Source organism: Bufo gargarizans, chromosome 2 (genome assembly GCF_014858855.1).
Source record: "Bufo gargarizans isolate SCDJY-AF-19 chromosome 2, ASM1485885v1, whole genome shotgun sequence".
Taxonomy (NCBI): Eukaryota; Metazoa; Chordata; class Amphibia; order Anura; family Bufonidae; genus Bufo; species Bufo gargarizans.
Genome location: NC_058081.1, coordinates 507,634,702 through 507,706,790, shown reverse-complemented (window position 1 = coordinate 507,706,790; position 72,089 = coordinate 507,634,702).

The following is a 72,089-nucleotide window of genomic DNA, read 5'->3' as shown; positions in this document are numbered from 1 at the left end:
AAATCTCACAACCTCACATTGATTCAAGCCAATAGAGCTCATCAATTTAAAAGTATACCATGCTACCATGCCACGCGTCCCGCCCAACAGGGGGGAAGCATGTGGTGGAGAGGATTGGAGTGGTAGTCTTGTGAGAAGAGTTGGTGCTTAAAGAGGGCCCTCTACTGAGTTGTCTGTTTTAGTAACTACTAGCACTCCCCATGTAATAACAGTTTTGGAGCATCTTTTCTCATGACAGTATGTTGGGCCATTCCTGTATGATTTCTACTAGAAGTTACGAATGAGTTGCCAGCCGCTTGCAGTAAAGATACAGAAGGCTGTTACCAGATGTGGTTGGGAAGGGAGAAAACGTATAATTTGCTGCATTTGATTGAGGTGAATGATGAGGTAGTCTGGTGCAGTTCAAGAACAAACAAGTCTGTACCGATACCATACCTCCCAACTTTTTGGACGGTCAAAGAGGGACACTTTGGGTTCATTGTGTGAAAGATCCATTTTCCCCGCATATTTTTGCACTTTAATAGTTTTCTTAGCGCACAATAGTGCAAAAATTATCTGAATATAGAAATTTCTAAAATCCAAATTGCATCAATTAATGAAATAAAATACAAGGCGAATGGTAATTTACAGACAGGAACCAGATGAAGACTTTCTGGATCAATATTGTAAATGTAACAATGCAGGGGAGTTTCTAAAGGCTCATGGGCCCTGGTGCAGGAGTTCAAATGGGCCCCCTTCCCTCAGTAAGTTGTGGCCAGGGGGCAGGGGACCACATAGCCTTTGTGCCGCCTTAGGCAAAAATTGAAACTGCACCCCGCCCATGCCAAATTCTTGACCTAACCCCTTCTCTCCAGCCAGAGGTGTAACTTGACCAGCATGCACTTTATATAATACCAGTGTCTTCTTATGCATCACAAGGGTCTTTGGGCCTCCTCAGGCTCCTGGACACGGTAGGGACTGCTATAGCTACGCCCTTATAAAAATGCAAATCTTTACCTCAGATCAAAAAGAGGGACATTTAAGGTGCAAAGATGGACAAAGGGAATTGGGTTAAAAATAGGCACTGTCCCTCCAAAATAGGGACACTTGGGAGGTCTGTGATACTACAGCAGCTTTCATATACATTCAGAGGAAATGTAGGCACAGTACTTGACCATCAGAGATGGCCTTGCTGTTCACCCAGCAGTCGTTTCGCAGTGAACTTTGCGTGTTCGCGATTCGCCGAAAATGCGAACATATATAGATATTCGCGCCCGCCATATTCTTTTACATTGTGAAGAACTTTGACCCATGACACATCCATCAGGTGGTACAGGACAGCCAATTTAGACATTTCAACACACGGACATACCCCTACACCATAAATAAACCTGATCTGGCCGCCATTTTACATTCAGTGTTTTGCAAGTGTAGGGAGAGGTTGCTGTGTGGAGCAGGGACAGGCTGTTAGGGACACCAAACGCTAGCTAATAGGGCCACAAAAATTCTTTTAAGGACTGGTATAGGTGTGCTATCGATAGGTGTGCTATACTGAGGGGTGTAATATACTTATAATATACTTTTATAATGAGTCAAAAACACATAGATGGATATAGTGATCACCTGGAAGTTAGGGGCTAGGGGCTTACTATGGCTATTTTTATATAGGGAAAGGTTCCAAACGGGGTCGCTCTTATCAGGGCGGGTGGTCTGTGGTTAGGCTATCAGGGCCAGAATAGCACCCCCCTGTAGGGCAATATCAGGGACAGTTCTTTGCCCACCCTGTCCTTCAATACCACATCATCATCTAGCCCAGGGATGGATGTTTTTTGCTTTCCCTCCGGGATTCATGGATGTGCACTGGAACCCCCCGGGTTGTAGTAGGACATATGGTTTCTGATTTGGTGCCGCCGAGCACTTGTTATTGCCTACCACAGCTATGCTTTTTGGTTAACTTTAATAATTAAATTTATTTTCATTTTGAGGGATATCTTTTCCATTCACAAATTTTGCGGAACGGGTGCAGACCTATTCATTTTCAATGGGGCCGGAATGTGCTGTCCGCATCGGCATTAGCGGATCCACATCCGCATTTGCGGATCCACACTTCCGCATCCGTGCTTCTGTTTCCACAAAAAAAATAGAACATGTCCTATTCTTGTCCGCAATTGCAGACAAGATTAGGCATTTTCTATTATAGTGCTGGCGAATTGCGGAATGCACATTGCCGGTGTCCGTGTTTTGCGGATCCGCAAAGCACTTACGGATGTGTGAATGGACCCTCATAGTAACATTATTAAAGGTCACGTTTTATCTTTATGTATATTCTAATGGATTGCCTTCCGTGTACAATGTTATAATATACTTTCTATGTTAGAAAGTATATTATAGTGCATTTGCATTGTGCGGCAGTTGTGTGCGGTTCTGCTGCGATACTGCAGGTATATAGAGGGACAAGCGTTATTGGAACAAATCATTTCTACTGGTGTGAGATACCAGTTGTCCCCTTCAAAAAAAATGTATTGAAGCGGGGTGTTATGTACCAATATACTTTTTTTATAGTGCATTTGGGTACTGTATAGTGCATTTGCGCATGCGCGTACGGGAAAATTATATTGCAAATATTTTGCATTGAAAAAATTAATGAATGGAGATCGCAAATTCGAATAATACATCTGGTATGTCACTGTCCATGTTGTGGGACTATTTGTGCACTTCTAGTAATTATTTCTTGGCTGCAAATATGAGCTGAAGGTTTTTCAGGTTCGCCTGCCATTAAAATAAATGGGACCCGCCGCGAACTTGCGCTCGCGAACCGTCTAGGCAGATGTTCGTCCATCACTATTGACCATTAAGAAACAATTCTAAGGCGATATATAATGGTGCGAATGTCCCAATCCAGCTGAGGGTGCAATCCTATGCAAGCTGAAGTGTGTAAGTCTACAATGCCAAACTGTGTGGTACAGACCCTCAAACAGATCTTTAATCTGTCACTTAGGTATGAATGGGGACTTAAAGGGGTTCTCTCAATTAATCAAATGGCATTTAGGACTTAATGCTCGTCTTTGGCTTACACACTCCATGGTTTTGTCCGTGTTTAAGGCTTAAAAAGGGGTCCTCTCACTTTAGCAAATGGCATTTATCATGTAGAGAAAGTTAACACAAGGCACTTACTAATGTATTGTGATTCTCCGTATTGCCTCCTTTGCTGGCTGGATTCATTTTTCCATCACATTATACACTGCCCGTTTTCATGGTTATGGCCACCTTGCAATCCACACTATTGATGGCCGGGAACACGTGAGCGCACATAGGCACACATGCGCAGCAGCTTCTGTCCTGAACACCTCATATCTGCAAGCAGCAGTGGCCGTAATCCCTGGAAACAAGCAGTGTATAATGTGATGGAAAATTTAATAGTAAAGGAGGCAATATGGACAATAACAATACATTAGTAAGTGCCTTGTGTTAACTTTCTGTACATGATAAATGCCACTTGCTGAAGTGAGAGGACCCCTTTTAAGGCCTTTAAACACAGACAAAACCATGGAGTGTGTAAGCCAAAGACGAGCATTACCTCCACAAGCTTTTTCCATGCACAGTCCCTCTTGTTTGGCTGCTCTACCTTCTAGATAATACTTTCTTTCCCTCAGTAGGATACCACCTGGTCTGTTCTCCTTGGATCCCCGTCGGCTGTCTGTCCCTGCCGCACACAGAGCTGATTAAAGGGAATCTGTCAACTCCAAAACACCCTCCAAACTGGAGTAAGCTATGTAAAGTGTAAGTGATGTAGGGTCCAGTCATGTCATTTCTATCTTCATACTCACATTCTGACACTGTGCTCCCACAAACCAGCAGTAACATGCATTGAGAGGACTCCTCTTTAAGTCCTCTTCGTTATGTGTGTGAACTTGGAAGTCCTCTCAATGCATTGTACTTCTGGTTTGTGGGAGCACAGTGTTGTCTTGGAGATTGGGGAATTGTCTTGGAGATCGGGGAGTTGCAAACCTGATTGAATTGCACCCATTCATTTCCAATGAACAGAACACGAAAGTGGAGTACATACCAGTATATGTGCACCACAGATTGTTTGAACTACTACTTCGAACCTACTCCAGATTTTATGCTACACTCTTGATGGTTTTTGTTTTTCCTCCTTTAGAAAGTGTTTCCTTTTATTCACTGGTTAAAGATGTCATCTTATCATTTCCTAGCTGATTGTAATTTTGTCCTCTACAATAAGACATTACTCTGTTTACCAGCTTTGAAAAGCCCAGTTCTCTAAGAGGAATAGAATTATTAATTGTGACAATGTGATCATTTCATGAATGAAGGGAGTAGAAAGTGATTGGTCAATTTATACCACTACCGTTCATATAGATGCTCCACATGGGGAATGCAAGAAGTTACCAAAACATAAATGTCAGGAGAGGTGACCAGTCCTCTTTATTAGTGGTAGCGACTGGGGTGAATTGACATTTTTGCTCTTGGATCAGAAATAGGTGATTGTTCCTGATTGATTTGTAACTTGATATCTGGTGAAGAGCTACAGTCAGGTCTATAAATATTGGGACATCGACACAATTCTAACATTTTTGGCTCTATACACCACCTCAATGGATTTGAAATTAAACTAACAAGATCTGCTTTAACTGCAGACTGTCATCTTTAATTTGAGGGTATTTACATCCAAATCAGGTGAACGGTGTAGGAATTACAACAGTTTGCATATGTGCCTTTGTTAGGGGAACAAAAGTAATGGGACATAATAATAATCATAAATCAAACTTTCACTTTTTAATACTTGGTTGCAAATCCTTTGCAGTCAATTACAGCCTGAAGTCTGGAATGCATAGACATCACCAGATGCTGGGTTTCATCCCAGGTGATGCTCTGCCAGGCCTCTACTGCAACTGTCTTCAGTTCCTGCTTGTTCTTGGGGCATTTTCCCTTCAGTTTTGTCTTCAGCAAGTGAAATGCATGCTCAATCGGATTCAGATCAGGTGATTGACTTGGCCATTGCATAACATTCCACTTCTTTCCCTTAAAAAACTCTTTGGTTGCTTTTGCAGTATGCTTTGGGTCATTGTCCATCTGCACTGTGAAGCGCCGTCCAATTAGTTCCGAAGCATTTGGCTGAATATGAGCAGATAATATTGCCCGAAACACTTCAGAATTCATCCTGCTGCTTTTGTCAGCAGTCACATAATTAATAAATACAAGAGAACCAGTTCCATTGGCAGCCATACATGCCCACGCCATGACACTACCACCACCATGCTTCACTGATGAGGTGGTATGCATAGGATCATGAGCAGTTCCTTTCCTTCTCCATACTCTTCTCTTCCCTCCACTCTGGTACAGGTTGATCTTGGTCTCATCTGTCCATAGGATGTTGTTCCAGAACTGTGAAGGCTTTTTTAGATGTCGTTTGGCAAACTATAATCTGGCCTTCCTGTTTTTGAGGCTCACCAATGGTTTACATCTTGTGGTGAACCCTCTTTATTCACTCTGGTGAAGTCTTCTCTAATTGTTGACTTTGACACACATACACCTGCCTCCTGGAGAGTGTTCTTGATCTGGCTAACTGTTGTGAAGGGTGTTTTCTTAACCAGGGAAATAATTTTTCGGTCATCCACCAGAGTTGTTTTCTGTGGTCTTTCAGGTCTTTTGGTGTTGCTGAGCTCACTGGTGCGTTCCTTCTTTTTAAGAATGTTCCAAGCAGTTGTTTTGGCCACACCTAATGTTTTTGCCATCTCTCTGATGGGTTTGTTTTGTTTTTTCAGCCTAATGATGGCTTGCTTCACTGATAGTGACAGCTCTTTGGATCTCATCTTGAGAGTTGACAGCAACAGATTCCAAATGCAAATAGCACACTTGAAATGAACCCTTGACCATTTATCTGCTCATTGTAATTGGGATAATGAGGGAATAACACACACCTGGCCATGGAACAGCTGAGAAGCCAATTGTCCCATTACTTTTGGTCCCTTAACAAGTGGGAGGCACATATGCAAACTGTTGTAATTCCTACACCGTTCACCTGATTTGGATGTTTATACCCTCAAATTAAAGCTGACAGTCTGCAGTTAAAGCACATCTTGTTTGTTTTATTTCAAATCCATTGTGGTGGTGTATAGAGCCAAAAACATTAGCATTGTCGATGTCCCAATATTTATGGACCTAGCTGTATATGTTTATTTAATATTCTGATCATCTAGGTCATATCCATAGGATAGGTCATAAATGTCTGAAAGATGAGGGTCCCTCTTTGAGACCCTCACTTATAGGGATAACAGGGTCCTGTAATTCCCATTGCATCAAGTAAAATAACTGGTAGTGGCTGAGAAAAGGAGGAAATGAAGGAGACTGCATTGCCAGTATGCACGCTGCTCTCTCCTTCAAAGTCTATAGGAGTTATGGCAACCGCTCAGCCAGTGCATGTGATTGTTTCCATAACTCTAGTAGACTGCTTTCATTGCTGGATAAAGCAGTAAATATGCTCAACCTGCTGTCTTCTTCTTCTTCTCTTTCCTATGAGTTAATCCAAAATGTAAATGGAATACCCCTTAAAGCTCAAGATAAGGGCACATGCACACAAAAGTATTTTTTTTTCCGCATCCAATACGCATTTTGTGAGGGTCAGATGAAGACCTTTTCATTTCAATGGGGCCGCAAAAGATGCGGACAGCACACCGTGTGTATGTCTGTTCTGTTTCACCCGCAAAAAAAAGAACATGTTCTATTCTTGTTTGTTTTACGGACAAGGATAGGACTGTTCTATAGAGGGTTATGCAATCGCAAAAAAATCATATCCAAGTGGCAGACCTTAAGGGGCAGTAAAGTAGACGACTGATAGCTTTGCAGCCTCTCAAAACCAAAAGATTGAATCTGTCAAATCTAAATAATACACACTCCATAGAGCTTTAATATTAAATATTTCATGAACTGCAATGCATTAGAAATGAGCATTAATATTAATATTTTATCAATACCATACGACTATTCTTGACATGGTGGACACCCCCCATTCCAACCTCCAACTGAGCATAGGGAGTCATTTGATTTGATAAAGGGTCATCGAAATTGGGCAAATATATTAACGGGAAGGATGCAGAGAGTATTTTTGATACTGTGCATGTAGATTGTCTTACATTACAGTGTATAAAACCTTGAAGCTAATGCCCACATCTAAATATAGGGAAAATTCTCTGCTTTTTAATTTCTTATAATATCTTTAAATACTTTGGGTTTGAGAAAGAGAGCTCAGTGCATATTTGGAATTTCTATAGACTGTAAATGGAGCGGTTGTGTGAACGCTGAACCACTGCTCCATTTAACTTGTGAATGTGGAACTCCATTCTCATGATCGGTGGGGTTGCTAGCAATTGAACACATGTTAGCTATCCTCATATGTTGTCATTATGAAACATCCCCTTTAACTAGGCTTCCAGCAGCACAATAGCGCTGCCATTAACTCACACTCCTTCTAGTCATGAGATGGCTCTGCTTATTCTTTCCCAATCTATAAAGCTCAGCGGACAAGCTGACAAGAGAGCTGCAAAGAAAAGGTGGCATCAGCCTTTCGTGACTGTGCTAGTGGACACGTAGACAAATGTCAAAAGTAGAATATTTTATATTTTTTATTTAAAGTGTTAAATTTATGTAAATACAGTGGGTGACCTCAATTTTAATAGTATCACATAAAATATTAGCCCATTGAACAATAATAAGTGATGCACACTTGTGCAACCATTGATCGTGCAGATAATGAAAGGGAACATTCTTACCACTTAGTAAAATCGTGGTCCCTGGAGGGGTCCCTAGTCTAAGTGTGCTGGGTCTATAACCTTATTCAGCCCTGCTTGTCCTGAGCTAGTCTTTATGCTCAGGGAGCTAGGTGCTCACCCCGATAAGGGCGACCCCACTGGGCCATTCCTCACATCTATCTAGGAGTCCCTGCTGGTCCCTACCGAACTTGTTACTGTCCAGATTTGTAAGGGTAAATTGCATCAAAGCCCTACTAACCAAATAAAAACTGTCCCGACGCATTTCCTTGGGCTTGAACTAAATCAATAGGGGACTAATCCAAACAGGTACAGCCCTAGACCTGTAAAGATGGTGTCCTGCACTGGTCTCAACATGGAGGTGATGCGTATGGCGTCTACCTGGAATGGCGTCTCACGTGGGTTTATCAATACCACGGCGCCTAAGGTGTCCACCCCCCGGAATGCATAATCAGGGAGGTATTTAAGTGACTCAACCCTCTTCCCAGATGCCTCTGTGTCAAAGTCCTTGAGTTTGCTAGTTCCTGATACTCTCGTGTGCTCCTGATCTATACTTCGTTCTTGGGCTCTGCTTATTGTCTGATCCCTGCCTGCTTGCTTGTCTCTCCTGTTGCTGACCCAGATTGCCTGACCTGTTCCTGTGCCGCCTGCCCTGACCTTTCTGTCTGAGTACGCCTTTGCCTCATCCTTCGGTAAGGCACTGATGCGCCTAGTAATGACCCCGCCTGCCTGACTTTGCATGTACTTCTGGTACCTACCCTGGTATCTCCTGGTCCACCTAGACCAGCTGCCACTGACTCGAGGATTGCTCTGAAGTAGCCCTGGCAACTACCCTAACGGCTCAAGTCTATCCTCACCATTTGAGGCTCTAGTAAAAACAGGTAGTTGCTTAGTCACGCCCCTCCAGAGTATAGCCAGTCACCGGCACAGTGGGTCCACACCCACTGATCCGTGAGTGTAGGCGTGTTCTCCTACACTCAGGAGCCGTGCATGCGCGCAATATATCAGCACTGCATATCGCTCTCCACACTATTTCGTGGGCAGAGTTAGGGGAAGCCTCCCTGCAGCGTGCGGGCTAGCGACATGTCCATGGGATCCCTTCTATCTTGCTGAGAGTAAAGCCCAGCAATACTGCGCTGGTAGTCAACCAAGTTCCTATATGCTATATCCGGCGCATGTAGGGCTTAATATGTGCAGGCTACACAAGTACTGTACCCAGCTGAGAAAATCATTAACTCCAAAGGAACACAGGGGAAAGATAATTAGTACACTTACAAAATGTGACTCTTATAAAAAACATCAGTCTACTGTGACAGCAACAAAAATTAATAAATAGGATATTATAATACAGGACATGATTAAAGTTTCTAAAGTATCATAATTGTTAGACCCCAATGGTGTACCAACAGGGATGAAACAAAAAGCCTCTCATAGTGAGGCGTTTTCCAAAAACACTATAGTACACAACCATGGGTAGATTTATGTATGTCATAATTATGGAACCATACAGTATGTTCAGTGTCCTCAAATACAGGGAATTGTACCAATCAACTTAATGAGTGGCACCAACCTTGCGTCCGAATTGCCAAAGTTTATGATGTGGACATATAGCAGTACTCTCCCGGTGCTGTATAATGAGGATTTAACTAGAGGTTACGGTGTACGGGAGGTACCCTAAGATATGGTGATAAAATAAGGGGGTTGGCGACTGGATAACTCTATAAGAGGTAGACATCCCCAAAATAGAGGGATCGAATGTAGCAGCCATACATCAGCCGTTCATTAAGACCCTCTGGGGGACTGTTTTGAAATTCAAAAATCCACCAAGTCTCACGTATATAAAGAAAATCTTATTAACTAATATACCACTTACTGAGGGCGCACTCCTTTTAAATCATTCATTGATAGAAGAGAGGGTGACAAAAAAAATCCTCCTATTTGTTAGTATTTTTTTTTTTTTTTTACTGTAATGTCCCTTTAAATAACATTTTTCATTTATCTATTTTCTTCGTATTCTTAGTATTAAATTCTATAATTTTTCACATGATAAAATTACAGAACTGTCACTGAATCTAATACACTGTTTCTATCTAGCCCAAGGGGTGCTGTGTACGAGATATTGGAACCTTAGGTCCCCAATAGAATTTGCAGCAGGGAAACCTGTATAAAAACCTTGGTGAGAGATTGTGTTCTTTGTTCTCTAAAAATAACTCCCCTTCTTGTCTGCCATGTCCCCGGTGTATCCTCACTCTCCTCCATGTTACAAAATACTACATATATTTTTATCGCTACATTAAAAAAAGTAGACACCGACATATAAAGGCAGAAAAATGTGTGATTTTCAAGGGAAATAATATGATTATATGCCAAGAACAATAACCAGGTTTATAGACCCACAGCTACTTGCAAAGGTTGGACAATATAAATTTCACTGGGTCTGATTTATGGATACAAAGGCCTAGGTGAGTTGGATACGCTATATATGGGGAGGGGATGTTTGTTCTGGGGCCTTTATCATGCGTTTAGGGTCTGATTTGCACCCGTTGCTTGTGTGTGGCTATTTTTAATCATCTGCTAGAACAAGAAGTTGAACACGTTCTGAATTCTCCCCCAGCACAACATTGGTCAAGCTGTCACTGCTACGCTTTGAATAATTATTCATACCCTGCACATTTTTTACTAAAGTCTTCCGAGAGCTCATATCTTATCACATTTCAGAATGAAAAGGAAATTTCAGTGTTTATAACTTATCATTTTTCTTTTTTCGCTTACACTACATACTTTTAAACTTTTATGAACTTTTTCAGAGAAATCTCATAACAACATAAGAGTTTCTACAGTTAATACAAAAGATTGCTGGCAAAAAAGTAGCTTGATCCAACACTCTTAATCCCTTACTCAGGGGAGTGACGGCTTCATAGCCCAAGTTGACTGAATGTACGTGCTACTCACTATAAGGGTAGAAGGGAAGTAGATGCCAGACGGCTTGGGGGATAAAACAAACGACAGTCCTTAAAGGGGGATTCCCATATCAGCCATTAATATTTAAGATTGGAATATCTGTCATACGTGGCCAGAGGTATAGAAACAGCAAAGCAGGCTGTGCTACTTTGTTTCTGAAACTCTTATAGATGTAAGCTAGGGAAATGGCATAGTAAAGCTCGCTCAGCTTTCTGAAACCCCAGCCAACTTTGGCCAACGCATACGATGGGTATTTTGATCTCAGTTATGAATGTCAGAGATGGGAATACAAGGTATTATCTCACGCACCAGCAAAATGAGTACGTGTGTAAAACCGAGATCCTCTGTGTCTCCAATAGCAATCTCAATTATCCACACGTGTAACTAAAGCGCATATCAGACAAGCTAAATCTGTACAGTCCATACAGCATGAAATTCATAAAGTGCAAAAGTTCAAGGTGCAAAGTCCATAAAAGTTAATACTTATCGGTCCCTATGTCAGGAGAATGTTCACATCGAAGGAGGTGGTCCCCAAAACCTTGCATAGCGTGAGGGCCCGCCAACTATCCACTTTCATTTGTCCAGTCTCCTGATATCGGGACCGATAAGTATTCTTTTATGGACTTTGCACTTTATGAATTTCATGCTGTATGGACTGTATGGATGGAGCTTGTTTTATATGCACTTTAGTGAAGAAATAAGAAGAGGAAAGATTGAGCATTTGTTACACGTGTGAACTTTTGATATTTGAAATAGGAATACACCATTAAAGGAGTTGTCACAGATACAAACCATTTGGCATATGGGTATCATAAAGACTTATGGTCCTACTCTAATAGCCAGAACAATGACCCATTGACAAGGAAATACTTAAGTTCTGGTAGATCCATCTCAGCCACGTATTAAATAGTCAACTGTTTATTTGAATCGCCAGGGTGCACTAATACATTTTCCATGTTGTGGCCTCTGCAGGGGAATTGTATGGCCAGCTGGAGCTTCCCCTGTTGATAGCAGCAGGGGTTTGTGAAGCCATATTTGTGGCAATTCAATCCTACTTTTGTGTTCTTTGAATCCATGTCATTTACCACCTCCTTAGGCCCTGCAGTAGACATACAAAATAACAAAATAACGTGGTCATAAAAGGCAGAAAGATCCTAAAATTCCCATATGCTGTTGCGCATATGGGCATGTGTTGGCATCCTCCATTGTATGCATTTTTGCTGGGGATTGCGTTTAGCAACGGATCACATGTTCAGGATTTGCTCCCCCGATTATATATGTGCAACAGCATATGGGGTTTTGAGCATCTTTCTGCCTATTATAACCACGTTTTTTATTTATTTTGTCTGTACACGCATGCCTGGAGGTGTGGCAACTTCAGGTTTGAATGTGCCTTGATTTTTATTTAATGGTAACATTCAGGTGCACCTGTGCAGTCTACGTCACATAAGACTGTTATAGGTGGGACTCGCAGCCTCCTCCCATTGTATGTGTGATTTCACTCTGGAGGCAACTGGGAGTTGTTGGCTGTGTGTCGGACTCTATGTCCCTAGCCATAATTGCTCATATGGCATAGATAGGTTAGTGTTAGGTCCCGTGCCACTTTGAGAGACCTTGACGAGGTGCGGGGGCTCTGGTATGTTCTCTTGATATAAGAATATATTGGCAAAAGTCTAATTTTAATATCAATGTGGGGGTTTAGCCATATATTGTCAATAGGGATGAGCGATTAAACATCCGAAGTCGATTCGCATAAAACCTTGTTCTAATACTGAACAGAGCAGGATCTCCATACAGTACTAGAATGTATTGGAACCGAACCCGAGGAAATTGCTTTTTACAGTACAAATTAATTTATGAAGTTATTGAGCAAAGTCTCATGAGCCAATACATTCTAATACTGTACGGAGCTCCATGTTTCATCCGAAGTCGATTCGCTCATCCCTATTTAGAACCGATCGCCATCATCCAACACTAATCCCCACATTCAATGCATTAGCTCATGCAGCTTGGCCAGAACTACCCAATTTAGTACAAATATTGCTGGACCACTTTAGAAAAATAAAGTGTATTATTCTGGGGTTTTTACCCATACTGGTTTTGGTTCACAATCACTTAGGGAAATCACTGATCAAACACTGACTGTGGGAAAGCGGCCTTATGCCTAAGCTAGACACAAATGCAGTAAGGGTACAGAGGGGAGGTAACCAGTTGGGGGTGTACCTGCACAGACACACTCTATACAATTTTAGGGCTGCCATTTTCAGACTGTGCAGGTACACCCCCCCCCCCCCCCCAATGGTAACACCCCTCTGTACCCTTACTGCAGGCTGCTATCAGTTCATTCATAACTTCTAGCAGTAATAATAAAGGAATGGCACAACATAGAGCCATAAGAATAGATGCTCCAGAATTGTTATTACATGAGGAATGCATGAAGCTATTAAAACAGGCATGTCAGGAGCGGTGAAAGGTCTACCTTAAAGTGGTTATCCGCTGTGGACAACAACTTTTGAGAGAAGGATCTTCTAACAATAAAATGATAATAGGGCGTGCCACTGGTGGGTCCCCCAACAAACAATTGTAATCTAAAGATGAGCCTGGCAGCAATTGTTCAATATCTCTGCAGCACCACAGCAGGAAAAATGAAGCATTACACATTCTCAATTAAAATTAATAGGCCATACATGTAAAGGTGGTCATGATGGGTCCTCCAGAGTAAAATAAATTCTTTCAAGATGCTCTTCGCTCTGGCTAAAAGATAAGGGTTCTAAATTTAGGATCTCTGATTTAACTCATAATCCCCTAATAGAATATTTGAAAATGGGTTTTCCAAACCAGAAAACTTCCTCTAGTACATATACAACAAAAGACCATTTTTCTCAAAACTCACTGCTATAATACGTTACAGTGGGGTTCCCAAACCAAATCTCTCCTATTCCTATATGGGGGGAGTGACAGCAGTAATGGATTTCTTACAATACATTTTTACAATCCTATATTTCCCCTCAGTACAACAGATGTTTAGGAAATAGGAGATTACATGAAGTCTCCCTTTGGGGATATTAATGCGTTCTGAGTAAGGGGATCCACAGCTAAATATGTCAGCATGTATCAGGCAATAGATTGATGAAACAAGGCCTTTTATGAGAACAAAACAATAAAGAACACGCATTGCCAATAAGAAATAATGAGATTTAATTATGACTTCTACACATCAAATGCACCTGAGCATTCATGAACAGCAAAGACCTAGTCAGATTCTTTATTTGTGAGCTGTGTTATAAAATGTAGAATTTCTATGAAATCTGACTACATCGATACATTCCTCATAGACACTGTCATGGTCGGGGTATACAAAGGTTTTCAAGAGCAACATGTCAACGAATAGATAACAAAAATGGAAAGTGGAACAGGAGTTAGTACGTATAGGTGAGTTTGCGCCTTGGCTGCTATTTAGCTCAGTTCCATTTTGGCAGTGACTACACTTTAGCTACAGTGCTTACAGGATGTCTGAGGTAGTCTGAGACACACCCCCTGGCTGATAATTGGTTCAGGCTGCAGCTCTGCCTTCTCGCATTGACTCAAGCTCATCAAAAGCTCAGCAATGCATGAGTGCCTGAAGAAATGATTTCAAGTATAGCGAGGGTGAAATGACTATAAAGTACAGATTAGTACATCACCCCATTGACTCTAATGAGATCCGTCTGGTTTTCAGGTATCCATCACTTTACTGGACAAAATAGTAAAACATGAAATAAAATGGTGGCTCACCCTGTCAGTAACTCTGGAGTGGGTGCTGCAAATATATCCAAAGATGAGGTCAATGCAGGGATATACGTCCATCAGCTGATGTGCGGGTCTCCTATTTAACCAGACGCGTTTCGGGGTCTATATCTGGCCCCTTCCTCAGTGGTAACCAATGAGATTGTTATATGTGACATTCATAAACTACTATTGTAGAAACAATCCAGCCTCTATGTCCCAGGATCTGACAGTCAACACTGGACATTTTATCATTGCTCTATACATACTGAGCCAGTGATTCAGCACAAGCGCACTTTTTCTGTTCATCTTTTTGTTGCTACATGTATTCAACTCAGCACTGCTATATATGATTATTCATTTTTTTACTATTTATTCTATTGGTCTTACATGTCACTTATGTGTATTTTTTTATAATAAATTACTCAGGTGTTTATTCTACCATATTGTCCTACAGATGATGAGTGCTCAGCCTTAATTTATACTTTAGCCTAAAATAGTGAAGCATGCTGTGCTGCTTTGTCCTATTTTTTAGCAGAATCTTTGGCAGAGGCCTCTAGTGGACCCTCCAATGCAGATGTAAGCGGACCCTAAGATAAAGATGATTATTAGGTTATTGCCATATGTATACTAAGGGGAATGAAGCTTAGTAAGAGGGACCTATCCGCAGGATAGGCCATCAATATCAGATCGGTGCCGAAATCTAAACATGAAAGGTGCAGAAGCAGACGGTTCCATACACTGTGTAGTTTCCAGCACCGGTATAATAAAACTCAGCTCCCTTTCATTTGAGATGCAGTATCTTTGTATGGCTATTACTACAAAGATTCCTGCCTCTAGTTCCCTACACTGTATAGTTTCCAGTGCCACGGCAACCAGAAAAAGCTGATCACTGGGGGTACCGACTGTTGGACCCCTGCCAATCTGATATTGATGACCTTTCCTGAAGATAAGTCATTAATATATGTTGCCTGGAGAACCCATTTAAGTTCCAAGAGTAATGTATTGAATAACACTACAAGTATATTTCTCACAAGAAACATTTCTCTCACAAAGTCATAATTTAATAGATTATAAGTCACTATATAATTCAAAACAAACATGTGCGTCAATGCCTAAAATTACCTAAAAATATTAAAAACCTTTACCAGGAGGGGGTTTGTGATAAGACACATCACATAAGTATATTGGAAATGCCATACAGTGCAGAACCCCAAAAAAACTCCTTCTGAGTAAACCATATCAAGCACAACGTAAAGACTGTATATAAAGATTGTACAGTTAAAGGGGTTCTCAGGGAATGACAAGGTAATGTCTTCCAGCAACCCGTACTAGAATGTGACTAGGACGAGTTTTCGGAGGCCTTTATCATACCATTCATAGAGTACCCTTTAAATCAAGGTGCCAAACAGGTTAGGACAATATATTATACAATTGCATTCCCAACCACCACATTACAACCTCAAACATGTTTTATTGTGAAGCTTGAGCACCCTTTGCTTGATACTTTGGACCCCCTGATGCAACAAAGCCTGGGTGCAACTGCTGCATCTGTACCCCCTACAACTACAGTCCTAATATGAGCATTTCCTGCAAGAGTGTTAAGCTAGGGAAGGTACCCCCAGGTTACAACCTCTCAGCTCTGCAACCTGAAAAGAAAATCAGATATTATGGAACCCTCTGAGACTGTTCATATGAATTACAGGTAAAACTAGTTAAGAGCAAAAGGATAACAATGTTTTCAACTTTTGACTTTTAGGCTCCATATCTCACCATCCACTAGAGCTTTGAACGCGGGACTCCCATCACTTTATAGACAATTACCTTGGCTATCTCATACATAAATTGGACTTGCATATGATTAGTTATGCAGATTCTTCCAGCACATCAATAGCGGTATCTCGGACAAGAAAATTGGCAAACTGCATCATGCGACTGCCATGACAGTTGAAAGAATACAAAATGAAGTTCATCCATTCATTCCAAAGCCACGAGGTGGACGTCCAGGTAAAATATTGGCATCAACAAGTCAGCTCATCACAAGGTCTATCAGTTCTGGCGCGAAAAATGCTGCAGTTGAGGTGGCTCGTATGCTTCGTAACAGTGAGATTACAGATGTCCATGCAAACACTGTGCGATGCACATTACACAAGTCTAGAATGGTGGCCCGAAAAAAAGTGAAGAAGTCTCGACTTCAATATCGTCATAAGAAGTGTCGGCTCAAGTTTGCAAAAAAGTACAGTGGACAGTAGAAGATTGGAAATGGGTGATTTGGAGCAATGAGATGAAAGTCAATAGACTGGGCTCTGATGGGTGCAAATGGGTCTGGAAGAAACAAGGGAAAAGAGGGCTAATGGATCGAGAAATTGAAGGAACTGTCAAGTTTAGTGGAGGAAGCCTTATGATATGGGGTTGTTTTCAAGCCAAAGGTGTTTAATACTTGACAATTCACTGACGAGCTGGTGTAAGGTATACGTTCCACCATCAAAATTATATCACTGCAGTACGGAACGCTATAAAGATTAGATAAAACTAATACTTTATTAATTTCAAAAAAAGGGGAAGGGAAAACTACAACCTATATATCAAATTCTAGATGACCAAACCTAACCACAATATCTGAAAACGGATCAAGATGGCATATTAAAACCGCAATATGCGGTACCGCTCAGGTGTGGATAGGGTCACTAGAAAATCCACTACTGGTGCGCTACTAATGGCTGCACTACCAAGCCAACCGGCCGTGGTGAGCTGATACAGCCAAAGGTGTGCACCGTGGCACGAACAAGGTGCTCTGCTCAAAAACCAGCTTTGTGTACCCTGGAATAAATTTAACAAACTAATCCATTGATAAACATCTACCCATAGAGTCCGACCTGCATGAGAACCATGGTTCTCATGCAGGTCGGACCATATGGGTAGATGTTTATCAATGTTTTTTGAGCAGAGCACCTTGTCCGTGCCACGGTGCACACCTTTGGCTGTATCAGCTCACCACGGCCGGTTGGCTTGGTAGTGCAGCCATTAGTAGCGCACCAGTAGTAGATTTTCTAGTGACCCTATCCACACCTGAGCGGTACCGCCTATTGCGGTTTTAATGTGCCATCTTGATCCGTTTTCAGATATTGTGGTTAGGTTTGGTCATCTAGAATTTTATATATAGGTTGTAGTTTTCCCTTCCCCTTTTTTTGAAATTAATAAAGTATTAGTTTTATCTAATCTTCATAGCGTTCCGTACTGCAGTGTTGAATACTTCAGAATCGATCGTGGTCTCAATGCTGAGCTATATGTGAGTATCCTACAAGACGTGTTACTTCATACACTTGAGTACTATGGGTATGAAAAGGACCACATAGTGTTCCAGCAGTACAACAACCTGAAGCATACATCGAGATTGGTGAAGAAATGGTTCAATGACAATAAAGTAGAGGTGCTGGATTGGCCCCCATAGTCCCAAGACCTCAATCGAACACTTGTTGGTAGAGTACAAGAAAAAGTTGTATTCGTACCCAAGTGAGTCGACCAGTATGCACCAAAATTGGGAATGTGTAGAAGAGACCTGGGAACAGATTGAATCTGATTGAGAGCATGCCCATAAGGGTTCAGACAGTGTTGTAAGCCAAAGGTGGATTTACAAAATACTAACCAAACAATAAAATTTAGAATTTTAGGAGCAAAACGGTAACAATGCAGTTACATGCCAAGAATCTGCATAACTATTCATATGGTAAATTTATGTATGAGATAACCAAAATATTGTCTATAAAATGATGGTAGTCTCACGTTCGAAGCTGTAGTGGATGGTGAGATATAGAGCCTGAAATTCAACAGTTCAAAACATTGTTACCCTTTTGCTTGTCAGTGTAATTTCAAACGTACCATTTCCACTAGGAGAGAAACTTAGTTTTCCCTGTTACAAAACTATGACAGTAACTGGATGTGGCATAGATGTAGATTGCTGTCTCTGCAGGCATAAAAAGACTTAAATATCATTCACTTCATAAAACATCTGAGGGCACCAATGGCGCCAGGGGTCAGACCTATAAAGTTTTAAGGTGAATAAATTATACACCAATGTGACTAGAATTCAATACAGTATCTTTATAGAGAAGAGCATCTATATAGTTAAACAAATGAATGGGTTTTATGTATGCCACGGCTGAGCTTTAATGCAAAAAGTTGACTAGAAAAAGTCTGATGTCAAAAAGTTTCTTCTATCATTTCTTTTGTCATGTGCTTGAAAAGGTGACAAATGCAAAGTGACTTCTCTTATATTTCTAAATAGGACCTTTGTTCATCTAAAAATAAGCAAGGACCCTTTAAGAACAATGTGTCCATGCGGAGAAAGCAAGGGTGCTAGATAAACAAGTCGCCAATCACACTCAGCAGTCTCTGAGTGACCGTAAATCCCATTAACATCCGCCGGAGAAGATGGAGCTCAAAGTAACAAAGTGAATCTCCGTCTCTGAGCATCTCCCAGAGATGATTTAATGCCGCCATTTGTGTCGCTAGGCAATTTATCATCCTTGTTGTTTGTATCACGAGTCAAATATAAAAAGTAATGGTAAATTCCAGTCATCTGTAGGCAGAACAGTTTGTACCATGCAAAGATTTCACTTTGTTTTTTTTGTTTTGTTTTTTTATATATCTTTTTATTTCAGTCTCAAAGAAACATATACATTTATACATGAAACACATCAACTTTAACAATAGAAAATATCTAGATTAACCATTAAAGTTGCAAAATTACAGAAGATTTTTAATCCCTTATCACTCCCCTTTATTAAATACCCACCCACCACCCTAAAGGGAAGAGAGAGGGAAGGGGGGGGGGAGGAAATTCTCTAACACATGCCCAGCCCTATAATAACCAATTTTTCCATAATTCATCAAGGTTTTGTGATTTTTTACTATGGCCCTCCATCGCCCGCTCTTCCTTGATCAAGTTATCAATTGCTTTTCTCCACTGAACCGCTGTCGGAGGGTCTTCTTTTACCCATTTCCTAAGTATGAGGAGTCTAGCTTGAAATAATACTTTACTAAGGACTAATCTTATCTTTTTATTTAACTTCAAATGTTCGGTTGCCCCTAATATACAGGTCACTGTATCTTCAGATATTTGAACCTTTAAGATTGAAAATACGGTCTCTGCTATTTCTGTCCAATATCGAAACAATCTGGGGCATCTCCAAAAACAGTGTATTAAGTCTGCTCTATCTCCCCTACATTTTGGGCACTTATCTGAAGTACTCACACCTATTCTGTTCAACATCCACGAGATCTATGTAATCTATGAACTATAAAAAACGGTGAGATCTTGTGTGAGCCCCTATCCGAGACCCTAGCATAACTTCTGAGGGCTTCTTTCCATTTATCTTCCGTAAAAAATGGTAATTCACTCTCCCACTTTTTCCCGGCGAGCATTATGGTCCGTTTACTCTTTGCCTCCATCAAAATCTTATATCTCCATGCAGTTATTCCTCCTCTTTCCCTTCCATTAGTAAATTTGTACAGCTTATCTGATTTTTCCCTTCTATACTTATCCAACTGCTTCACTGTCCATAGCGCATTCCTGAGCTGAAAATATTTGTACATATCCTTTTGAGGGATCCCGAACTCCCTCACCAGTGTATTGAAGTCTTTCAACTTATCCTCCTCAAATATCTGGTCTAGATATTTTATCCCCTTTTTTTCCCAATCTATATAAATCCTAATCGTTTGTAGTTCCTTTAAATGGAAATTTTTCCAAATAGGTGTATAGTGCAAAAAGCCTTTAATCTCCAATCTTTTTTTAATTTCCACCCATATATACTCCAGTGAATTTAATATTCTATTACCTGTATTATTTTTACCCAATGTACCTGATTCCAACACCTCTAAATAGTTCATTCCTCTTTCCACCCCAATCTATTTACTTCCTGCTTACCCACTGAAGCATTTAAACTACCTTTTATGTGACCATATTGTGTTATTAAATAATAAAAAAACCAATTCGGAACCGCTAGTCCTCCCTCTCGCACTGGAAGCTGAAGCACTTCTTTCTTTATCCGCGGAAGTTACTGTCGAGTAACTTAAAAATATTCTGCGGTAATCTCAATGGGGCATTTTGTAGAACACAGAGTATTTTTGGGAGGAAAACCATTTCTATTAGATTTACCCGTCCGTATATTGATATTGGTAATCTTTTCCAAATATGTACCCTGCTTCTAAGTTCTTTTATTAGAGGGAGTACATTTAATTTTTCATAATCTTCTACATTTCCAGAGATTTGTATACCTAAGTATTTGAAAATCTCATGTTTCTCAAGGACATGAACCCTTGCATCTCCCTGTGACTGTCCCTCTCCTAGTAACAACATATGTGATTTCCCCCAATTAATATTTAAACCAGGAAAGAAAAAAAAACGATCAATTATTTCTATTACTCTATTAAACTGATCAGCAGTATTGTGCAAAAACAATAAAATATCTGCATACATTAATAATTTTTCTTCTCCACCCACGTATTGAAACCCTTTAACCACTTCAATCCCGCTAGCTGAAGCCCCCTTAATGACCAGGCCACTTTTTACACTTCTGCACTACACTACTTTCACCGTTTATTGCTCGGTCATGCAACTTACCACCCAAATGAATTTTACCTCCTTTTCTTCTCACTAATGGAGCTTTCATTTGGTGGTATTTCATTGCTGCTGACATTTTTATTTTTTTTGTTATTAATCGAAATGTAACTATTTTTTTTGCCAAAAAATGATGTTTTTCACTTTCAGTTGTAAAATTTTGCAAAAAAAAGCGACATCCATATATAAATTTTTCGCTAAATTTATTGTTCTACATGTCTTTGATAAAAAAAAATGTTTGGGTAAAAAAAAATGGTTTGGGTAAAAGTTATAGCATTTACAAACTATGGTACAAAAATGTGAATTTCCGCTTTTTGAAGCAGCTCTGACTTTCTGAGCACCTGTCATGTTTCCTGAGGTTCTACAATGCCCAGACAGTACAAACACCCCACAAATGACCCCATTTCGGAAAGTAGACACCCTAAGGTATTCACTGATGGGCATAGTGAGTTCATAGAACTTTTTATTTTTTGTCACAAGTTAGCGGAAAATGATGATTTTTTTTTTGTTTTTTCTTGCAAAGTCTCATATTCCACTAACTTGTGACAAAAAATAAAAACTTCCATGAACTCACTTTGCTCATCACAAAATACCTTGGGGTGTCTTCTTTCCAAAATGGGGTCACTTGTGGGGTAGTTATACTGCCCTGGCATTCTAGGGGCCCAGATGTGTGAGAAGAAGTTTGCAATCAAAATCTGTAAAAAATTACCGGTGAAATCCGGTATCGCTGTACTCAGGAGAAGTTGGGGAATGTGATTTGGGGTGTCATTTTACATATACCCATGTTGGGTGAGAGAAATATCTTGGCAAATGACAACTTTTCCCATTTTTTTATACAAAGTTGGCATTTGACCAAGATATTTATCTCACCCAGCATGGGTATATGTAAAATGACACCCCAAAACACATTCCCCAACTTCTCCTGAGTACGGCGATACCACATGTGTGACACTTTTTTGCAGCCTAGATGCGCAAAGCGGCCCAAATTCCTTTTAGGGGGGCATTTTTAGACATTTGAATCCCAGACTTCTTCTCACGCTTTCGGGTCCCTAAAATGCCAGGGCAGTATAAATACCCCACATATGACCCCATTTTGGAAAGAAGACACCCCAAGGTATTCCGTGAGGGGCATGGCGAGTTCCTAGAATTTATATTTTTTTTGGCACAAGTTAGCGGAAATTGTTTTTTTTTTGTATTTTCTCACAAAGTCTCCCTTTCCGCTAACTTGGGACAAAAATTTCAATCTTTCATGGACTCAATATGCCCCTCACGGAATACCTTGGGGTGTCTTCTTTCCGAAATGGGGTCACATGTGGGGTATTTATACTGCCCTGGCATTTTAGGGGCCCTAAAGTGTGAGAAGAAGTCTGGAATATAAATGTCTAAAAAATTTTACGCATTTGGATTCCATGAGGGGTCTGTTGAGTTCATGTGAGATTTTATTTTTTGACACAAGTTAGTGGAATGTGAGACTTAGTAAGGAAAAATAAAATAAAAAAAATTTCCGCTAACTTGGGCCCCAAAAAATGTCTGAATGGAGCCTTACAGGGGGGGATCAATGACAGGGGGGTGATCAGGGAGTCTATATGGGGTGATCACCCCCCTGTCATTGATCACCCCCCTGTAAGGCTCCATTCAGACGTCTGTGTGATTTTTATGGATCCACGGATACATGGATCGGATCCGCAAAACGCATACGGACGTCTGAATGGAGCCTTACAGGGGGGTGATCAATGACAGGGGGGTGATCAGGGAGTCTATATCGGTGATCACCCCCCTGTCATTGATCACCCCCCCTGTAAGGCTCCATTCAGACGTCCGTATGTGTTTTGCGGATCCGATCCATGTATCCGTGGATCCGTAAAAAATCATACGGACCTCTGAATGGAGCCTTACAGGGGGGTGATCAATGACAGGGGGGTGATCAGGAAGTCTATATGGGTGATTACCTCTTGTCATTGATCACCCACCTGTAAGGCTCCATTCAGACGTCCGTATGTGTTTTGCGGATCCGATTTATGTATCAGTGGATCCGTAAAAATCATACGGACGTCTGAATGGAGCCTTACAGGGGGGTGATCAATGACAGGGGGGTGATCAATGACAGGGAAGTGATCAGGAAGTCTACATGCGTGATCACCCCCTTGTCATTGATCACCCACCTGTAAGGCTCCATTCAGACGTCCGTATGTGTTTTGCGGATTCGATCCATGTATCAGTGGATCCTTAAAAATCATACGGACGTCTGAATGGAGCCTTACAGGGGGGTGATCAATGACAGGGGGGTGATCAGGAAGTCTATATGGGGTGATCATGGGTGATCAGGGGTTCATAAGGGGTTAATAAGTGACAGGGGGGTGTAGTGTAGTGTAGTGGTGTTTTCTGGTACTTTACACAGCTACCTGTGTCCTCTGGTGGTCGATCCAAACAAAAGGGACCACCAGAGGACCAGGTAGCAGGTATATTAGACGCTGTTATCAAAACAGCGTCTAATATACCTGTTAGGGGTTAGAAAAATCACATCTCCAGCCTGCCAGCGAACAATCGCCGCTGGCAGGCTGGAGATCCACTCGCTTACCTTCCGATCCTGTGAACGCGCGCGCCTGTGTGCGCGCGTTCACAGGAAATCACGGCTCTCGCGAGATGACGCATGTATGCGTGACTCTGCGCAGAGCTGCCACCTCCGGAACGCGAATCTGCGTTAGGCACTCCGGAGGTGGTTACTCTTGCTGTCATCTTTTATTATACTTGCCAGTGGTTCAATTGCAATAGCGAATAGTAATGGGGAGAGAGGGCATCCCTGCCTAGTGCCACGATGAAGGGCAAATGGCAGGGACAAGCTCCCATCCACCATCCCTCTAGCCCTTGCATTGGAATATATAAGCTGAATCCATCTTATAAATCCCTCCCCTATACCAATCCTTTTTAATACTGCCCATAAATATTCCCATTCAATTCAATCAAATGCCTTTTGGGCGTCTAGTGAAAGTACCGCTTTCTCCCCTTCTTCTAATCTGTTGGCTTCAATATTAAGAAATAACCTTCTTATATTTGAATATGTCGTTCTACCAGGTATAAAACCGGTCTGATCTTCGTTTATTATTACTTTAATAACCTTCGACAGCCTATCAGCCAGGACCTTTGCCAGAATTTTAACGTCCGTGTTTAAGAGAGATATTGGCCTGTATCACCCGGGATCTAGTTGTTCTTTCCCCTTTTTTGGAATTAATGTGATAATTAATGAGAAGATTTCACTTTGTAAACCATTTATAGCTTCACATTTTCATTCCTGAATACATGTGGATAACCAGTTGTGAATTGTAGAATGATGGCAGGAAAAAAAAATCCTTAAGATTAACATTAAAGTATGGAGGACCTGTGTATGTGTACAGGTCATGCAACTAGTGTATTTGCTGCATGAGCCCAGTGTCTTTCATTTATTGCTCAAATATGCTGTGGTGCTGGGCTCCTTCACGCTGGACTCATCTCAGGGACAGAACTCATCTAAGGTTAATTTGCATATCTATCAAATCAGTTTTTTTTACACAATAAAAGCACACAGAGCTACGGGGACTGGATATTGCAGATGTGCTAGCGGCGATCTAGCAGCCCATGTCCTCAACTCTATTCCCAAAATCCAGATGACAGGTTCCCTTTAATTAACTTATTCTAACACAAGGATATCATCCAATACAGCGTACTTTAAAAGTGACGAAAAACTAATTTATAGACCACTATGTGTCTTTTGGTTCTCTTCCCTCCTTATTTCAGTAGAAGTTTAGAAAAAGAGCTGGGCAGGGGAGACCCAAGCAAGTGAATTTACACACAAAAATGAGGGAACCATGGTGACAGTCTCTTTTCAGAATATGTAGAAAAGTGTTTTTTCTTATTTGTTTTTACATTTAATGCCTTTACTCCACTTTTATGGAACAAAAAGTTGTAGATTATGACACATGCCATATTTTCCCACTGGGCATATTTATAATTTAGTTTGTGCCAGAAAAGTGCCGTAAACAAGTCAGTGGCAGCGCAGATGATATCAAGACTGGCACAGAAAGCCAGTCTTGATAAATCTCCCTCTATAATTTGTAAATTTTCATACTTTTCACCATTTTTCAAGATGTATACAAAAAAATTGCGTGTTACTATGTTAGCCATAAAAATCAATGTGATGTTAAGTACTTTAGCACTAAAAAAGATAAAAGTATTATAGTAGTGATACCTTTATTGGTTAACCCAAAAAAATTCTGTTAGCAAATTTTCAGAGCACAGAGGCTCCTTCATCAGGCAGTACACAAATGAATGTTACAGACATTATCAAGATAAGACAATTCAATAAAACTGCAGTTATTGTCACAGATGGGCAGACAATAGGGGTTATGACCTAGGAATAAGAAGGGTAGGAAGGGTGTCCATGTAGTGGGTCATAAATCCAGGTGTTAGATTGAGTCCTCTTTTTAATATGATAAACCATATTTTTTGCCCTATAAGAAGTACCAGCCCATAAGACACCTAGATTTTAGAGGAGGACAATAAGAAAACATATTTTTCATTAGACCTCAATCAGACCTTAGCTCAGACCCCAATAAGACCTCAGATCAGACCCACAATCAGACCTCAGCTCAGACCCCAATGTGAATTACCACCAATCAGACCTCAGATCAGAGCCCAATATAATGAAGACCCCTATTCAGACCTCAGATGAGACCCCAATGGCTCATATCAACCCCCTGCCATATTTCATCACCCTCAGCAATATTTCATTGTCCCCAGCCATGTTTGATCAGCCCCTAGCCATGATTGATCAGCTCCCAGATATGTTTAAGTATCCCCCCGTCATGTTTAAGCAGTCCCCAGCCTCAGATCACAAAATACAAAAAAAAACAATTACCTCTCCTGCCCCAGACGCCGCTTCTCCTCACCTCCAGTGTGCTCTCTCTCTTATTCATGCTCAGGCTTTACTGTGACCTGACGCGCACAGCATGAGGTCACAGAGCGCCAGGAATCAGTCAGGACCAGGAATCAGTGAGTACATAGCCTTCACCACTTCCCGGTCCTCCGATACTAACGAGCGCTTCCAAAATGGAAGAACTTATAAGTATTTGCTCCATAAGATGCACTGACATTTCCCCCTGTACTTTAGAGGGGAAAAAAGTGTGTCTTATGGGGCAAAAAAATGCATGCCATTATTGGAGCATTTTGTGCACTATATAACGTACACCACATTAGAGGATGCACATGATGAACAAATGTCTGTAACAACTTTTACGTTTTCATAGTGCTCATAGCTGGAATAGATTAGATTTTTGGTGTATGGACTACGAAGAGCATCCGCCAATAGACTTTTCATTTTTTGACAGATGTTTCATAGGCCAGCCTTAGTAAATCTGCCCCAGCGTCATTAAAGGGGTTCTCCGGGAATTAAGAAAATTAAAATACTTAAATATTACTTTATTATACATAAATTCCCCAATACTTTTCATTAGTTATAATGGCTCGTTTTGTCCACGCTCACTCTGATATGCCAGACGCGTTTCGAGGTCTTACACCTCTTCCTCAGTGGCCACTGAGGAAGAGGTGTAAGACCTCGAAACGCGTCTGGCATATCAGAGTGAGCGTGGATTCCAAACAACAGACAAAAGAAGTTGGACATCAGCAAGATCGAAAAATACCAGCGATCTAAAAACATCAGCGAGTGGATGCAGTGCCATACGTATCTAAAGGCACAGGACTTCAACATTAAGACATCTATACCTGATTTCCAGTTGGAATATTGTCCAGAGCCACAGCACCATAGCTGCAGCACGGTGCGGGCTTTCTAACATCACCCTAAGGGGTTTCATTGCTGTCTGATCATTAGCCAAACCTCACCCTCCTCTCATGTCTCCTCATCTTCTCCATTCCCACAGAGATTCACCTGTATTTTGGATCATAATTCCTGACAAGCAGAGCAGAGAAGAGGATGAGGCAGCACTAGTCACGGATGTACCAAGACATGTGGACGTCCCAGGGACAGTGAGTGGCAGGAGATCTATGAGATTGGCAACACGAGACTGGCAAATATGAATGTATTACTGTACTGCGGCGGCGGTACAAAGCACTTGGCGTCATAGCAACCAATGACGCCCGGCGCTCCTGCACTAAGCAGGATGCCAGCCCGGTATCTCACGGACCGTGTTCCACGGACGTGTTAATGAAACCTTACTGCCCGTGATCCTTACCCTCTTCCTTTGAAGTTGGCTTTTGAGGAATGGCATCATTGGTTGGAAGGGGCAATTCATCCGATCACGGTGTTCACTGATCACAAAAACCTGGCTTACCTGGAGTCGGCTAAACGACTGAACCCGAGGCAGGCCAGATGGTCTTTGTTTTTCACCAGATTCAATTTCACTGTCACCTATCGTCCTGGGGTTAAGAACATCAAGGCAGATGCCTTGCCACGTAGTTTTCCTGGAGGTGGTGATTTTGAAAATCCGAGTCTTATACTGTCGGAAGGGGTGGTGATATCCGCTCTTTACCCTGACCTAGAGGTGAAGGTATTAGAGGCCCAGGGAGACTCACCGGATTCTTGTCCCTCTGGGAAACTCTGCCATCAGAATTGCGTCACAAGGTGTTTGAGGAACATCACTGTATGGTTCTTACGGGACACCCTTGAAGCAGATTCACTGCCAACCTCGTCTCTCGTAGATTCTGGTGGCCAGGGTTGCATAAGTGTCACGGATGGTGTTGCAGAAAACTAGAAGTCACAAATATAGATCCGACTGACTTGATCCCAAACTAAGGAACAAATGGGTGAGCCCTATAAAAGCCCTAGAGCTCTCCCTGACTGTTCAGCCCATGCAAAGATCTTTATGATAGAAAGATGCATGTCCTCGTACCTAGACTGTGTGACACCTGAAAACCCTACAATAGTGAGGGGACACGACCACCGGCTCCCTGCACTTAATATGGAGGGAGTCAGTGTCACCTAGAATCAAGCCAACAGGAAAACACAAATAAAGGAAAATATAGCAGTGAGCACAATCCAGGAAGTTGTATAAACCACAAAGTGATGCAGTATGGGAGAGGATATAAAGGGATGCAATCAGTGAAACTAGATGACAGCTGAGAGAGGGAAACGAGATGACAAAACGAAACCAAAACAAAAGAACCCACCATGACATCTCCAAGAGCTAATTGGAGTGAGGTGGCAGCCAACTGAAGTCCAATCAATGAGATGAGATTGGAGGTGTTGGTTACAGCTGCCCTGCCCTATAAAAAACACACACCAGTTCTGGGTTTGCTTTTCACAAGAAGCATTGCCTGATGTGAATGATGCCTCGCACAAAAGAGCTCTCAGAAGACCTACAATTAAGAATTGCTGACTTGCATAAAGCTGGAAAGGGTTATAAAAGTATCTCCAAAAGCCTTGCTGTTCATCAGTCCACGGTAAGACAAATTGTCTATAAATGGAGAAAGTTCAGCACTGCTGCTACTCTCCCTAGGAGTGGCCGTCCTGTAAAGATGACTGCAATACCTGGATGTTCCTCAGCAGTACTGGCAAAATATTCTGTGGACAGATGAAGCCAAAGCTGAGTTGTTTGGAAGAAACACACAATACTATGTGTGGAGAAAAAGAGGCACAGCACACCAACATCAAAACCTCTTCCCAACTGTGAAGTATGGTGGTGGTGGCATCATTGTTTTGGGCTGCTTTGCTGCGTCAGGGCCTGGGCGGATTGCTATCATCTAAGGAAAAATGAATTCCCAAGTTTATCAAGACATTTTGCAGGAGAATATAAGGCCATCTGTCCACCAGCTGAAGCTCAACAAAAGATAGGTGTTGCCACAGGACAACGACTCAAAGCATAGAAGTAAATCAACAACGAATGGCTAAAACAGAAGAAAATACGCCTTCTGGAGTGGCCCGGTCAGAGTCCTGACCTCAACCCGATTGAGATGCTGGGGCATGACCTCAAGAAACCGATTCACACCAGACATCCCAAGAATATTGCTAAACTGAAACAGTTCTGTAAAGAGGAATGGTCAAGAATTACTCCTGACCGTTGTGCACATCTGATCTGCAACTACAGGAAACGTTTTGTTGAAGTTATTGGAGGTTCAACCAGTTAATAAATCCAAGGGTTCACATACTTTTTCCACCTGATTTGTAAAGATTTACATGATGTGTTCAATAAAAACATGGTAACATTGTGATTGTCTATTGTTGTGACTTAAATGAAGATCAGATCACATTTTATGACCAATTTGTGCAGAAATCCATATCATTCCAAAGGGTTCACATACTTTTTCTTGCAACTGTATTCGGCCTTTCGGATCTCTGCTTCCGTTGCCCATCCTGTCCAGACCATGGACTCACATATCCATGGATTTTATCACTGATCTACCTAATTCTTCAGGAAAGACAGTTATTCTGGTGGTAGTTGATCTCTTTAGTAAAATAGCGCACTTTATAGCATTGCCAGGCCTACCTAATGCTAAAACACTTGCACAAGTGTTTGTTGACAACATTGTGAAACTCCATGGCCTTCCCTCTGACGTAGTTTCGGATCGTGGGACTCAGTTTGTTTCCAGATCCTGGAAGGCGTTCTATACTCGACTGGGGGTACAACTGTCCTGTTCTTCATCTTTTTATCCTCAGTCGAACAGACAGACAGAGCCCGCTAATCAGAGTCTGAAGACTTACTTGAGATGTTTTGTCTCTGAGAACCATGTGGAGTGATCTTTGTTTTTGTCTTTGGCCGAGTTTGCCATAAATAATCGTAGAAAGGAGTCCACTAGGAAGTCGCCATTTTTTAGGCATATGCGTTTCACCCGCAGTTTGGCAAATTTTCCGGTTCGGATACTTCTGGTCATCAATCATTGTTAGCTATATGGTGGAAAATTCAAGATAACTTGATGAATATAGGCAACAAGTATAAACGTGTGGCTGACAGTAAACGTATGAATGGTCCGGACCTAAGAGTGGGTGATTGTGTGTGGCTGTCCACAAGAAACATTAAGTTGAAGGTAACTTGGGTCCAAGGTTTATTGGTCCATATAAGATCACTGCCATTATTAATCCTGTAGCTTATCGTCTTGAACTTCCTCAGGCTCTGAAAATTCATAATGTGTTTCATAAATCTTTGTTCAAGAGATATGTTGAACCTTTGGAGCAGTCTTCCTTGCCACACGCTCCTGTCATGGTGAACGGTAGTTTGGAATTTCAGATCGCCAAGATAATTGACTCTCGAGTTCTCCGTAGATCTCTTCAGTATCTTATTCACTGGAAGGGTTATGGACAAGAGGGGAGGATGTGGGTAACGGCATGTAAAGTGAATGCCAGTTATTTGGTGAAAGCTTTCACAGATCTCACCTAGATAAGGTCGGTCCATACGGATGTTCCAGCGACAGTGAGTGGCCGGAGATCTGTGAGACTGGAACCACATGGTTTGATCTGACAAGTTTTCCTTGTGGATCAATAGGTGTCTGTGTTGTGTCTGGTAATTGCCACACCCCTTGCCTCCATTTGTTGCTTATGTGGTAATTTAACCTTTCTTATTTATAGTTGCTTCTCCCACTATGCTGTGCGGTTTATAGCTTTTGTGCCTGTGAATTGTTTGTGGTTAGATCTCGGCTGAGTTCCTGGTGCCTCCATAGCCTCTTTGAAGTTAAGTCTTTCCTTTCCCTTTTGTATTTTGTTTGGGTCCTGTGTGTTGCATTTCCCTATTGTTTGTATTAGGCCTGAAGTAGACTCCTGTTTGTCCCTCCTTTTGAAGGAACGGGTAGTCTCGTCCCTGCCATTAGTACCAGGGTCCTATAGGGCTAGATAGGACTCTAGGTATTCCTGCGTATGAACTCACCTACCTTTGGGCTCTGTTCATACTGGTAGTCAGTCAGGATTTTGGTTAGCGTTTTCACTAGGAGGTGTCCATCTTCCTTCCCTAGTTCTCAGGCCTAATTACCTGTTTTCCCCATTCCTTCCTATGCTTGGTGTGGTGTTTTCCTCCCACACCGAAGCGTGACAGCACTATGGCTCATTGTGGTGAAGTAACTTGTCCTCCTGTGTGATTAGGAAAGGTTTTGTGTGTACTGATAGGATGGTGGCCATTATATTTTTCCTAATGATTGTTCCCTATACAAAACAAGCCATTCTAAGTAATAAAAGGTATTTGTGAATATCTTTATTATGAAATAATATTTAAGTATTTTCATTTTTTTAAATTCCTGGAGAACCCCTTTAAGGGACTGTCTGATTTAGCAAATTTTTAAACACCATATTAGGAAATTGTAAGCCAATAGTGAGAGACTTGTTTCTGTCCCCCCCCCCCCCCCCCTCTATTAGCCAGAGATAAGAGAGGTTACTGCTATGAACTACAGAGCACTGTAGGCTAATCTCATTAGAGTTCAGTAGGAAAGCTTTTGTACCTAGATTGACATTTTTTATAAATATAAGCTTTACAAATATATTTATTGTTGCATATGAATAGAGTTGAATGCATATCAGTTTAGAGAATGGGCAGATGACTTTGTTCAGCTCTGCAGGGTAGTTAACTAGTGATTATTTTTAGACCAGACACATCGTGAATACGGTTGTGTACTGGAAAATCTACAGGAATAGGACCACTTCCAGTGTGCAAAATACTCTATGTTATCAGGCAAGCATGAAAGTGAAGTTAAAGGGGTCAACCCTGGCACATGGTTCATGTTATGCTCTTGCACAAGGAAAGAGAAAGATACAGTATATGTAGCCACAAATTAAGGATGGCTCACCTTCGTGGGCAATTTTTTTTTTATTGCATTTTACTCATTAGGGGCTAAAATCATTTTTTCAATTGGTCTTTAATAAAAATATTGAGTTGTTCTGTCATAAAGGGTTAACTGTTTTCTAGCTCTATTCATCCTATTTTCACTTGGTGCCAGTTATCTAATAATCCTTATCTCTAATCTACTAAGAGTTCATAAACACTTATTTAAGCCACGTTCTTAACAGTAAGATAAGGATTAAGCTTTGATGAGTGTTTATAAGTTCTGAGAGCAGAGATAAGGAGTCCTTCAGCTAGCTGTCTGATGGAGCCGAGAGAAAATTCAGATTTTGCTAGTAGAGCATTTCAGCTTTGTATAGAAAAAGAGACTTCATATTTTTAATAAAGACCAAATAAAAAAAAGTTTTTTAGCTCATAATGAGTACAAAGCACTAATATAAAATAAATTCTACCGAATATGTACATATCCTTTAAATGCCTTATGGAAAACTTTAAGGTATTATGGTCTCTTTCAACCCCAATTTCTATGTACACATAGCAGAGGAAGCAGGGCCAAACTGAACATTAGGACAATATGGCAACAGCCTGGGTTTAATGGTCATATGGGGCTGACAACTCCTTACAGCATTCACAAGATTTGTGTACAGGGTGTTCAAGAGGAATGCAAATTATAATTACTCTATTAGTATGGTGCCCATATATTTTAGAGTACATCCACACAAGATAGAAAATATTATTTTCAGATTTCTCTACAAATTCTGGATGCACCAAAATTTGTCTGTTTTACATGTCAATTTAGGCATAGATTTTACCCTATGCATTGCAAAGGGTGAAACATAGTTTACATAGTTTACATAGCAATATAGTTTATAAGGCTGAAAAATAGACATCTGTCCATCGAGTTCAGCCTGTTAGGCTACATTCACACGTCAGTATTTTTCTATATCCCGAATTTCGGTCCGTTTTTTGCGGATCCGTTGTTCCTGAAAATGTTTCCGTATGTTATCCGTATGTCATCCGTTTTTTGCGGATCCGCAAAAAACGGAAACATGTATAAATTTCAATAAGCAAATAAAGTTGTTTGGATTTCTTTGAAAAAAAATTGAAAAAAAAAAGTTTCTGTTTGCAGGATTTAATTTCCAGGAACGGAATCCGCATAAAACGGATGACATACGTAATGACATACGAATGTCTTCCGTTTTTTGCGGATCCATAGACTTTGTATTGTACCAGGATCCGATTTTTGCGGAAAAGAATAGGACATGTTTTATATTTTTTCGGACATGCGGAACAGAACAACGGAAACGGACAGCACACATTGTGCTGTCCGATTTTTTTCAGGACCCATTGAAAATGAATGGGTCCAGATCTGGTCCAGATCTGTTCCGCAAAAAAACGGAACAGATCAGGAAAGAAAAAACGGACGTGTGAATGGACCCTTAGGCTGAGTTCACACGGGCGAGATTGACGCGCGGGTGCAATGCGGGAGGTGAACGCATTGCACCCGTACGGAATCCAGACCCATTCATTTCTATGGGGCTGTGCACATGAGCTGTGATTTTCACGCATCACTTATGCGTTGCGTTATAACATGGTTATAAGGGAAAATAATAGCATTCTTAATACAGAATGCATAGTAGGTGGTCAATTGAGGGTTAAAAAAAAATTATTAACTCACCTTCTCCTCTTGATCGCTCAGCTGCCGGTCTCTTCTTACTTCTTTAATGATGAGCTGCCGGCTAAATGACCTGCGGTGATGTCAGATCACATGCTCCAATCACATGATCCATTACCGTGGTGATGGAGCATGTGATCTGACGCCATTTAGCCGGCAGCTCATCATTAAATAAGTAAGAAGAGACAGGCAGCTACGCGATCAAGAGGAGAAGGTGAGTTAAAAGAAAAAAAATTTAACCCTCAATTGACCACCTACTATGCATTCTGCATTAAGAATACTATTATTTTCCCTTATAACCATGTTATAAGGGAAAATAATAACATCTACACAACACCGAATCCAAACCTGAACTTCTGTGAAGAAGTTCGGGTCTGGGTACCACAGTCGGTTTTTTATCACGCGCGTGCAACATCGGAACGCAATTGCAGTCAAAACTGACTGCAATTGCGTACCTACTCGCGCGGGTTTGCCGCAATACACCGTGACGCATCTGGACCTAATCCGGACAAGCTTGTGTGAATTCAGCCTTATCCTGCAAGTTGATCAAGAGGAAGGCAAAAAAAAATGTGAGTTAGAAGCCAATTTTCCTCACTTTAGGGAAAAAAATCCTCCCCGACTCCAATGAGGCAATTAGAACAACTTCTTGGATCAACAATAGTGATGAGCGGGAGGTGCCATATTCGATTTTGCGATATTTCGCAAATATTCGATTGAATATTTGTCTTATATTCGTCTAAATCAAATATTCGGCATTATGCTATTTATCGCGAATAATATGCAAATTAATTATTCGTGTATTGTGATTTTGTGTATTTTACGAATATTCACCATATATTCTTGTTTTAGAATATGACGAATATTCTAAAAAACTAAGTTATAGCAATATAGCGAATTTTCGTAAAATACACATATAGACTGCAATTTCACTAATGTAGTGCTATAATCTTTTTTTTTGTCTCTTTCTGAATCAGAAAGAGACAAAAAAAATTGACAAAAAAAAAGATTATAGCACTACATTAGTGAAATTGCAGTCTATACAGGGAGTGCAGAATAATTAGGCAAGTTGTATTTTTGAGGATTCATTTTATTATTGAACAACAACCATGTTCTCAATGAACCCAAAAAACTCATTAATATCAAAGCTGAATATTTTTGGAAGTAGTTTTTAGTTTTAGCTATTTTAGGGGGATATCTGTGTGTGCAGGTGACTATTACTGTGCATAATTATTAGGCAACTTAACAAAAAACAAATACATACCCATTTCAATTATTTATTTTTACCAGTGAAACCAATATAACATCTCAACATTCACAAATATACATTTCTGACATTCAAAAACAAAACAAAAACAAATCAGTGACCAATATAGCCACCTTTCTTTGCAAGGACACTCAAAAGCCTGCCATCCATGGATTCTGTCAGTGTTTTGATTTTCTTCTTTTATACCCTTTCTTGCCAGCCACATTGTGGAGTACTTGGACGCGTGTGATGGAGCATTGTCCTGCATGAAAATCATGTTTTTCTTACCTTGCAGACTTCTTCCTGTACCACTGCTTGAAGAAGGTGTCTTCCAGAAACTGGCAGTAGGACGGGAGTTGAGCTTGACTCCATCCTCAACCCAAAAAGGCACCACAAGCTCATCTTTGATGATACCAGCCCAAACCAGTACTCCACCTCCACCTTGCTGGCGTCTGAGTCGGACTGGAGTTCTCTGCCCTTTACCAATCCAGCCATCTGGCCCATCAAGACTCACTCTCATTTCATCAGTCCATAAAACCTTAGAAAAATCAGTCTTGAGATATTTCTTGGCCCAGTCTTGACGTTTCAGCTTGTGTGTCTTGTTCAGTGGTGGTCGTCTTTCAGCCTTTCTTGCCTTGGCCATGTCTCTGAGTATTGCACACCTTGTGCTTTTGGGCACTCCAGTGATGTTGCAGCTCTGAAATATGGCCAAACTGGTGGCAAGTGGCATCTTGGCAGCTGCACGCTTGACTTTTCTCAGTTCATGGGCAGTTATTTTGCGCCTTGGTTTTTCCACACGCTTCTTGTGACCCTGTTGACTATTTTGAATGAAACGCTTGATTTTTCGATGATCACGCTTCAGAAGCTTTGCAATTTTAAGAGTGCTGCATCCCTCTGCAAGATATCTCACTATTTTTGACTTTTCTGAGCCTGTCAAGTCCTTCTTTTGACCCATTTTGCCAAAGGAAAGGAAGTTGCCTAATAATTATGCACACCTAATATAGGGTGTTGATGTCATTAGACCACACCCCTTCTCATTACAGAGATGCACATCACCTAATATGCTTAATTGGTAGTAGGCTTTCGAGTCTATACAGCTTTGAGTAAGACAACATGCATAAAGAGGATGATGTGGTCAAAATACTCATTTGCCTAATAATTCTGCACTCCCTGTATGTGTATTTTACGAATATTCGCTATGTTGCTAAATATTCGTCTTACAATATGAAGAATATTTAAAAAAACGAATATATAGCACTATATCACATATATTCATTTTTTTGAATATTCATTTTTTCCCCCCAAATAGTACAGTTATTGCCCTTCGGCATACACCTCCCCGACATGCGTCCCAGTCACCATGGGAACGCCTGGTGTTTGGAATATACCATCGGATCTGAGTTTTCACGATCTAACTCAGATCTGATGGTATATTCTAACCACCAGGCGTTCCCATGGTGATGGGGACGCTTGAAGTTGGAATATACCGCCAGGGCGATGTGATCCGCGCAATTAACCGCTCAAGTGCGGGTTAATTGTGCTGATCACACCGCCCTGTGCGCCCTCCCACTTAGTATTAAAATCAATGGTGGCCAGTGCGCCCTAACCCCCCCATCCCAGTATTAAAATAATTGGTGGCTAGTGCGCCCTAACCCCCCCTCCCCCCAGTATTAAAATCATTGGTGGCAGTGGCCACAGGGTCCCCCTTCCCCTCCTGGCAGTGGCCACAGGGTCCTCCTCCCCCCCCTGGCAGTGGCCATAGGGTCCCCCTTCCCCCCCATCATTGGTGGCAGAAGGCAGTTCCGATCGAGTCCCAGCGTAATGGCGGGCTTTGATCGGTTACCATGGCAGCCAGGATGCTACTGAAGTCCTGGCTGCCATGGTTAGTTAATCACTCAGCAGCCATTACTTAACTGCGGGGCTCTCCTCCTTCTGAGGCGCCTTGCTGAAGGCATATGCGGTGCATAGACCTGTGAGTTCTCAGAAGGAGGAGCTGATGCTGCTGAGTGAAAGTGCCTGCTGCCACCAATGACGGGGGGGGAAGGGGGACCCTGTGGCCACTGAAACCAATGATTTTAATACTGGGGGAGGGGGGAAGGAACGCACTGGCCACCAATTATTTTAATACTGGGGAGGGGGGGCGCACTGACTACCAATTATTTTAATACTGGGGAGGTGGGGAGGAGGGCGCACAGGGGTTAATTGCGCGGATCACAGCGCCGTGGCGGTATATTCTAACTTCAAGCGTCCCCATCACCATGGGAACGCCTGGTGGTTAGAATATACCATCGGATCTGAGTTAGATCGTGAAAACTCAGATCCTATGGTATATTCTAACCACCAGGCGTTCCCATAGTGACAGGGATGCTTGTCAGGGAGGAGTATGCCTAAGGGCAATAACTGTACTAATTGGGGGGGGGGGGAAAAAGAATATTCTATAAAACGAATATATGTGATATAGTGCTATATATTCGTTTTATTGAATATTCGTCATTTTTTACCATCTAAACTCTTGATTCCTCCCCGCTTCTTGCTTGTAGGCCAATGAGTTATTGGTGCACAAGCATTTTAAGCAGGAAGGAATCATGTGTTCGAATATTCGATATAACGAATATATAGCACTATATTTGCAATATTCGCAAATTTTCGAACTTGCAATATTCACGATTAATATTCGCTATGCGAATATTCGCGCTCAACACTAATCAACAACTCTTCTCTAGTAACTATAACCTGTAATATTACACTCCAGAAATACATCAATTATTTTATTGTACTCACCATCACCACCTCCTCAGGCAGAGAGTTCCATAGTCTCACTGCTCTTACCGTAAAGAATCCTCTTCTATGTTTGTGTACAAAACTTATTTTCTCCAGATGCAGAGGATGTCCCGTCGTCACAGTCCTGGGGATAAATAGCTGATGGGATAGATCTCTGTACTGACCCCTGATATATTTATACATAGTTATTAGATCTGCCCTCAGTCGACTTTTTTCTAAACTGAATAACCCTAATTTGAATAACCTTTCTAGGTACTGTAGTCGCCCCATTCCAGTTATTACTTTAGTTGCCCTCCTCTGGACCCTCTCCAGCTCTGCTATGTCTGCCTTGTTCACAGGATCCCAGAAATGTACACAGTACTCTATGTGTGGTCTGACCAGTGATTTGTAAAGTGGCAGGACTATGTTCTCATCACGGGCATCTATGCACCTTTTGGTGCAACCCATTATCTTATTTGCCTTGGCAGCAGCTGCCTGACACTGGTTTCTACAGCTTAGTTTTCTGTTCACTAACTGCTGTAAAAGTACACAGAAAGTACTGCCAGGCTGTAAATTTAAAATCCACACCACATGTCAATTTACTTGCAGATATTCTTCATACACTTTGCTGCTACTATAATATGCTGTGGGTTTTTAACCCGAATTACATAAAATCTCCAGCATTTTCACAAACATATTACGTCTAAATAACATACCCTTAAAGGCTCTGTAAACCTTTGGGGGAATTTCTATTATTGCAATGTACTTATTTTGAGCTAAAAATAATTTTCCAATTGGTTTTTATTAAAAATATTGAGTCCTTTTTTGTGTACAGAGCTGAGATGCTATAATAGCAGCCTGTGGACTCCTTGGGGAGTTGGCAGGCTTCTTATCTCTGCTCTCTGACATTCTAAACACTCATAATAGCTCAGTTCTTATCTTACTGATACAAATGTGACAGCAGTTAGAAAAACAGTTAACCCTTTGTGACAGAATGACTCAATATTTTAAATAAAGGCCAATTGAAAATATGATTTTTAGCCAAAAATGAGTGAAATGGAATCATAAACAAAAATTACCTCCAAAGGTGTACATAGCCCTTAATTCACACAGAAGCAGCTAAAGTCCTTAAAGTAGATATTTTTCAAAAACAGCACCTGGATCTGAATACTTTTGTGATTGCATGTAATTAATTTTTTTTTATAGCTATTGAGTTGTTTAATAAAATGTATTTGTATAGCACCACCTGCTGTTTGTTCTTTTCCTTATTTCTCTGTTCACCTCAGTGGCATTGCTAAGGTGGCCACACATGCTTAGTGTTAGCCCAGCAGCCTGTGTCGGCCTATCAGCAAGCACGGGCGCCGGACTCCCTCTTTTCCCTCCTGCCGCCCAGCTGACAAACACGGGCAGCAACTAACTTAACTCTGCTACATATGTTCCATGCCAGAGTTTCCTTCCTGCTGGAGACTTGCATTAGTGTTGAAGCTTGCATGGGTGTGTCTCTCTTCACCTAAGAGGCAACACACACACGCCCTCTGTCTCAGCAGCCTATGGCTGGATTGCAGCACGTATTTAAAGGCACTTCCTACTACAGGAAGTTGCCTGAGCAACCTCAGTGTCTAGCCTCTGTGCAAAAGTGTTTATCTTGTCTGCCTTCCTGCGTACCGAATCATGCTATTGTACTCCTGGACTTTGCTTTCTGCCGCCTGCCTCTGACCTCTGACTTTGTTTATGGACTTTGCCTGTTTGCCGCCTGCCCATGACCTTCGATCTTGTTTGCTGACTTTGCTTGATTGCCGCCTGTCCTGACCCGTACCTCCAGGCCTCGTACGTCCCCTTGTTGCTTGCACCGAGTACTCTGACCCCCTGGTTAGCTGCCACTGACTTGGGGACTACTCTGGAGTTGCACCTGGCAGCTACCCTACAGCACAAGCCTATCCCCACCATCAGGGGCTCTAGTGAATACCAGGTAGCTGCTTAGTTACGCCCCTCCGGAGTATACCCAGTAAGTGGCGCAGTGGGTCCACACCCGCTTGCATAACACTTAGTTCTATCCATCAACTGTTTAATGTCACAATCTTAGGCCTCCTGCACATGAAAGTGTGCGCCCCGTGGCGGCGCTGCAATGCAATGCACGAACACCGACCGTGGAGCAGCCGCAGCGGATCGCAGACCCATTCACTTTAATGTGTCCGCGATCCGCGTGTTCTGCAAAAAGGACATGTTCTATCTTTTTGCGTAATGGAAGTACGGGATGAAACCCCACAGAAGCACTCCGTAGTCCTTCCGTAGGGTTCCGTTCCGTACCATTCCACATCTCCAGATTTGCGGACCTATTGAAGTGAATGGTTACGCATCTGTGATGCGAAATGCCCAAGAAATGGCGCCCATGTATTGCAGATCCGCAAATGTGGTCCACAATATGGCAACGGGCAGCACAAGTTCGTGTGCAGGAGGCCTTACTGGGACGAATGCTGCAGCTTACAGCCCCGCCTGAGGTCAACTACGTTGAGCCAACGAGATACGGTCTCACAGGCCCCTCCTGTCCACACAGGCACACATCATGGACTGAGATACAAGGACAGCACAAGATTAAATTATATATTTCATTTCCTTATGGGCGCACTAGACAATACAAGATATACACAGAGAATATATACAGTGGTCAGATGTGCAAATACAGGTGGTATGATACCACAGAGTTAAACAGAGCAAGAATCAGTTACCAGGTGGATGAGTAGTCCTTTGGGTTATGATGAATTCTGGGTTGCTGCAATCCTTGGCTGTAGTCACCTGGGGGCAGTGATGTCAGCAGTTTGTCCACGGTCTCTCCAAACACATTACTCGATGTGACCCCCTTCAGAGAATGACTCTGGCCTGCATGGGCCTTTTCACCTGTAGTCGTCACTCCTCTCCCTCCCCTCTGGGAAGAGTACACCCTCCCTTTCTTGTCCTGGTAGCCAAAGACCCATAAAACCCATCATGGCCCATAGCTCCAGTAAGGTTACAGGGAGATGGTCCTTGGACCAACGGATCCGCCAGGGTTCCGGCTACAGGTGGAGACCAAACATGGCGCCATTATTAGGTTCCTGATGGAAGATCTCTATATTTCCCTTCCTGGCATCCTACACCCAAACTACAACCAGTAGCACGTCCGTCTTAGCCCCAGGATCGTCGATATGTAACTGGTTTATGCCTGTGATGGACAGGCAATTCATAATTCCTTATGAACCCCCAGTTCCATGATGTCTGATGGATCCTTTTGTTCTGATGACCATCAGCATTCATCCTGCCAGAGAGGCTTGAGTTGCCATTGTGGCTGAGGGAGGTGTGAACTGCAAACATGCGGTCTGCTTTGAAGCCAGGCCCCCTGTGGAGCTTGCTCCCCTTGCTAGTTGACAGCAAATGGTTGGAATTAGATCATAATTCCACATTCCTCACACTTACCTGTCTGGATTCCAGCAGCAAGATCTCCATCTTCAGCACAACCTCATCAGGAAAGACATACTGTTAAGCCACGCAGGGGTTAGCAAAAGCATGCAATGCTCTTTCTCTCCACAGTGGGCGTGTGCTGGAGAAGACTGTCAGTGGGATGATTGCTCAACTGCTCTATTCCTGTGTGCTAGTGTTCTGACTAATAGAGCGCACAGTCATGCGCTATCAGGTTCTGATCCTGGGACTAGGTGCTCTATTTAAACCCCTTCCTGGCCATTAGTGAGGAGCGAAGCAGGCTTTGGATCCTAGAACTGAAGTCGATTCGCTCAAAACTTCGGTTTAATGCTGCATGGAGATCCGTCTCCGTACAGCATTCAAATGTACAACTCAAGGCAAAGTCAGTTATCCCTGAAGTCAGTGAATAACTTCAGTATTTGATTTTTAAACTGGAAATCAATTTTACAACTTGGATCTGAACTTGGCTTCAAGTTTTAAAGTGGTTTTCCAGTTTATAAATCAATAATAACTCGTCGGAGGCCATCGTTTTAATGCTGCACAGAGACGGGTCTCAATACAGCATTAAATCGAAGCTCGCTTCCCTCATCCTTACTGGCTATATACCAGTGCCAGTGATTGTCTTGTTTAGGCTCACTATCTAGGTTCCCGGTTCTTGGATTCACTTAGATTTGCTTGTGCTTTTGACTTCGGCTTGTCTTTTGACCACCCTCTGTCTCACATGATTTGTACTGTGCACCACATCTGATATTTTATCTTGGCTTGGCTTTTGACTACTCTCTACTCTACTAATTTTTATACTGTGCTGTCTGCCTGGTTCTGACCCATTTTCGTACAAATATCCATTTGTGTTGTTTTTGTCTCTTGGTGTTTGTCTGTCTCTGCACCTTAGCAGCATAGGGACAGTCGACCAGTTGCAGTCTGGCTACCTAGGGCCTTAAAGGGAATCTGTCACCTATTTTGAGCATATAAAACTGTTAACATAGCAATGTGCAATAAAGTACCTTCATTCCAGCAAGGGTCTTCTTTCTTTTATTCAATTTTTCATTTAAATGAAAAAGCGATTTTTCTGATATGTTAATGAAGTCTCAAGGTGCCCAGAGGGGTGTTATTACTCTGCTCTAGTGCCCAGTAACGTCCCCCTGCAGTGCCCAGCCTGCCTTTCTTCCAAGCCCAGCACGCCTCCTAAGAAATACATTTACTCCCACATCCTTGCCGAACGGCACCGCCTCCTCCACTAGGTCATGTAATTTATTCACCCCACCATCCTTGCGTCATCCTTTCTTGGCCTCCGAAATCCCGCGCAGCCGCAGTATCGCTGACTGCCTGCACCTGTATGATACTCTGGCTCCTGAGTCAACAGCGCTCTGATTACGTCACTGGGCTCGGCGTATGCCTAGTGACACCATTGAGGCTGTTGCACTCAGGACCAGGAGTATCGTACAGGCGCAGGCAGTCAGCGATACTGCGGCTGCGCAGGATTTCGGAGGCCAAGAAAGGATGACGCAAGGATGGTGGGGTGAATAAATTACATGACCTAGTGGAGGGGGCGTCGCTGTTCGGCAAGGATGTGGGAGTACATTTATTTCTTAGGAGGCGTGCTGGGCTTGGAAGAAAGGTGGGCTGGGCACTGCAGGGGGGCTTTACTTGGCACTAGAGCAGAGTAATAACGCTCCTATGGGCACCTTGAGGCTTAATTAGCATATCAAAAAAATCGCTTTTTCATCTAGATGAAAATTTAATAAAAGAAAGAAGACCCTTGCTGGAATGAAGGTACTTTAATGCACATTGATTGCTATGTTAACAGTTTTATATGCTCAAAATAGGTGACAGATTTCCTTTAACTACAAGTAGGTAGGGAAATTGGGCTGGATTCAGGTTAGTGCTCACTGTCCGTATTTGTCCCTATCTACAAGTATTACTTGTACTGTCAGGAGCTGTAACAGGGAAAGAGTTGCAACAGAGAGGACATGCCACCTGAGCTGCGAGCTTTACATAAATCTAGCAGAGCAATTGGATGATTGAATGGTGAGCTCTCGATCCACGTGAGTTACAGAGCTGGTTCTAGCTTTGTTAGAAAGAGATTGTCATTTACATATGGTGTCTGATTTTCATTTTTTTACATTAATCATGAGATAATCTCTTTAAAATTCAGTTTAATAGCAGTTAAATTATTCCTAATCTCTTAGATGCAGAAAGGGAATTTTTGAGAATTTCTAAAAAGTTGCCGATTGATGAATTCTGCTTAAGAGGCCAACCATGCCCACTTTCCCTACCACTTTTCAAAACTGGAGTCAGAGTATTGTAAAAAAGCTAAATGTTGCAAAATGTTTGTGCAAATAAGCTCGCTTACTGACTTTTTGAAGCAATAACTCTAGAGTGTGAGGTTTGATAAATATAAAAATGTAACAACCCCCCCCCCCCCCAGGTAGTGCCCAAGACTGGTATTTTTTCAGTAAAATATTTATTCGCGTATAATATTTGACCAAATTGTAGGTTGCCAAAACATTTCAAATCACTGTAATTATCAAAGACAAATTAAAATAATCAGTGGAGGCAATGTAAAATATGGAGACATCAATTATTGAATAAGTATGCTATTTAATATGTTATTACCTCTCTTCACAGACAGTACAGCCTTTACACGTCCTTGAAGTTGATTAAATTTATCACCTTTTTAATTTAGGGAATACTTGACTCAAGAAGTAATCTAGCTCTGAATCTTATATCACTGGCCTGGGGGATTTCAGAAAAATGTAGTTTGACATGACATTGTATTGGAAGAACATTTGCTGCAAGTGTACACATTTAGTATGCCACTCATATGTGTCTGCCCTGACAGGTTGTTATATACAGGGGTGTTTGGAGGTCTTCTTATAATAGTGGTGTGAACTTTACTGTCCTTTTAAAGTCTCTTTGTACAGAATATAATTTTTTGTATTAGTCTCCAGTGATGGTTGTATGTCTTGGGGCATTTGAATAGAGTATTCAGTGCTTGAAGTCATTAAAATGATGTATAACAGAGAATCACTGCATATTCAAATTATAAGAGTAATTAAGACTACCTTAGTGGTCTAGGGTAGTGTAAAGGTTTATATTTGATTCCCTGGTGATCTGTGTTAATGTCTCCTTCCTTTTTCTAACTTAGTTCAAATAACGGATTGTTTGATTCCCTAATTCCCTATACCCTGGTGGTCTACGATAATAGAGAATTTCATATTTTATTCCCTAATAGTCTGGAAAACAAAAATATATCAATATTTGATTCTCTTATGGTATAAGGTAATGAAGAGGTTAAGAACTGCTTCACTTATGGTCTAGACCAGTGTAAAGCTTATTATTTGATTCTCTGGTAGTCTATACAAATGTCTCCATCATTGAAGTAGGGTCAATATTTGTTTCCACCTCATCCACTTGTTCGAGCAGCCCGGCTTCTTTTCTTTCTTCTTCTTTGAGGACCTGAGAGAAAAGAACCTTTGGTGACGTCACTGCGCTCATCACATGGTACGTCACATGGTCCATCATGTAATGGACCATGTGATGAGCGCAGTGACGTCACCAAAGGTCCTTTTTTCCCAGGTCCTCAAAGAAGAAGAAAGAAGAGAATCCGGGCTGCGCGAACAAGTGGATGAGGTGAGTAAAATATTTTTTTTTTAACCCCTCCATCCCCCCATCCCGATAGTCACCTAGCAACCATGCGTGAAAATCGCACCGCATCTGCATTTGCTTGCGGATGCTTGCGATTTTGACGCAGCCCCATTCACTTCTATGGGGCCTGCATTGTGTGAAAAACGCACAATATAGAGCATGCTGCGATTTTCACGCAACGCACAAGTGATGCGTGAAAATCACTGCTCATGTGCACAGCCCCATAGAAATGAATGGCTCCGGATTCAGTGCGGGTGTAATGCGTTCACCTCACGCATTGCACCCGCGTGAAAAACTTGCCCGTGTGAAAGAGACCTTAATATTGATTCTCTGGTGGTCTAGGGTAGTGTACAGGTTAATTTTGTATTACCTAGTGGTCTATGGTTATACTCCCTTCCTTGATAGTCTGGGGTAGAAGATGAGTTGATATATAATTTCCTTTTGGCTGGAGTATTTTTCCTAGCCTTGATGGTCTATGGTATAAGAAGAGGTTAATAATTGGTTTCCTGATGGTCCAGGAAAATATCTCCATCCTTGGCAGTCTAGGGTAGAAGAGTAGATAAATATTTAATCCCCTGATGGAATATGGTGGTGCCCCTTTCCTTAGGGGACTGGGACAGAAGATGGATTAATATTTGATTCCCTGGCATTCTAGTTTAATGTGATCTTCCTTGGTGGTCTAAGGTGGAAAAAGGGATTAATATTTGATTTGTGGTGGTCTAGTGCCTCTTCTTTGGTTAGTGCCTCTTCTTTGGTGTCTAGTCCTAGACTAGAAGGTTTTAATATTTGATTACTTAGAGGTTTATGATAATGCCTCCTTTATTGGTGGTCTAGGGTAGAAAGGGTTTGATTCCCTTGACAGTCTAGAAAAGGGGTTCTCTAACATAGTAAAAAATGAATCAGACAACCCCTTTGTCACCACTAGACATCTGTGAAGCTCTGACAGACGTCCTTTAGAACCTCCTCCTTGAGGTTCCTTTTGTTTTGCTTTCATTTTCTCATCTCGTTAGCCTCTCTCAGCTGTCATGTAGTTGCACTGATTGCATCCCTTTAAATCCCTCCCCATACTGCATCACTTTGCGGTTTATATTACTTCCTGGAGTGTGTGCATGCTGATCCTACTACTGAGTCTTCTACAGATAAGTTTTGTTCGTTCATTTGTGTTTTCCTGTTTGCTGGATCCCAGGTGACCCTGACTCCCTCCGTATCAAGTGTAGGGAGCCGGTGGTCGTGTCCCCTCACTATTATAGGTTGTTCAGGTGTTATACAGTCGAGGTACGAGGATATGCGATCATCTACCATTGAGATTTTTGCATAGGCTGAGCAGTTAGGGAGAGAGCCAGGTCTGTTGCAGGGCTCTCCCTTTTGTTCCTTAGTTTTGGATCCAGTCAGTCGGATCTTCATTTTGTGTCTTCTAGTTTTCTGTACACCTTCCGTGACACCCTTTAATGCAACATTCAAGGATGGCTGAGGGTAGAAGCTAACTTTTTAAGACAGCCTAGTGTAAGCACTGCATGGGTTTCCCATGCAGCAGATAGCAGGAGCTTGGCTTTCTCATGACAGCTGGGCTTCTGCTCTAACAATTTGGATCAGTAAAAGTCCCAATCCTGGCTGTTTAACCCCTTATATTCCATTCTAAATAGCGACCGCAGCATCTAAGTGTTTTTAGAAGGGTGAGGCTCCCTCTGTTGCCTATTGACACTGCCATAAATGAGATTGTGGGGTGCCAATGTCTTCATAGAGCAGCTGGGGGGCCAATTAAGGGCCCTAGGTCTTCCCTGTATATATACTGTTATGGTAGAATTTTTGGATGATCTAACCACATTGTCTACAATGCTCTGAATCTTAAAATTTAGTCTAGGGGTAAAAGAATGAGAAGACATGACTTATGGGGGTACTTGGGTCTTGCTTCACCTCTTTTAACTGCAAATGGCAGAAGATCCTCTTTATTAGCAAAGCCTTGGGTGTCACCCTTACAACCCAAAAATGCAATCAATAAGATTGTGACATGTTTTAACAAAAAGTGACATATATATCCTCATAGTATACATGTAGATGCAATTAGAATAATCTAGGTGGGGAAACCAAAACATAGGAATGCCTTTGTGTAGATACATGGCATCCCCTCTGTAGCCATATAGCTTTTATACCAAATATTGCAAGCTAGGTATATCCAAGATTTAATTATGTTTAAATAATCTTACTATATAAAAACCCTATTTATACTCAGGGTGTATATAGGGGAATATTGGGCGAACATACCTTTTACCTGTGCCCTTCATGTCTGTGCAGTAATGTTGGTGCTCCCCAACCAAGGTGCGCTCATTCTGATGCTAAGCTGCTGTCCTGGATGTTGTCTTCCTGGACATTTATAAAAGTGATGAGTGTTCCATCTCACAATACCGTGCTGTCAATATCTGAATAAAAATTTCTCTATGTATTGCCCAAGTTTTTTTATGTTTCATTTTATTTCACTTTTATTTTATTTTGGGTCATGTTCACATTGTTTAGCATTTTTACTTTTTTTTATGTATTTATTCAATTGTGTTTTTATTCTTGACTTATTGTAATTGTGTATTATTTCACATTTATTCACTGCTGTGATTAGAGCATATTCACATATTGTATTTTTCGTCCTTCTATTGGGCAATCATTGTTTATGAAATTATCACAATGTATTTATTACTCTAGCACATCACTTTATTTAATTCTTTGGGATTTATATCCTTGCACATGTCACTTTTTAGGCACTAGGCACTTATTTATATGATCGCACTCTTTTGTATCTATAGGACAGGCATTCTTGGGTATACACTGTTGTGTGTTGGTTGCATGTGATCTGACACATGCGCTGCGGCTCCCCATCTTTTTACCTGGCTTCTTTGCATTGGGCGTCTGACAAAGCCTTGAGAGGTGAAATGTGTGTTAAAGTGGTCAGCACTAGGGGCTGCATTAGAAAGTTACCACCATGTGTGATTTTCACTATATATCTTAAAACCCCCAGGTGGCTATTTAGTAAATTTTGGTTTAGTTTGGCTTGGTTTATGTGGCTATAACCCAGTGGCTCTATTCATATAGCGAAACAAAGATAACTGGGCACTCTCAGGATATCTGGACCATTTGAAATGTATTAACATATAATGGCATGAATAACTGTACATGCTGACAGTAATAATATTAAAATATATAATACCTATCTACTAAACCATAAAACACACCATGCAGTAATACAATATGACAAATGGAAAATGGTATACTAAAAATATAAATACAAAAATTCGAGGAATAAAATGGAATATTTGATAATATCTCGTATGAATATTCGACAAACATTCGTATGGGAAAGTCGCGTACTAAATGGTTGCGATGAACCAATGTCCTTTAACAACGTCCCTTTCGATATGTATCAGGGATATCCGAAAATAAGCAAAGTTTTTAAATAGCTGGATAATAATCGCTGGATAAAATTAAACGGTCTTACCGTCTCCCTTGATAAGTCGACAAAGATGAAGTTATGGTCCTCTGAGTTTGCAGACCAATATTTCGTAATAAACTCGCACACAGGCAATTGTTTGGCACATGTAGTCAGGCCTTCCCCATGGAATCAGGCCTTGCAAGTTCTTTTCCAAATATGCCCTTCGTGTGACAGATGATTCTTTCTTTGCGACTCTCCAGTCACATCTCCAGCTTCCCAAGTAGTCCAAGATTTGGGGTCCTGTCTAGGCTAGACGCGTTTCGGGGTTTAACATCACCCCTTCCTCAGTAGCCTTTTTCTACTCCTTTTTCTATTCATATAGCGTACCTACTGATGTCATGTGCATAGGATAAGGATATATGTAGACAACAAGCTCTGGATATGTTCTAACTGGTATTATCCAGTCTAGATATTGTATTGTTGTACCGTTTTATTTTTATCTGGTATGGATGCTCAGCCCTGGCTATTTTTCTGTATTTAACATCAGGCCTAGTTTTAACAACTTTTGTAACTCTGCCAATAAAATTATCGTATTATGGCGTCACAATACAGTGGTATGTTTGTACGTACTACAGACCTACAGGGACTACATATGCTACCCTATGCACACACCGTAATCATGCAAGTCCCATTTCTAACTTTTAACCTTGAAAATATCCATATTCTGCTCATGAACTTTCAACCGTCTAGATTCTCTTATTTTGATCCTCTTTAAATATACAAAATCTCATTATTTAGTCATAATTTCTCTCAATCCCCAATCAGTGGAAAAGGTTGGAGGAAATATCCCATGGTAAAATAAGACTATGCATTCAGTTTACTGCCAAATAGGGAGAAAAGCTCAACCCAGGACCAGTATAGATCCAGTCTCCAATGGGAGGTTGCAGGGAGGCCTGGTGAAGGGATATTATGTTACCTGGTTCTTAAAGGGGTCAACATAGATACAGTAATCTGCTGCTATCGCCAGACAGGAATCCGAGCAGGCTGGAGTGAGGCGCCTTCATATGACTAAATGGAATTAGGACCTGTCAGTTTCTAGTAAGACAGGCTGATAAAGCAGGCACAAGGTCGTCCTTTCACTGCAGCATGTAATGAAGCAATGACTTGGTGTTAATTTGACATTCATTTGGCAAAAGCCTTAAGCGAAATTTAGGAGAAACTCTGGGGAATTTTTATGTAGAATGTTTCACTTCTGCTCAGGCAACAGATGTAAACCTTTATCTGAGGTGAATAGCAATCAAAGAAAATTATTTCTTAACCCCTTGTAGACAGGGCAATTCTCTGTTTTTGCGTTTTCGTTTTTTTAACTACCTGCCTTCCAGGAGACATAACTTTTTTATTTTTCCCTTCACATAGCTGTGTGTGGGCACCATTTTATGTTGCATATGATGTAGTGATAAGCTGAAAAAAAATTGAGGTGAAATTGGAAAAAAACATGATTCCACCATAGTTTGATGGGTTTCATTTTTTATAGTGCTCCCTATACGGTAAAACTGAACTGTTACCTTTATTCTATTGGTCGGCATGATTACTGCAATACCACATTGTTTTTCTTGTGTTTTAATACTTAAAAAAAGCTAAAAACTGTTTTTTTTTTCTATTTGCATTGCCATATTCTGACCCCCTCATAACTTTTATTGGGGGTAAGTGAAGTGACAAAAAAGCAATGAATTTGGCTTTTTTTTCTGTTATGGGGTTCACCGTACGGGATAAGTATGTGTGTATTTTAAGCCCCTATCAGGCAGATGATCAGCAGATTTGGTTTTCAGTATCGTCTCTATGCTGATGACATCAAACTACAGTTGTGTTCAAAATAATAGCAGTGTGTTTAAAAAAGTGAATTAAGCTCAAAATCCTTCTAATAGCTTTTATTTCCATACACACAAATGTATTAGGAACACTACATCCAAATCAGAACATGAAGAAAAATATATTAAATTTGTGTTGTTCCTCAAAAAAAATGAAGAAAAGTGAATATCAGACTGTTCAAAAAAAAATAGCAGTGTTTGTATTCTTCTTTACAAACTCAAACATTCACTATATAACCTGAAAAATGTTTGAAGATTTTGCTTTCCTTTGAATCACTTAACTAATATTTAGTTGTATAACCACCTGTTTCTGAGAACTGCTGTACATCTGTGTTGCATGGAGTCAACCAACTTCTGGCACCTGTGAACAGGTATTCCAGCCCAGGATGACTGGACTACATTCCACAGTTCTTCTCTATTTCTTGGTTTTGCCTCAGAAACTGCATTTTTGATGTCACCCCACAAGTTTTCTATTGGATTAAGATCCGGGGATTGGGCTGGCCACTCCATAACGTAAATCTTGTTGGTCTGGAACCAAGATGTTGCACGTTTACTGGTGTGTATGGGGTCGCTGTCTTGTTGAAACACCCATTTCAAGGGCATTTCCTCTTCAGCATAAGGCAGCATGACCTCTTCAAGTATTCTGATATATTCAAACTGATCCATGATCCCTGGAATGAGATAAATAGGACCAACACCCTAGTATGAGAAACATCCCCATGTCATGGTGCTTGCTCCACCATGCTTCACTGTCTTCACAGTGTACTGTGGCTTGAATTTAGTGTTTGGGGGTCAACTGACAAACTGTCTCCAGCCACTAGACCCAAAAAGAACAATCTTACTTTCATCAGTCCACAAAATGTCTCTTTAGGCCAGTCAATGTGCTCTTTGGCAAATTGTAACCTCTTCAGCACATGTCTTTTTTTCAACAGCGGGACTTTGCAGGGGCTTCTTTCAGATAGCTTGGCTTCATATAGGAGTCTTCTAAATGTAACAGAACTCACAGGTAACTTTAGACCTTCTTTGATCTTCCTAGATCTGATTGTTGGCTGAGTCCTTGCCATTTTGGCTATTTTTCTATCCATTTGAAAGGTAGTTTTTCTCTTTCTTCCACGTCTTTCAGGTTTTGGTGCCATTTCAAAGCATTTGCGATCATTTTAGCTGAGCAGCCTATCATTTTGTGCACTTCTTTATATGTTTTTCCCTCTCCAATCAACTTTATAATCAAGGTACGCTGTTCTTCTGAACAGTGTCTGGAAACCATTTTCCTCAGAATTTCTGAGAGAAATGCACTGTAACCAGCATGTACAACATTTGCTGCCTTCCTTAAATAAGGGCAATAATTGGCACCTGTTTTTCAAAGAATGAATGGCCTCACTAATTAAACTCCACACTGCTATTATTTTGAACATGCCCCAATTAGTGATTCAATTACACAGAATCAGCAGCCTGCATGTCATGACTGTTGGGTCTTTTGGATTTCTATTACTCATCTACACCTGCTAGTAAATTATTTGCCATGTAGAAATATCATTTCTAAAAAAAACTGTGATTGATCAGGTTAGTGATGTCTCACTGCTATTATTTTCAACACAACTGTATATACCTTTTCCTGTGACAAAATTCCTGCTGAACTACAGAACACAAGTCACTGTCTGTGCACTGCCTCTAAAATCATGTCATTTCTGTACCTGAAACTGAACCTCTAAAAACTGCATTTCTTGTCTTACCCCCTACTAACCTACCTAAACCGGATATTTCAATTTCAGTCTATAGTACTATCATAACTCCTGGACAGCAAGCCCGGTGTATAAAGGGGTTATGTTTGATTCAGATCTTTCCTTTGCTTCCCATACTCAATCACTGCCTGGTCTTGTCTGCAGCTCAAGAACATCTCCAGAATCCACCCTTTCCTCATGGTGGAAACAGCCAAATCGCTTGTTGCTTTGATTCATTCTTGTCTTGACTACTGAAACCCATTACTAATTGGTCTCCCTCTCACTAAGCTCTCCCCTTCAGTCTGTCCTAAATGCAGCAGACAGCATCATCTGTCCACCTGTTACACCGATGGCTCAAGCCGTGCCAGTCACTTTACTGGTTGCCCATCCACCACAGAATACAGTTCAAACTTCTCACCCTCACCCACAAAACTCTCCACAGTGCTGAACCTCCGTACATCTTCTCCCTCAGCTCTGCCTACCACCCTGCTCGCGCTCTCCATTCTGTTAATGATCTAAGATTAAAGGGGTTGTCCATCTGTTAATATTGATGACCTATCATCAGGATAAGTCATCAATATCTGATCAGGAGGGCTCTGACACCAGGGACCCTGCCGAGTCGCTTCCCCTTCATTACACTGCACTTCGTCTCGGAAATGCAGTGTAATACAAGTAACCACTCCATTCAAGTGAATGAAGCGAGTGCTTGTAATTACACTACGTTACCGCTCCACAGGAGAAGAGGTGTAGTGTGAAGACCATGAAGTGAGCGCCACCTCCTCGTCTCACAGCTGATTGGAGGGAGTAACAGATGTCAGACACCCACTGATCAGATATTGATGACCTATGCTGACCTCTTTAACACCCTCCATAATTCAAACCTCTCACTCCCGTCTTTAAGGCAGACTTCTAGCTGCACCAGCTCTCTGGAATTCACTACCCCGGACAATCAGGTTAATTAATTTCCATCGCTTTAACTATAAAAACACCTTTTTTAGGTAGGCTTATCAAGTTCTCTAATTTACCCCCTTCCCCCCACCTCCTATTCTTCAGAACCGATCGCCATCATCCAACACTAATCCCCACACTCAATGCATTAGCTCATGCAGCTCGACCTGAAGTACCCAATTTAGTACAAATATGGCTGGACCACTTTAGAAAAATAAAGTGTATTATTCTGGGTTTTTTACCCATACTGGTTTTGGTTCACAATCACTTAGGGAAATCACTGATCAAACACTGACTGTGGGAAAGTGGCCTTATGCCTAAGCTAGACACGAATGATGACAATATGGCTATCCAGTGCTTTTTCTGTGACACCAAAGTCTCCAATGAGGCAAAGCACCCTAAAATGTTAACATGCCAGAATAAAACACACTGCAGTTTTTTTTTACCCTTTTTTTCCCTTTGAATCCAGAGGAAAAAAAGCTGTCTGGTTTAGAGCTGCACTTATACAAGCAGACAAACAACATGAGTTTGTGAGAGTTTGCATGTTTGATTTCAAGTGTGTGTTTGTATTAAGTGTGTGACTAGGTTACGTGACTTCAGATTCAGGTACTTTAGGAGGGGACTACAGTAAATCAGTTTCTTATCACTGCACTATATTGTATTTTTTCACTTTCCTTGCGTAATCCCCATTTAGTATGTGTTCCATTATTGACAACGTAGTCTAGTGCACATCTTGTCTAATGGAACAGCTGTTTGAAGGTGCATATCTCTGTTCAAAATGTGAGCAAATTGCTTGTTTGGAATCGCACATCATTTATCTAACCGGGTGAGTTTCAACACTGAGAAGCATTGACAATTTGGAAAAGAGTTTGCTGCTCTCTGAGCAAGCACTCTATGGGGTAGATGTCAGGGGGGGGGGGTAGTAAGGAGGCTCAGGAAAGTGAGGTAGCTAGCTGAATAACAGTTAGAAAGCGGAGTAGAGGAAAGAGTGCCAGGGAGGCTAGCCCTGATCTGACATACCCCAAGAAGTTTGCAAGGTTGGCAGATGAAGGGGATGTCAGTTCAGTGAGAGCACTACTGCAGCTGGACCCTTCCTCTGCTATTCGGTGGAATGTCAGCTCCAGTAAGCAGAGGACCAGGAGAGCAGGGCAGGCCAGTCAGGTGCTGGTAGAGGGAGACTCAATTATTAGGGGTACAGATAGAGCGATCTGTCACAAAGACAGGGATCGTCAAACGGTGTGTTGTCTTCCTGGCGCTCGAGTTCGACACATCGCGGATTAGGTTGACAGATTACTGGGAGGGGCTGGAGAAGATCCAGCAGTCATGGTCCATATCGGAACCAATGAAAAAGTTAGAGGTAGGTGGAGCATCCTTAAAAAATGATTTTAGGGATTTAGGTCACATACTTAGGGCAAGGACCTCAAAGGTAGTGTTTATCGAAATACTACCTGTACCACGAGCAACACAAGAAAGTCAGCAGATTAGGGAGGTTAACAAATGGCTCAAGAACTGGTGTAGGAAGGAGGGGTTTGGGTTCATGGAGAACTGGGACGACTTCTCTGTCGGCTACAGGCTCTATTGTAGGGATGGGTTGCACCTCAATGGGGAAGTGGCAGCTGTGTTGGGAGAGAAGATGGCTATAAGGTTGAAGAAGTGTTTAAACTAGGGACTGGGGGGGAGGGTAATTACGTTATAGGATGGGAAGAAGGAAAGGTATAGGGTAAAAAATATACATAGATCTCTTAATTGTATGTATACTAATGCCAGAAGCCTGAATAATAAAACTGGTAAATTGGAATTAGTGATGTGTGAGGAGGACTATGACATAGTGGGAATAACTGAGACAGGGCTGGATGATAGCTATGACTGGGCAGTTAATGTACAGGGTTACAGTCTGTTTAGAAAGGATCGTCAAAACCGGAGAGGGGGAGGGGTCTGCCTTTATGTAAAGTCTTGTCTAAAGCCCACAGTCCAAGAAGATATAAGTGAGGGACGTGAACATGTGGAGTCACTGTGGGTAGAAATACCTGGAGGCAAAAACAATAATAAAATACTAATAGGAGTGTATTATAAACCACCTAATATACCAGAGTCCACAGAAAATCTGCTACTAAACGAGATAGACGAGGCAGCAGATCATAATGATCGTAATTATGGGGGACTTCAACTACCCAGATATAGACTAGGAAATTGAAACCTGTATATCTCATAAAGGAAACAGGTTCTTGGCAATTACCAAAGACAATTACCTTTCCCAACTGGTTCAGGGCCAGACTAGAGGGACAGCCATAGTGGACTTAGTATTAACCAATAGACCTGACAGAACAACAGATGTGCAGGTTGGGGGACACCTGGGAAATAGTGACCATAAAGTAATAACCTTCCAATTGTCATTCAAAAGAGTGTTTCTTCAGGGAGGAGCAAAAATATTGAACTTCAAAAAAGCAAAATTTAGCCAGCTAAGAGAGCCCATAGGTCTAACTAACTAGGACAAAGTCCTCAAAAATAAAAATACAACCAAAAAATAGGATATTTTTAAAAGCATACTAAAATCTAATTGTGAGAAGCACATATGGGAATAAAAGGTTAAGGAGCATTTAAAAAACTATGTGGATAAATAGAATTGTAAAGAAAGCAATAAATGACAAAAAGAAAGCATTTAAATCACTAAAAAAGGAGGGTAGCGAGGAAGCACTGAAAACTATAAGGAAAAAATAGAATATGTAAAAAAACAAATATAAGCAAGCAAACTAGAGACCGAGAGATTAATTGCCAAAGAGAGCAAAACTAACCCTAAAATGTTCTTCAATTCTATAAATGGTAAAAAGTATAAATCTGAAGGCGTAGGCCCTCTACAGAGTAGTGAGGGGGAGTTGCAGAGAGCGATGAGGAGAAAGCAAAGCTATTAAATATTTTATTCTCCACTGTATTCACTGAGGAAAATAAACTGTCAGATGAAATACAGAATGTAAAAGTAAATTCCCCATTAAAAGTGCCCTGTCTGACCCAGGAAGAAGTACAGCGGCATCTTAAAAAGATTAAAATAAACAAATCACCAGGACCAGATGGCATACACCCCCGTATCCTAAGAGAATTATGTAATGTCATAGCCAGACCCTTATTTCTAATATTTAAGGACTCTATACTGACAGGGAGTGTTCCACAGGATTGGCGCATAGCAGATCTGGTGCCAATATTCAAAAAGGGTCCAAAAACAGAGCCTGGAAACTATAGGCCGGTAAGTTTAACATCCGTCGTGGGTAAACTGTTTTAAGGTTTTCTAAGAGATGCTATCTTGGAGTACCTCAATAAAGATAAGCAAATAATGCCATATCAGCATGGCTTCATGAGGGATCGGTCATGCCAAACTAATTTAATAAGTTCTAGATTTGACAGCGGCGAATCAATGGATGTCGTATATCTAGACTTCTCCAAAGCATTTGACACTGTACCGCATGAAAGGTTAGTATAAAATGAGAATGCTTGGACTGGGAGAAAATTTCTGTATGTGGGTAAGTAACTGTCTCAGTGATAGAAAACAAAGGGTGGTTATTAATGGCACACACTTAGATTGGGTCACTGTCACTAGTGGGGTACCTCAGGGGTCAGTATTGGGCCCTATTCTCTTCAATATATTTATTAATGATCTTGTAAAAAGCTTGCACAGTAAAATATCTATTTTTGCAGATGACACTAAACTGTGTATAGTAATTAACACGGAAGAGGACAGGATACTGCTACAGAGGGATCTGCATAGATTGGAGGCTTGGGCAGATAAGTGGTAGATGAGTTTTAACACTGACAAATGTAAGGTTATGCACATGGGAAGGAATAATGCAAGTCACCCGTACATACTAAATGGTAAAACACTGGGTAACACTGACATGGAAAAGGACCTAGAAATTTTAGTGAACAGCAAACTAAGCTGCAAAAACCAGTGTCAGGCAGCTGCTGCCAAGGCCAATAAGATAATGGGTTGCATCAAAAAGAGGATAGATGCACGTGTCGAGAATGTAGTCCTACTACTTTACAAATCACTAATCAGAACACACATGGAGTACAGTTCTGGGCTCCTGTGAACAAGGCAGACATAGCAGAGCTGGAGAGGGTTCAGAGGAGGGCAACTAATGTAATAACTGGAATGGGTAGTCTACAGTACCCTGAAAGATTATCAAAATTAGGGTTATTCATGTTAGAAAAAATGTGCGTCTAAATAACAGGTGTGGGGGGGCACACTTCAAGAGGAAACACTAAATGGGATAGTGATGATACACTTTATTATATAAAAATATTTAAGAACATACCCCTAAAACATACATAAAATATGGTACATCAATTGATATGAACCACGTAGGTGCACACTCAGTTTCAATGAAAATGCAATACAACCGCCAAGTGGCTGTTAATTGAAATTTCTGTTGTTAATCACAATCAGTAATGCTCTCCACAATGATATCCAGCAAATGTCCAGCAACTATTATCAGTTGAAATAAATTGTGTCCCACAAGTGTATAGAACAGATGTATACGTTTACGTCCACTAGCCCACCAAGCTGTAAATGGGCCTGTTCAGTCCAGTACGCTTCTGGTATACTGCCCGTGGTTGTGAGCTCAATACCGCTTTCATATAATAATATTTATGCTCCAAAACGAGCCCGGTCTTACCCGTCTCCGCTGCTGTAGCGTTGGTCCAGGAGGCCGCACACCCGCAGCGTCCCACGTGGTGTGCTTCTGCCTGTACGCGATGTCCCACGTGACCTGGTAACTAGGGATGAGCGAACTCGAACTGTATAGTTCGGGTTCGTACCGAATTTTGGGGTGTCCGTGACACGGACCCGAACCCGGACATTTTCGTAAAAGTCCGGGTTCGGGTTCGGTGTTCGTCGCTTTCTTCGCGCTTTTGTGACGCTTTCTTGGCGCTTTTTGAAAGGCTGCAAAGCAGCCAATCAACAAGCGTCATACTACTTGCCCCAAGAGGCCATCACAGCCATGCCTACTATTGGCATGGCTGTGATTGGCCAGAGCACCATGTGACCCAGCCTCTATTTAAGCTGGAGTCACATAGCGCCGCCCGTCACTCTGCTCTGATTAGCGTAGGGAGAGGTTGCGGCTGCGACAGTAGGGCGAGATTAGGCAGATTAACTCCTCCAAAGGACTTGATTAACTGATCGATCTGCAGCTGTGGATCATTGAGCTGCTGATCCTCAATTGCTCACTGTTTTTAGGCTGCCCAGACCGTTTGTCAGTCACATTTTTCTGGGGTGATCGGCGGCCATTTTGTGTCTTGTGGTGCGCCAGCACAAGCTGCGACCAAGTGCATTTAACCCTCAATGGTGTGGTTGTTTTTTGGCTAAAGCCTACATCAGGGTGAAGCTGTCACACCAAGTGCATTTAACCAGCAATAGTCTGTTCATTTTTTGGCCATATACAAAATCAGGGGCAAGCTGCGCCTGTCACCAAGTGCATTTAACCCTCAATGGTGTGGTTGTTTTTTGGCTAAAGCCTACATCAGGGTGAAGCTGTCACACCAAGTGCATTTAACCAGCAATAGTCTGTTCATTTTTTGGCCATATACTAAATCAGGGGCAAGCTGCGCCTGTCACCAAGTGCATTTAACCCTCAATGGTGTGGTTGTTTTTTGGCTAAAGCCTACATCAGGGTGAAGCTGTCACACCAAGTGCATTTAACCAGCAATAGTCTGTTTATTTTTTGGCCATATCCCAGTCTAATTCTGTCACTAAATCCATACCGGTCACCCAGCGCCTAAATACTAGGCCTCAAATTTATATCCCGCTAAATCTGTCCTTAGTGCTGTAGCTGGGCGAGTTATTTAGTGTCCGTTCAAGCACATTTCTTGTTCTGGGTTGAAATACAATTCCCAATTTAACAATTTCATAATTTAGTGGTTTCTGCTATATCAGAGCTATTTGAAATCTATCCCTAAAAGGGTATATAATATTCAAGGTGCACATTGGGTCATTCAGAATAACTTCACACACACCCGCTACTGTGTATTTCCAAGTCTAATTCTGGCACTAAACCCATACCTGTCACCCAGCGCCTAAATACTAGGCCTCAAATTTATATCCCGCTAAATCTGTCCCTAGTGCTGTAGCTGGGCGAGTTATTTAGTGTCCGTTCAAGCACATTTCTTGTTCTGGGTTGAAATACAATTCCCAATTTAGCAATTTCATAATTTAGTGGTTTCTGCTATATCAGAGCTATTTGAAATCTATCCCTAAAAGGGTATATAATATTCAAGGTGCACATTGGGTCATTCAGAATAACTTCACACACACCCGCTACTGTGTATTTCCAAGTCTAATTCTGGCACTAAACCCATACCTGTCACCCAGCGCCTAAATACTAGGCCTCAAATTTATATCCCGCTAAATCTGTCCTTAGTGCTGTAGCTGGGCGAGTTATTTAGTGTCCGTTCAAGCACATTTCTTGTTCTGGGTTGAAATACAATTCCCAATTTAGCAATTTCATAATTTAGTGGTTTCTGCTATATCAGAGCTATTTGAAATCTATCCCTAAAAGGGTATATAATATTCAAGGTGCACATTGGGTCATTCAGAATAACTTCACACACACCCGCTACTGTGTATTTCCAAGTCTAATTCTGGCACTAAACCCATACCTGTCACCCAGCGCCTAAATACTAGGCCTCAAATTTATATCCAGCTAAATCTGTCCCTAGTGCTGTAGCTGGGCGAGTTATTTAGTGTCCGTTCAAGCACATTTCTTGTTCTGGGTTGAAATACAATTCCCAATTTAGCAATTTCATAATTTAGTGGTTTCTGCTATATCAGAGCTATTTGAAATCTATCCCTAAAAGGGTATATAATATTCAAGGTGCACATTGGGTCATTCAGAATAACTTCACACACACCCGCTACTGTGTATTTCCAAGTCTAATTCTGGCACTAAACCCATACCTGTCACCCAGCGCCTAAATACTAGGCCTCAAATTTATATCCCGCTAAATCTGTCCCTAGTGCTGTAGCTGGGCGAGTTATTTAGTGTCCGTTCAAGCACATTTCTTGTTCTGGGTTGAAATACAATTCCCAATTTAGCAATTTCATAATTTAGTGGTTTCTGCTATATCAGAGCTATTTGAAATCTATCCCTAAAAGGGTATATAATATTCAAGGTGCACATTGGGTCATTCAGAATAACTTCACACACACCCGCTACTGTGTATTTCCAAGTCTAATTCTGGCACTAAACCCATACCTGTCACCCAGCGCCTAAATACTAGGCCTCAAATTTATATCCCGCTAAATCTGTCCTTAGTGCTGTAGCTGGGCGAGTTATTTAGTGTCCGTTCAAGCACATTTCTTGTTCTGGGTTGAAATACAATTCCCAATTTAGCAATTTCATAATTTAGTGGTTTCTGCTATATCAGAGCTATTTGAAATCTATCCCTAAAAGGGTATATAATATTCAAGGTGCACATTGGGTCATTCAGAATAACTTCACACACACCCGCTACTGTGTATTTCCAAGTCTAATTCTGGCACTAAACCCATACCTGTCACCCAGCGCCTAAATACTAGGCCTCAAATTTATATCCCGCTAAATCTGTCCCTAGTGCTGTAGCTGGGCGAGTTATTTAGTGTCCGTTCAAGCACATTTCTTGTTCTGGGTTGAAATACAATTCCCAATTTAGCAATTTCATAATTTAGTGGTTTCTGCTATATCAGAGCTATTTGAAATCTATCCCTAAAAGGGTATATAATATTCAAGGTGCACATTGGGTCATTCAGAATAACTTCACACACACCCGCTACTGTGTATTTCCAAGTCTAATTCTGGCACTAAACCCATACCTGTCACCCAGCGCCTAAATACTAGGCCTCAAATTTATATCCCGCTAAATCTCTCGTTACCGCTGTCCTGTTGTGGCTGGGAAAGTTATTTAGTGTCCGTCAAAGCACATTTTTTGTTCTGGGTTGAAATACAATTCCCAATTTAGCAATTTCATAATTTAGTCGTTTCTGCTATATCAGAGCTATTTGAAATCTATCCCTAAAAGGGTAGATCATATTGAAGGTGCACATAGGGTCATTCAGAATAACTTCACACACACGCTTCTGTGCATTTCCAAGTCTAATTCTGTCACTAAATCCATACCGGTCACCCAGCGCCTAAATACTAGGCCTCAAATTTATATCCCGCTGAATTTGAATACAATACATTGGGCCAAATAATATATTTGTTGTTGTGGTGAACCATAACAATGAGAAAAACATCTAGTAAGGGACGCGGACGTGGACATGGTCGTGGTGGTGTTAGTGGACCCTCTGGTGCTGGGAGAGGACGTGGCCGTTCTGCCACATCCACACGTCCTAGTGTACCAACTACCTCAGGTCCCAGTAGCCGCCAGAATTTACAGCGATATATGGTGGGGCCCAATGCCGTTCTAAGGATGGTAAGGCCTGAGCAGGTACAGGCATTAGTCAATTGGGTGGCCGACAGTGGATCCAGCACGTTCACATTATCTCCCACCCAGTCTTCTGCAGAAAGCGCACAGATGGCGCCTGAAAACCAACCCCATCAGTCTGTCACATCACCCCCATGCATACCAGGGAAACTGTCTCAGCCTCAAGTTATGCAGCAGTCTCTTATGCTGTTTGAAGACTCCGCTGGCAGGGTTTCCCAAGGGCATCCACCTAGCCCTTCCCCAGCGGTGAAAGACATAGAATGCACTGACGCACAACCACTTATGTTTCCTGATGATGAGGACATGGGAATACCACCTCAGCATGTCTCTGATGATGACGAAACACAGGTGCCAACTGCTGCGTCTTTCTGCAGTGTGCAGACTGAACAGGAGGTCAGGGATCAAGACTGGGTGGAAGACGATGCAGGGGACGATGAGGTCCTAGACCCCACATGGAATGAAGGTCGTGCCACTGACTTTCACAGTTCGGAGGAAGAGGCAGTGGTGAGACCGAGCCAACAGCGTAGCAAAAGAGGGAGCAGTGGGCAAAAGCAGAACACCCGCCGCCAAGAGACTCCGCCTGCTACTGACCGCCGCCATCTGGGACCGAGCACCCCAAAGGCAGCTTCAAGGAGTTCCCTGGCATGGCACTTCTTCAAACAATGTGCTGACGACAAGACCCGAGTGGTTTGCACGCTGTGCCATCAGAGCCTGAAGCGAGGCATTAACGTTCTGAACCTGAGCACAACCTGCATGACCAGGCACCTGCATGCAAAGCATGAACTGCAGTGGAGTAAACACCTTAAAACCAAGGAAGTCACTCAGGCTCCCCCTGCTACCTCTTCTGCTGCTGCCGCCTCGGCCTATTCTGCTGCTGCCGCCTCGGCCTCTTCCTCCGCCTCTGGAGGAACGTTGGCACCTGCCGCCCAGCAAACAGGGGATGTACCACCAACACCACCACCACCACCTCCGTCACCAAGCGTCTCAACCATGTCACACGCCAGCGTTCAGCTCTCCATCTCACAAACATTTGATAGAAAGCGTAAATTCCCACCTAGCCACCCTCGATCCCTGGCCCTGAATGCCAGCATTTCTAAACTACTGGCCTATGAAATGCTGTCATTTAGGCTGGTGGACACAGACAGCTTCAAACAGCTCATGTCGCTTGCTGTCCCACAGTATGTTGTTCCCAGCCGGCACTACTTCTCCAAGAGAGCCGTGCCTTCCCTGCACAACCAAGTATCCGATAAAATCAAGTGTGCACTGCGCAACGCCATCTGTGGCAAGGTCCACCTAACCACAGATACGTGGACCAGTAAGCACGGCCAGGGACGCTATATCTCCCTAACTGCACACTGGGTAAATGTAGTGGCAGCTGGGCCCCAGGCGGAGAGCTGTTTGGCGCACGTCCTTCCGCCGCCAAGGATCGCAGGGCAACATTCTTTGCCTCCTGTTGCCACCTCCTCCTTCTCGGCTTCCTCCTCCTCTTCTTCCACCTGCTCATCCAGTCAGCCACACACCTTCACCACCAACTTCAGCACAGCCCGGGGTAAACGTCAGCAGGCCATTCTGAAACTCATATGTTTGGGGGACAGGCCCCACACCGCACAGGAGTTGTGGCGGGGTATAGAACAACAGACCGACGAGTGGTTGCTGCCGGTGAGCCTCAAGCCCGGCCTGGTGGTGTGTGATAATGGGCGAAATCTCGTTGCAGCTCTGGGACTAGCCAATTTGACGCACATCCCTTGCTTGGCGCATGTGCTGAATTTGGTGGTGCAGAAGTTCATTCACAACTACCCCGACATGTCAGAGCTGCTGCATAAAGTGCGGGCCGTCTGTTCGCGCTTCCGGCGTTCACATCCTGCTGCTGCTCGCCTGTCTGCGCTACAGCGTAACTTCGGCCTTCCCGCTCACCGCCTCATATGCGACGTGCCCACCAGGTGGAACTCCACCTTGCACATGCTGGACAGACTGTGCGAGCAGCAGCAGGCCATAGTGGAGTTTCAGCTGCAGCACGCACGGGTCAGTCGCACTACAGAACAGCACCACTTCACCACCAATGACTGGGCCTCCATGCGAGACCTGTGTGCCCTGTTGCGCTGTTTCGAGTACTCCACCAACATGGCCAGTGGCGATGACACCGTTATCAGCGTTACAATACCACTTCTATGTCTCCTTGAGAAAACACTTAGGGCGATGATGGAAGAGGAGGTGGCCCAGGAGGAGGAGGAGGAGGAGGAGGAAGAGGGGTCATTTTTAGCACTTTCAGGCCAGTCTCTTCGAAGTGACTCAGAGGGAGGTTTTTGGCAACAGCAGAGGCCAGGTACAAATGTGGCCAGCCAGGGCCCACTACTGGAGGACGAGGAGGACGAGGATGAGGAGGAGGTGGAGGAGGATGAGGATGAAGCATGGTCACAGCGGGGTGGCACCCAACGCAGCTCGGGTCCATCACTGGTGCGTGGCTGGGGGGAAAGGCAGGACGATGACGATACGCCTCCCACAGAGGACAGCTTGTCCTTACCCCTGGGCAGCCTGGCACACATGAGCGACTACATGCTGCAGTGCCTGCGCAACGACAGCAGAGTTGCCCACATTTTAACCTGTGCGGACTACTGGGTTGCCACCCTGCTGGATCCACGCTACAAAGACAATGTGCCCACCTTACTTCCTGCACTGGAGCGTGATAGGAAGATGCGCGAGTACAAGCGCACATTGGTAGACGCGCTACTGAGAGCATTCCCAAATGTCACAGGGGAACAAGTGGAAGCCCAAGGCCAAGGCAGAGGAGGAGCAAGAGGTCGCCAAGGCAGCTGTGTCACGGCCAGCTCCTCTGAGGGCAGGGTTAGCATGGCAGAGATGTGGAAAACTTTTGTCAACACGCCACAGCTAACTGCACCACCACCTGATACGCAACGTGTTAGCAGGAGGCAACATTTCACTAACATGGTGGAACAGTACGTGTGCACACCCCTCCACGTACTGACTGATGGTTCGGCCCCATTCAACTTCTGGGTCTCTAAATTGTCCACGTGGCCAGAGCTAGCCTTTTATGCCTTGGAGGTGCTGGCCTGCCCGGCAGCCAGCGTTTTGTCTGAACGTGTATTCAGCACGGCAGGGGGCGTCATTACAGACAAACGCAGCCGCCTGTCTACAGCCAATGTGGACAAGCTGACGTTCATAAAAATGAACCAGGCATGGATCCCACAGGACCTGTCCGTCCCTTGTCCAGATTAGACATTAACTACCTCCCCATAACCATATATTATTGGACTCCAGGGCACTTCCTCATTCAATCCTATTTTTATTTTCATTTTACCATTATATTGCGAGGCTACCCAAAGTTGAATGAACCTCTCCTCTGCCTGTGTGCTAGGCCTAAATATATGCCAATGGACTGTTGCAGTGGTGGCTGACGTGAAGCCTCATTCTCTGCTATGACATGCAGACTGATTCTCTGCTGACATGAAGACAGATTCTCTGTTACGGGACCTCCCTCCTCTGCCTGGGTGCTGGGCCTAAATATATGCCAATGGACTGTTGCAGTGGTGGCTGACATGAAGCCTGATTCTCTGCTATGACATGCAGACTAATTCTCTGCTGACATGAAGCCAGATTGTCTGTTACGGGACCTCTCTCCTCTGCCTGGGTGCTGGGCCTAAATTTATGACAATGGACTGTTGCAGTGGTGGCTGACGTGAAGCCTGATTCTCTGCTATGACATGCAGACTGATTCTCTGCTGACATGAAGCCAGATTGTCTGTTACGGGACCTCTCTGCTCTGCCTGTGTGCTAGGCCTAAATATATGCCAATGGACTGTTGCAGTGGTGGCTGACGTGAAGCCTCATTCTCTGCTATGACATGCAGACTGATTCTCTGCTGACATGAAGCCAGATTGTCTGTTACGGGACCTCTCTGCTCTGCCTGTGTGCTAGGCCTAAATATATGCCAATGGACTGTTGCAGTGGTGGCTGACGTGAAGCCTGATTCTCTGCTATGACATGCAGACTGATTCTCTGCTGACATGAAGCCAGATTGTCTGTTACGGGACCTCTCTGCTCTGCCTGTGTGCTAGGCCTAAATATATGCCAATGGACTGTTGCAGTGGTGGGTGACGTGAAGCCTCATTCTCTGCTATGACATGCAGACTGATTCTCTGCTGACATGAAGACAGATTCTCTGTTACGGGACCTCCCTCCTCTGCCTGGGTGCTGGGCCTAAATATATGCCAATGGACTGTTGCAGTGGTGGCTGACATGAAGCCTGATTCTCTGCTATGACATGCAGACTAATTCTCTGCTGACATGAAGCCAGATTGTCTGTTACGGGACCTCTCTCCTCTGCCTGGGTGCTGGGCCTAAATTTATGACAATGGACTGTTGCAGTGGTGGCTGACGTGAAGCCTGATTCTCTGCTATGACATGCAGACTGATTCTCTGCTGACATGAAGCCAGATTGTCTGTTACGGGACCTCTCTGCTCTGCCTGTGTGCTAGGCCTAAATATATGCCAATGGACTGTTGCAGTGGTGGCTGACGTGAAGCCTCATTCTCTGCTATGACATGCAGACTGATTCTCTGCTGACATGAAGCCAGATTGTCTGTTACGGGACCTCTCTGCTCTGCCTGTGTGCTAGGCCTAAATATATGCCAATGGACTGTTGCAGTGGTGGGTGACGTGAAGCCTCATTCTCTGCTATGACATGCAGACTGATTCTCTGCTGACATGAAGCCAGATTCTCTGTTACGGGACCTCTCTCCTCTGCCTGTGTGTGTGCTGGGCCTAAATATATGCCAATGGACTGTTGCAGTGGTGGCTGATGTGAAGCCTGATTCTCTGCTATGACATGCAGACTGATTCTCTGCTGACATGAAGCCAGATTGTCTGTTACGGGACCTCTCTCCTCTGCCTGTGTGTGTGCTGGGCCTAAATATATGCCAATGGACTGTTGCAGTGGTGGCTGACGTGAAGCCTCATTCTCTGCTATGACATGCAGACTAATTCTCTGCTGACATGAAGACAGATTCTCTGTTACGGGACCTCTCTCCTCTGCCTGGGTGCCGGGGCCTAAATATCTGAGAATGGACTGTTCCAGTGGTGGGTGACGGGAAGCCAGATTCTCTGCTATGGAACCTCTCTCCAATTGATTTTGGTTAATTTTTATTTATTTAATTTTTATTTTAATTCATTTCCCTATCCACATTTGTTTGCAGGGGATTTACCTACATGTTGCTGCCTTTTGCAGCCCTCTAGCTCTTTCCTGGGCTGTTTTACAGCCTTTTTAGTGCCGAAAAGTTCGGGTCCCCATTGACTTCAATGGGGTTCGGGTTCGGGACGAAGTTCGGATCGGGTTCGGATCCCGAACCCGAACATTTCCGGGATGTTCGGCCGAACTTCTCGAACCCGAACATCCAGGTGTTCGCTCAACTCTACTGGTAACCAAGGGGACCGGATGCAAGCTCGTATGACGTCAGTCTTGTGCGTCCTCTTTCAATCAGTGCTGCTTTATCTGTGTCTCTTTCTTTCTTTGCCGGCTTTGTTCCTTTTCTTTAATATTAGGTGGATCAACACTCACTCTAAACAACCGCCAGACGCGTTTCGGGGTCTCAAGCCCCTTCCTCAGTCGTGTATTCATGTTAGAAAAAAGACGACTGAGGGGAGATCTAAAAACTAGTGATAAGCGGCAGGGGCAATATTCAAATTCGTGATATTCCGAGAATATTTTGTAGAATATTCGTCATATATTCGCAAATTCGAGATTATATTCTTGATTGAGAAAATCGGCAATGTAATATTTGCAGAATGCGCACAAAATACAGGCGTGGGTCACTTATGCTAAATTTTTCAAGCTGGTATAAGTTTTCTGAGACTGGAGAAAATGGTTGACACGGCAGAACATTAGAATAGCTTTATATGCAGATTGAGTGCTCCAATATGTTTTGTTGGGCAATATCTGCTACACTAACCTAACCTACACTGACTATCTCCCCCTAACTATCTGAATTCTATATATAAGTTAACTGTCTAATGTAATAACACAAAGCACAGAGCACAGCAATGACACTGCTGTCTCTTTCATAACTGCAATAAACTTTAGAAAATAGCTGCTGGGGATGTTCTTATATAGTAAGGGGTAGGCAACTTTTCTATTGTTGCTAAGCTGTGACAAAGCCTTCTCATTGGCCTACAAGCTAGAAGAAGGGAGGGATGATCACCTGATGTGTACTGTGTTAAAAAAAAAAATGAATATTCGTCATTACAAATACAATGGATATAAAAAGTCTACACACCCCTGTTAAAATGTCGGGTTTCTGTGATGTAAAAAAATGAGATAAAGATAAATCATTTCAGAACTTTTTCCACCTTTAATGTGACCTATAAACTGTACCACTCAATTGAAAAACAAACTGAAATCTTTTTTTAGGTGGAGGGAAGAAAAAAAATAAAAATAAAATAATATGGTTGCATAAGTGTGCACAGCACAGCACTCAGTCTTTTGGGGTATGAGTCTATCAGCATGGCACATTTTGACTAGATTTGACCACTCTTCTTTGCAAAAACACTCCAAATCGGTCAGATTGCGAGGGCATCTCCTGCGCACAGCCCTCTTCAGATCACCCCACAGATTTTCAATCAGATTTAGGTCTGGGCTCTGACTGGGCCATTCCAAAACTTTAATCTTCTTCTGGTGTATGCTTTGGGTCATTGTGATGCTGAAAGATGAAGTTCCTCTTCATGTTCAGCTTTCTAGCAGAAGCCTGAAGGTTTTGTGCCAATATTGACTGGTATTTGGAACTGTTTATAATTCCCTCTAGCTTAATTAAGGCCCCAGTTCCAGCTGAAGAAAAAAGCCTCAAAGCATGATGATGCCACCACCATATAAATATATCAGAGGTCAGTACAGAGATCTCTCCCATCATCTATTTATCCCCAGGACTGTGACAAGGGGACATACTCCGCATCTGGAGAAAAGAAGGTTTGTACACAAACATAGAAGAGGATTCTTTACGGTAAGAGCAGTGAGACTATGGAACTCTCTGCCTGAGGAGATGGTGATGGTGAATTCACTAAAAGAGTTCAAGAGGGGCCTGGTGTGAGTGTAATAATATTACAGGCTATAGCTACTAGAGAGGGGTCGTTGATCTACGTAGTTATTCTGATTGCCTTAACCCCTTAAGGACACATGACGTACCGGTACGGCATGTTTCCCGAGTCCTTAAGGACACATGACGTACCGGTACGTCATGTGCTGTTCCGATCACTGCCGTCCGGCCAGCGGTGATCGGAACAAGGTGCCTGCTCAAATCATTGAGCAGGCACCTTGGCTAAATGCGCGGGGAGGTCCCGTGACCCCCCCATGTCGGCGATCGCAACAAACTCTGACGTCATTCTGGAGCGCCCCGGGAGCCGCACGGACGGTAAGTATACTGCTCCCCCGCTCCCCACTACTACTATGGCAACCAGGACTTTAATAACGTCTTCAAATGCTTTCAGTTCACTTGCGTTTTTCCGGATCCGGCGTGTAATTCTGGCAAGTGGAGTACACGACGGATCCGGACAACGCAAGTGTGAAAGAGCCCTTACTTCCGAAAAAAGGTAATAAAAGTTATAAAAAAAGTCGCATGTATGGCAAAATTGTAACAATCAAACTGTCATCTCATCCCGCAAAAATCAAACCCTACCAAAGATAATCGCCTAAAAACTGAAAAAAACTATGGCTCTTAGACTATGGAAACACTAAAACATGATTTTTTTTGTTTCAAAAATGAAATCATTGTGTAAAACTAACATAAATAAAAAAGAAGCATACATATTAGGTATCGCCGCATCCGTATCGACCGGCTCTATAAAAAATATCACATGACCTAACCCCTCAGGTGACCACCGTAAAATTTTTTAAATAAAAGCGGCGTAAAAAAAAGCTATTTTTTGTCATCTTACGTCACAAAAAGTGTAATAGCAAGCGATCAAAAAGTCATATGCACCCCAAAATAGTGCCAATCAATCCATCATCTTATCCCGCAAAAAGTGAGACCCTAATTAAGATAATCGCCCAAAAACTGAAAAATCAATGGCTCTTAGACTTTGGAGACACTAAAGCTTTTTTTTTTTTTTTTTAATGAAATCATTGTGTAAAACTTACATAAATAAAAAAATTGTTTACATATTAGGTATCGCAGCGTCCGTGACAACCTGCTCTATAAAATTACCACATGATCTAACCTGTCAGATGAATGTTGTAAATAACAAAAAAAAACGGTGCCAAAAAAGCTATTTCTTGCTACCTTGCCGCACAAAAAGTGTAATATAGAGCAACCAAAAATCATATGTACCCTAAACTTGAGGGGTGTAGTTTCTTAGATGGGGTCACTTTTATGGAGTTTCTATTCTAGGGGTGCATCAGGGGGCTTCAAATGGGACATGGTGTCAAAAAACCAGTCCAGCAAAATCTGCCTTCCAAAAACCAAACGGCGCACCTTTCACTCTACGCCCAGCTGTGTGGCCGTACAGTAGTTTACGGCCACATATGGGGTGTTTCTGTAAACGGCAGAGTCAGGGCAATAAAGATACACTTGTTTGGCTGTTAACCCTTGCTTTGTTAGTGGAAAAAATGGGTAAAAATTGAAAATTAGGCAAAAAAATGTAATTCTCAAATTTCATCCCCATTTGCCAATAACTCTTATGCAATACCTAAAGGGTTAACGAAGTTTGTAAAATCAGTTTTGAATACCTTGAGGGGTGTATTTTATAGAATGGGATAATTTTTGGGTGGTTTCTATTATGTAAGCCTCGCAAAGTGACTTCATACCTGTAGTGGTCCCTAAAAATGGGGTTTTTGTAAATTTCTGAAAAATTTCAAGATTTGCTTCTAAACTTCTAACATCCCCAAAAAATTTAATATCATTCCCAAAATAATTCAAACATGAAGTAGACATATGGGGAATGTAAAGTCATCACAATTTTGGGGGGTATTACTATGTATTACAGAAGTAGAGAAACTGAAACTTTGAAATTTGCTAAATTTTCTAAATTTGGGTAATTTAGGAATTTTTTATGCAAATTTTTTTTATTTTTTTACTTCCTTTTACCAGTGTCATGAAGTACAATATGTGATAATCTCAGAATGGCCTGGATAAGTCAAAGCGTTTTAAAGTTATCAGATTTGCAAAAAATGGCCTGGTCCTTAAGGTGAAATAAGGCTGTGTCCCTAAGGGGTTAATGGAGTCGGGAAGGAATTTTTTTCCCCCTTAAAGAGGACCTTTGATAAGTTTGTAGTAAGTGAGATAAATATCTGTACCTGCGGGTTACCCCCGCTGTGTTGCCACCTTGCCTGCTTTTTAAAATAGCGCTCCTGCGCCCCGTTATGGCCCCCCGCAAATTTCACTCTCAGTATGCTAATACTGAGCATTGGAGCAATGAGAAGGAGACGCAGTCTCTCTCTGTGGGCTTCTCCTTCTCCCTGTCCAATCGCAGCGCAGAGTGTCACAGCCAGGGAGGTTTTTTATCCCTGACTGTGACGCTCTCCGCTGTGATTGGACAGCGCCACAGCCAGGGAGAACGAGAAGCCCACAGAGAGAGACTGCGTCTCTTCCTCATTGCTATTAGCATACTGAGAGTGAAATTTGCGGGGGGGCCATAACGGGGAGCAGGAGCGCTATTTTAAAAAGCAGGCAGGGTGGCAACACAGCGGGGGGTACCCAGCAGGTACAGATATTTATCTAACTTACTACAAACCTATGAAAGGTCCTCTTTAAAGGGAACCTGTCACCTGGATTTTGGGTATAGAGCTGAGGACATGGGTTCCTAGATGGCCGCTAGCACATCCACAATACCCAGTCCCCATAGCTCTGTGTGCTTTTATTGTGTAAAAAAAAAAGTTTTTATACATATGCAAATTAATCTGAGATAAGTCAGAGCTTGAAAATATGACTCTTCTCTGGTCACACAAGTAAGATATGACTCTTTTATGTTAATTTGCATAAAAGGCGGGAAGTACAAAAATGCATAATGCTTATTGAATTTGTCTGCAAATTAAATTAAAAGTGTAATTTATATGTTTAGGGTAACACAATGAACTTTTAAAAACGCTCAGTGAGGGTAGCATAGTAGAGGGGACAGGTTCCCTTTAAGTGGAGAAAATTGTCTTCTACCTCACAGGTGTTTTTTGCCTTCCTCTGGATCAACTTGCAGGATGACAGGCCGAACTGGATGGACACGTCTTTTTTCGACCTTATAAACTATGTTACTATGTTACTATGTTACCCTGAATGAAAAAGTGATAACCCCTTGAGCTATAATCTATTCACACATTGGAGATGAACCACTTGCAATTATACAAAACCTGTGATTACACCCATAGGACTCCTTCACTGCTTTTTTGGGCTAAAAAAAAGCCTTAACAAACGACTGACTTGATAGCGTTTCTTGTAGCCTTCTTTTAGAGGCAAGTATGTGTCCTCTGTGATGAACACTTTTCTCAGTAGAGATGCATGAGAAAAAAGCATTGGTAAAACAAACACCATGCAGAAATAGCATAAAAAATTAAAACAACGCCAACATGTCTTCTGAAGCTGCAAAAAAAATCAAGAATAGTGTATGGGAGAAAAAATGCAGTGCAATGATGGAAAAAAACACCAGATCTAGAGCATGCTGCCATTTAATAGGAAATATTAAACACCACTTGTCCTGTGTTTAATATGTCCCATAGATTTCCATGCAGCATCTGGAGTTTAGGCTAGGTCTACACGACGACATTTGTCGCGCAACACATAGGGCGCAACTATACTGCAACATTTGTCACGCGACATTCGGTTGCACCAATGTCGCGTGACAATTTTTAGAATGGCAGTCTATGGTGTCGCACTGCAACATGCGACATGCTGCGACGCGACAGTCGCAGAAAAATCCATCTCGAATGGATTTCTGCGACTGTCGCAGTCGCAGCATTTTGCATGTTGCAGTGTGACACCATAGACTGCCATTATAAAAATTGTCGCGCAACATTGGTGCAACAAAATGTTGTGCAACAAGTGTCGTCATGTAGACCCAGCCTTAAACACAGA